General features: G+C 35.4%; 5 protein-coding genes across 5 annotated transcripts in view; all 5 read left to right on the top strand.

Moving 5' to 3' along the window:
• Positions 1-5,005, top strand: part of LOC135155530 (tripartite motif-containing protein 2-like) — a 7,289-nt gene extending 2,284 nt beyond the window's left edge. The window contains exon 2 of the mRNA XM_064104905.1: positions 366-5,005. Coding sequence (XP_063960975.1) covers positions 384-2,285 — 1,902 coding nt within the window. The 5' untranslated portion in view covers positions 366-383 and the 3' untranslated portion in view covers positions 2,286-5,005. The remainder of the gene's footprint in view (positions 1-365) is intronic.
• Positions 5,006-8,008: 3,003 nt separating this feature from the next.
• On the top strand, positions 8,009-11,917 carry LOC135155529 (uncharacterized). The gene is made up of 2 exons (XM_064104904.1): positions 8,009-8,242; positions 9,257-11,917. The coding sequence occupies exon 2, from the start codon at positions 9,275-9,277 to the stop codon at positions 10,736-10,738; it is 1,464 nt and encodes a 487-aa protein (XP_063960974.1). The 5' UTR covers positions 8,009-8,242; positions 9,257-9,274; the 3' UTR covers positions 10,739-11,917.
• A 6,026-nt stretch (positions 11,918-17,943) lies between these two features.
• Positions 17,944-23,954, top strand: LOC135155528 (uncharacterized). Its single transcript, XM_064104903.1, has 2 exons — positions 17,944-18,083; positions 19,097-23,954. Exon 2 carries the CDS (start codon positions 19,115-19,117, stop codon positions 20,519-20,521), a length of 1,407 nt encoding a protein of 468 aa, XP_063960973.1. The 5' UTR covers positions 17,944-18,083; positions 19,097-19,114; the 3' UTR covers positions 20,522-23,954.
• A 10,270-nt stretch (positions 23,955-34,224) lies between these two features.
• Positions 34,225-45,776, top strand: LOC129267550 (tripartite motif-containing protein 2-like). Its single transcript, XM_064104341.1, has 3 exons — positions 34,225-34,316; positions 43,307-44,431; positions 44,507-45,776. Exons 2-3 carry the CDS (start codon positions 43,325-43,327, stop codon positions 45,224-45,226), a joined length of 1,827 nt encoding a protein of 608 aa, XP_063960411.1. The 5' UTR covers positions 34,225-34,316; positions 43,307-43,324; the 3' UTR covers positions 45,227-45,776.
• A 9,510-nt stretch (positions 45,777-55,286) lies between these two features.
• On the top strand, positions 55,287-59,057 carry LOC135155412 (uncharacterized). Its single transcript, XM_064104340.1, has 2 exons — positions 55,287-55,425; positions 56,455-59,057. Exon 2 carries the CDS (start codon positions 56,473-56,475, stop codon positions 58,468-58,470), a length of 1,998 nt encoding a protein of 665 aa, XP_063960410.1. The 5' UTR covers positions 55,287-55,425; positions 56,455-56,472; the 3' UTR covers positions 58,471-59,057.
• Positions 59,058-72,089: the final 13,032 nt, after the last annotated feature.

Genomic DNA, 72,089 nt, shown 5'->3' with positions numbered 1-72,089 from the left:
AATCTGTGCAAACAGGTGATGGATGTGTGGTCATTAGCTCTAAACAAAAGGAGTTGTGTCAATGGACAAAAGAGCATTGAACTTACTTTTACTATTTGGAGTTTGAGAGTGTACACAAACATCCAAGCATGTTTAAAAGTATAATCAGTTTTGCAAAAATATGAAATGCAGAGTGCTATACACGCATTCCGTTGGTTGCAAACAAAATTGCGATTGGTATTTTGAGTTGCATAACGTCACAACTTTTCTGCAACAGGTCAATACGGAGATTAATCTAAGCTATGGAAATCTTTTATTTTAATTTGTCCCGAGGTATGGTTTGTGCATGTATATGATTATTCATTGTTTTATTAATTATTTTTCAGTCTTCTAACAATCTAACCATGGCTGAAGCATTAAAGACTGTCATCTCCCAGAGTACAGAGTGTCCAGTTTGTCTTTCTACATTCATCGATCCCAAGATCCTGTCTTGTTCTCACACTTTCTGCAAGACTTGCCTGGACAACCTCTTAAAGTGCCACGGTAACTGTCAGATTCGATGCCCTGTCTGCAGAGCTGTCACGCAGGTCCCAAACCAAGATGTCGGCAAACTACAGGTAAATCTTGCGTTGAAGAGTCTGATAGATGACATGGAGGGCCAACCTCAGATTTGCACAAATTGTAAATCCAATAACAAGCCCCATGCTGATGTCTACTGCCAAGACTGTGGTAAGTATCTCTGCACCTCTTGTCTTAATACGCACTCTCAATGGGGAGACTTTATCGGCCATAACGTCATTGCCATGAGTGAGATCTCGTCAGGCAAGGTGTCTGTACGTAGATACCGCAAATGCAGGAAACACCCGAAAGAAGATGAATGTTGCTTCTGTTCCACCTGCAGGAGATTCACATGCTTCAGATGCGGTGTGATGGAACATAAAGACGAGGGACACCAGGTTGTCGAGGTAGCTACCTATGAGGACAAACACATGGAGGGTATCGAAGACCTGAAATCAAAGGTGGAGAAGAAACAATCATCCTTTCAGAAGTACATTGAGTTCATAGATGAACAGAGCAAGAGTGTTGACAATGCCAAGAAACAGTGTACAAGTGACATCAACAAAGCATATTATGATGCAGTCCGGCAGCTGTCAGAGAAGAAAGAAAGCCTGCTAAGAGAAGTCAAGGAAACCACCGAAGGAGTAGCGAAAGAACTGAAAAGCATGAAGACCACGGCTCAGAAGCACATCAATCAGTTGACGACTTTGGCTGAAATGGTGATTAACAAAACAAAGATACCGTTAGATATGGATACTTTGGCTACACACGACACTCTGTGTGAAGAGTTACGAGCGGTCTTTGATCAAAAGGATCCTGACTACGAGCAGCCGAAGAAATCGGGCATAAAGGGGAAAAGTGTCAATTTTGAGAGAAATGTTGGAGTGAATGAGCTAGGCCTTGGAAAGATTGTTAATGTAGTTGAAAAGAACGTCGCCTTGCCCACAAAAAAGGTTTTTGATAAAAAGGACGTTTCTTTGCCTACTAATAAGATTGTTAATGTAAAGAAAGTTGCTTTGCCAGCTAAGAATAGCATGAATGCAATGGTTGGTACACCAGACGGTAGGATGGCAGTAGGATGTGATACAGGTGGCATCTCTATCTTCTCTTCTGATGGTAAGCTTCAGCATACAGTTCTGAAGGATGTTAAGATTGATGGGGTAGGGTTCCTCTCTGATGGTCGATGTGTTGTGACTGACAATTCTAACGATATCACACTGTACACGCCAGAGTACACAAAGTTGAATGTAATGTTTAAGACTCTAAGTCGAGATGAAGGTGGGTTTTCTGATCTCACTGTTGATGGTGATGACCTGATCTATGTGAGCTACTGGAAAGCCATGAAGATCTTGGTATTTTCAACGGCAGGTTGGCAAGCAATTAGGGAGATACCATGCAACGGGTATGAACCTCTGCAAATCACTAGTTACCATGGTTATCTGATCACTAAATATTTTAATACTATCAGATTGATAGACAAACAGGGTGCTGTACAACATGAATTAAAGAAACCTGGTAGTCTCCTTCATGCTGCTGTATCTCAATGGGATACAATCCTGATAGCCAAGGTGAAGCATGATGAAGGTTTGGTGAGCATTGACGAGTATACATATGAATTAAGGCACATCCGAAACCTTGTTACTGATTACAAGATTGAGAAGTCGGGGATATATTGGTGTTTCCTCCAGCAGTACCGATCAGGGGAGATCGCCTTCTGCACTCGGGATAACCTCTATATATTCCGCTGAAAATAATGGATGATATCAACATTGATATAATATCACAATATCACAGAAGGGGGGGGGGGGCGATCCCCACTGAGTATCCATCCAGTAAGCTGCTATAATATAGAAATACATGAGATAGTTGATGGATCATTTCTCTCTCGTTTCTCACCCATACAAAAGCATTTCGCTGCTTACAACTTTTTATTTTCAACTTTGCATGTATCAAGCATCAGCTTTATCAGGTTTATCCTGTGTGGGGAAATTCTCGTACTTGAATATCAAAGACAATGTTGTTAAATATTTCATGAAAAATCAAATGATTCTGTATCCATATACATGTGTATGATATTTGACTGGAAATGATTATGTTGGTAGTAATATATTAACCATATTAACCATTTATGTGCGTATATTTGTATTCTTATGCATAAATTGGAATATATCGTTATTCTATGCTATTATTCTATCTAGACATGATTATAATGTGTAAATATATAAATATTACCTTCGTGGAAATGGTCTGATCTACACTCTTCAATATTCTTCGAAGTACTTCAATTTCAAAATGAAATTATATTAAATAACTTGATTGTGAAACACCAAAAAAAATTATTACCGGCATTTCAGAAAATGGCACGAAAATGCATAAAAAAGCAACGTCGATGGACCTCAATTTTTATTTGAGTTTTGCTATTCCAAGCATCATTTTCATCATGTTTATCCTATGTGAGGGAATTTTTAGTTCTTGTATTTTAGACGTGATGTTATTAGACATTTCATGAGAAATCAAGTGATTCTCTATTCAAATATAATAAATGTAAATAATGTTTGACTAGTAATGGCCATGGTGGCAATGTGATATCTACCATTGACATTAAAGAGTGTATGCCATAATTGTACTGTTTATGCGCGTATATTTGTATTTTTATGCATAAATTGGAACATGTTTTGATTCTATCTAGATATGATTATAATGTGTAAATATATAAATATCATCTTCATGGAAATGGTCTGATCAATACTCTCCGATATTTTTAGAAGTAGTTCAAATTAAAAATGCAATATTTGAAATAACTCGAATGTGAAACACACACAAACAAATTATTGTATATTTCAGAAAATGGCACGAAAAATGTATAAAAAAAAGCAACGTCAATGGATTTCAATTTTTATTTTGAGCTTTGCTATTATCAAGCATTATCTTTATCATGTTTATCCTGTGTGGGGAAATTTCTAGTTCTTATATTTCAGACATAATGCCATTAGACATTTCATGAGAATCAAATGATTCTCTATTCATATACATGTGTATCATATCATGGTGGAAATGTGATATTTACCATTGATACTGGTGGTAGTGAGGTTTTATCCTTGATATTAAAGAGTGTGCATAACTGTTTTTCTATGTATACATGTATTCTTTGCATAAATAGGAAGAATAATTATCATAATCCTTACAATGTATTTGTTTTCTGGTCGACATACGTACATGTATAAAACTACTGTGTACAAATAATTTCACCTGCATTTGATGCGGAAATGGTTTCAACTACAAAACTACTTTTTAAGTGCATAGTTCAATGCAATAATAATGCAATTATATGGAATAAGTCGATTATGAAACAAACACAAATAACCTTAGTGTATTTCAGACAATGGCACAAAAAATGTACAGTAATAGTCTAGGCGTAATGAGTTAAGGGATGTCAATTTGGGCCATTCACACACGTCTGATGTGTTTATTATTACAGGTACACCATTATTTTAATACCTTTTTTACATTTTTTGGGGTATATATTTCAATTTTGTAAAAATTAACGAAATTAAATTAAACGAAATAGATTTTGACATGATATTCAGAATATGATATATGAAACAATGTATTTAAAATTTCTTCATCAGATTTTCCCTTAATATGTAGAGGATTCAATTCAATAGAAGATCCCGTCAGATATGACTTGCAATTTACACGAAAAAAAATCAAACTGTATATCATAATTTGTTTTGTCTAGATGTAAACTTATTTTAGTATCAATTTTCTTTCATCAAGAGTCATGAGTATAACGTGAATATCCAAGTTGAAGAGAAAACATTTTTGATTGGTTTTACCATTGAACGGTTCAGATATGGTCCAACAAACGTAGAGGGCAGCAACACTGCCGAGGGTTGCTACCCACTACGTTCATTCATATGGTCCTTAAATGCAATGTTTGATCCTCGCACAAAATATGACCAAGAATAATAATATACAAATCTAGGAATAAGAACATTTAACTTTTTATTTCCCCTGCTCACATGAGCTCTAAAGAACAAGTTACCCGTAGAATCAGTTTATTCAAAGATAAATCAATTATGTTCTTTATTAAAATAATTCAAAAGAGATTCGATCATCAATTTGATCATTCCAAACCCGTTTGTATGATACTCTTGAATATATAATTTTTAAAAATTTGCTCTACATTTTATTTCTTCTTAAGGTGTACGAACCCCCAAATTACATTGTGAATTGTGTAAATTAAATAAAGGAAATCTGGAAAAGAGTGTCAATATAATAACATAATATATCAATTAAAAAAAGCTTATGTGTTATAAAACACTTACAATTCAGATCCATATTTTATTCAATTTGGCTGTTTAATTACTGTTTAATTGAATTGTATTTTTTCCGATTTTAATGAAATAAATACCATAGGTGAGGACATAACAAATTGTTCATATGTACTCGATTAATCAATAAAGTGTTTTTGAAAAATAATCGGTGTGCCAGCAGTTTAGTATTGACTTGTTTAGGAAAAAAATGGTAGAGAGATAGAAGGAAAGAAAGAAAGAAAGAAAGGAAGGAAGGAAGGAAGGAAGGAAGGAAGGACAAGAAAAAAAAAAGAAAGAAAGAAAGGAAGAAAGAAAGAAAAAAGAAAGAAAAGAAAGGAAGAAAGGAAAAAAAGAGAAAGGAAGAAAGGAAGGAAGGTAGGAAGGAAAGAAAGAAAGAAAGAAAGAAAGAAGGAAGGAAGGAAAGAAAGAAAGAAAGAAAGAAAGAAAAAAAGAAAGAAAGAAAGAAAGAAAGAAAGAAAGAAAGAAAGAAAGAAAGAAAGAAAGAAAGAAAGAAAGAAAGAAAGAAAGAAAGAAAGAAAGAAAGAAAGAAAGAAAGAAAGAAAGAAAGAAAGAAAGAAAGAAAGAAAGAAAGAAAGAAAGAAAGAAGGAAGGAAGGAAGGAAGGAAGAAATAAAGGAAGGGAGGATGAAATATAACTAATGTGTCGTTTGCCTAGTCAGAGTCTAGGACGACACTGCTGATTTGATTCACCGATTTTCGACAAAGGCTGTTTTGTTATGAAGAGCTATGGTCAAAAGATTATCTGTGTTATATAAAGCGTCTGCGATTTAATTGCAAGAATGCCCTAATCAGGTGCGCCAGGGAGGAGGAACGCCTCATATGCTATCTCGTCTTTTTCCAATCCAACATGTCCAATGGCATTTCTCCTTACAGATATAGTTTGATTTTCTTCATTTTGTTTACCTTCTTTTCTTCTTTTATCATCTCTCTCTCTCTCTCTCTTAAGTTCCTGTTTCTTGCTTTTTTTCTCACTCATTTTCTCCTTTTCTACTTAATCCCTTTCTGTTTTACCTCTTCCCTCCTATTCTTCTTTCCCTCCTCGGTCTTTCTTTGTTTTCTCTTTGTTTGTTACTCCTCTATCTCTATCCACTTACTATCCTTACTACTTCTACCCTGGCTATCTTACAAAATAAGCCTAAATCAGAAATCAATCCCATTCTTAACATTCTTGGATTAAAAAATAAAGATTTCATACATTGAAAAAAATACACAAAAGCGGAAAGATGATATCATCGGCTTGATCAATGCACAAGACGACATGTATAAAGAAAAAACTGTTTCACCGAAATACTGCAACATTTAAAATGTCATAACGTTGTATTTCCTCGTGCGCTTTTGATGAGATTTCCAGTATGTTCTTTGTCTAAACTTCCCTTATTATTTTGTTCCAATCGTCGTATTTTAATCCTGGAGTATCACCCCTTTAAGAACTTTGAAGAATGATGTAGTCATCAGTTGATCAGGGGCGGATCCAAGGGGAAGGGGCCCAGTCGGCCCCGGCCCCCTATTTGGGGGCAACCTACAGAAAAAAAGGTGTCCTTTTTAAGTAGAGAGAAATGTTTAAAACAGAAGGAATGAGGTACATACCCATGTTTAATTTACGACCTCGTAACGTCCGGCCCGACCCCACAGGCCTACTTGCAATGGCACCGCTTTCCATTTGTTCATATGAATGCAAACCACGCTACCGGACAAAAAACACAACTTACTCATCACTAAAAACGTGTTTTTTTTTTAGAATTAGTGACATTATATATGACATGACTATATTGGATTTATTACATTTGAATATTTCATTGATTGACAGCATGCATGAATGTAAAGAAGAAGACTTGGTTAGTCACGCCTACTCTACCATATTTACATTGTATAATGCGTACCACAATCTGTCTTTTCTATTACAGTCATCAAGCCCCTAGCGTCAACTTTAGGTCATCATAACGCCCTTTTACTTATGAAATCGATAATTTTTCACAAAGAGAGATTGACCTCAGAAACGCTGAAATCGCGTACGATAAGGGGTTTAATTTTAACAAAATTTTCTTGGGGAGGGCCCCAGCTAGATCCCCCCGGCAGGACGTACCTATGGTGCCTGTTACGCCCCCCCCCCAATTTAAAAATTCCTGGGATCCGTCCCTGTTAATTCCATCTTGAAAAGACAAAATGTCAAATCAGGATTTTCAGCTTTGTTGCCTCCAGCCAAATAAGATTAATTTCTGCTTTTTCATTTCTCTTTTCTTTTCTTCTTCTATTTTTCTCCTTTCTTATATTTCCTCCTCCTTTTTGCCCATTGTTTTCCTCTTGTCTCCTTTTATCTCTCACTTTCCCTTTTTTTACTATTATGTTTTTCTTACTTTGATCTTTTGTTCCTTTCTCTTCCCGTTTTTTTTTCTTATTTCATTCTTCTTTTCCCACCCTCTTTTCTTTATCAATGTCGACTTTGTTTCTTTTTCTTTCATCTTCTAATTGTTCCAGTTTTTTCATTTTCTTTGCATCTTTTCTTTATTATTCCTTTCTTTCTTTGTTCCTTTCTGTCTTTCTTTCTTTCTATTTTTTTTTCTTTATTTCTTTATTTCTTCCTTTGTTCCTTTCTTTCATTCTTTCCTTTTTTACTCATTCTTTTTTTCTTTCTTTCTTTTTGTTTTTTTTTGTTTTTGTTTTTTTGTTTCTCTTTTTTCATTCTTTCTTTCTTTATTTATTTATTTCTATCATCCTTTCTTTATTCATTTCTTTCTTTCTTTTTTTCGTTCGTTCGTTCTTCCTTTATTTCTTTCTTTCTTTATCGATCTATTCATTCCTTCCTTGTTCTTTTATTCTTTCTTCCTTCCTTCCTTTCATGCATTCTTTCCTTCTATTTTTTTTCTTTCTGTATTTTTTTTAATTTCCTTTCTTTCTTCCTTCCTTTCTTCTTATGTTCCCTTTTCAGTCCTACCACTTATTTCATAATTTCCTACTTTCCTTCCTACTATTTCTTTCGTTATTTCTTTACTTTCTTCTTTCTCTATCTTTTTTCGTTCTTTTCTTTTTTTTTCTCTAAACAAGTAAATAATATACTACAAACATTCCGATTATTTTCAATCAGGTAAACAAAAACCACACCATCAAACAACCGTTACGCTGAATTGAAGTACATGAATGCACAATTGAAACATGTCAAAGGTTACTGGGAATTCCCAATCACTAAAAATAGTTTGATATTGAACTAGAATTCGTAAACAACTGTAAATTTGCACACGATTCGGTACACACCACTATTATGAATTGATGTAGCCAAAATATCTAATACTGCTGCTATTAGACCCCGTATAATATTATTACTTCGATCAAACTGAGAAACATATCGTTTTTAATGGACATAAGCAGATTGATGTAAGTATATTGAACAATTCATGTATTTTCAAAATATATTCTGTATCTATTTTACACATTCAAATGCCATATGTATAAGAAACGTGTCGAATTTGAAATCACACTCTGATTGATATGGCTTGTTTAATGGTTGTATCTTCAATATTATTGGATTGTCATTTTTCTTTAATAATAACGCAATTATTACCAGTGAGAAAATTGTAACGTTCCTATTTATGAACAGACAGGATCGAAACAAATAAATTCCATAAAAATCGGTGTTTAGGGGTGATCAGACTTATTTTTCAACCCGGAAGTAATGGGGAAAATGAAAAGGTAAATTGCCGATTCGTCTAATGCCAATTCTTTCACTCATCACATGGTCTACCTTAATTTAGTCTAATGCCATTCCGTCAATCAATTTTTCGTCTAACAACCATTTGGTCCAATCATCACCTCGTTTAATCACAAGTTCGTCTATTACCATTTCGTCACACAACCAGTTGGTCTAATATCCATTTTATTTTTATTCATTTTGTCCAATTAACACTAAGTCCAGTTAGATCAGATGGTGGACTTAATGGCTATTGGACCAACTGGTTATTATATAACTTGGTGATTGAAAGGAATTGCAATTAGACAATGTGGATTGTGGACTAACTTAATATGCTAGACCAAATGATAGTAAACGAGTTTGGAAATTAGACGAAATGGCATTAGACTAATTGGAAATAAACCAATAAAAATACATACTTTTTAAAAAGCCATATTATTCCTACTTCTCTTCTCTTTTCATTCCTTTCCTTTCACCTTCGCAATTAATTCCCATCATCCCAAGCTCCTTTTCCTATTCCCCTTTCTCCTCTCCCCCTCATTTTATCATTCCCAATTTCCCCTTGCTCCTCCCCCTCCTTCCCCTATTCCAAAACCCCAGGCGATCCTTTTATTACTCAGTGATGTAAGTCAAATGACAGATTCTATGGTCCTTACGTGTTTATCATTTTTCATTGTGTTCTGTAATAATTATTTTTTCAGTCTTATAAAAATCTAACCATGGCTGAAGCATTAAAGACTGTCATCTCCCAGAGTACAGAGTGTCCAGTGTGTCGTTCTACATTCACCGATCCCAAGATCCTGTCATGTTCTCACACTTTCTGCAAGACTTGTCTGGACAACCTTTTAGAGTACCACGGTAACTCCCAGATCCGATGCCCTGTCTGTAGAGCTGTAACCCAGGTCCCAAACAAAGATGTCGGCAGACTACAGGTAAATCTTGCTTTGAAGAGTCTAATAGAGGATATGAAGGGCCATCATCAGATTTGCACAAATTGTAAATCCAATGACAAGCCCCATGCTAATGTCTACTGTCAAGATTGTGACACGTATCTCTGCACCTTTTGTCTTATTAAGCACTCTCAATGGGAAGGCTTTATCGATCATGAAGTTATTGCCATGAGTGAGATCTCGTCAGGCAAGGTGTCTGTACGTAGATACCGCAAATGCAGGAAACACCCGAAAGAAGATGAGGGAAAAGGTGTATTTAAGAGAAACATTAGAAATAATGAGCTAGGCCTTGGTAAGGTTGCTAATGTAGTTGGAAAAGATGAGCTAGGCCTTGGTAAGATTATTTATGTAATGATTATAATAATAGTTAGTTTTTGTATAGCTCAAATCGCTCTTCAGCATAATATTGTAGTTGGCCTTGGTAAGATTTTTAATGTAGACCGAGTTGAAGAGAACGTCGTTTTGCCTACTTATAACATTGCTAATGTAAAGAGCGTTGCTTTGCCAGCTAAGAATAGCATGAATGCTATGGTTAGTACACCAGACGGTAGGATGGCAGTAGGATATCACTCCGGTGGCATCTCCATCTTCTCTTCTGATGGTAAGCTTCAGCAGACAGTTCTTAAGGATGTTAACGTTCGTGGATTAGGGTTCCTCTCTAATGGTCGATGTGTTGTGATTGATTTTTCAAACAGCATCACACTGTACACACCAGAGTACACAAAGATGAATGTAATGTTTAAGATTCTGAGTAAAGATGAAGTTGGGATTCTCACTGTTGATGGTGATGATCAGATCTACATGACCTACTGGAAAGTCATGAAGATCCAGGTATTTTCAACAGCAGGAGGGCAAGCAATCAGGGAGATACCATGCAACGGGTATTCACCACATCAAATCACTAGTTACGATGGTTTTCTGATCACTTCATCAATTGATACTATCAGATTAATAAACAAACAGGGTGCTGTACAACATGAATTAAAGAAACCGGGTAGTCCCCTTTTCGCTGCTGTATCTCAGTGGGATACAATCCTGATGGCCAAGGTGGAGGAGGATGAAGGTTTGGTGAGCATTGACGAGTATACAAATGAACTAAGACATATCCGAAACCTAGTAAATGACTTCAAGATTGAGAAGCCTGAGAGAGTTTGGTATTACCTCCAGCAGTACCGATCAGGAGAGATCGCCTTCTGCACTCCGGATAGACTCTATATATTCAAACAAAAATAATGGATGATATTAACATTGATATATGATATCACAATATCGCAGAAGGTGGCGGGGGGGGGGGGATTTCCACTGAGTTGCCATTTTCTGTTAAAGTAAGCTGCTATTATATAGAACTACAAGAAACAGTTGTTGGATAATTTCTTTCTGGTTTCTCACCAATAAAAATGCATATCGCTGCTTGTATCTTTTTATTTTCAACTTTGGATGTATCAACCATCATCTTTATCATGTTTATCATGTTTATTCTGTGTTTGGAAATTCTCATACCTGCATATCAGACACAATGTTGTTAAATATTTTATGACAAACCAAATGATTCTCTATCCTTATACATGACTATATATAATATTTGACTAGTAATGCCCATGGGGTGTGTGAGGTCTTTATCATTGATATCAAAAGTGTGTACATTATGCTATACTGTTTATGCGCGTATATACTTGTATTAATAAATTGGAATATCGTGATTCTATGATATGATTATATCTAGACATTATTATAATGTGTAAATAAATAAATATTACCTTCGTGGAAATGGTCTGATTAACACTCTTAAAAATTTTCGAAGTAGATCAACTTGAAATTGCAATTATATGGAATTACTCGAATGTAAAACACACAAAAAACTTATTGTATTTCAGAAAATAGCACGAATAAAAAAAAAACATAATTAGTAGATCTCAATTTTTATTTTCGGCTTTCCAATTATCAAGCATCATCTTTATCATGTTCATCCTATTTGAGGGAATTTCTAGTTCTTGTATTTTAGACATAATTTTATTTAGATATTTCATGAGAAATCAAATGATTCTCCATTCATGTACATGTATATAATATTTGACTAGTATTGACCATGGTGGCGGTGAGATGTTTACCATCGATATTAAAGAGTGTATATAACTGTTTATCTATGTATACCTGTATTCTTTATTATGAAGAATAATTATCATAATCCTTACAATGTATTTGTATTCTGGTAGACATACGTACATGTATGGCTTTCCTGTGTATAAATAATTTTCACTGTATTTGATGCGGAAATTGTTTGAATTACACTACTACTTTTTTAAAGTATATAGTTCAATGCAATGATAATGCAATTATATGGAATAACTCGATTATGAAATAAAAAATAACTTTATTGTATTTCAGACAATGGCACAAAAAATGTACAGTAAAAGTATAGACGTAATGAGTTAAGGGATGTCATTTTAGATCATCCTCACAGCCTGATGTGTTTATAGGTACACCATTATTATTATTTTTATTGTTCTGTATATATTTCAATATTGTGAAAATTAACGAATTCAAATGAAACGGAAATAAACGAAATAGATTTTGACATAATATTCAGCATTATGAGATATTTAACAATGTAATTTAAAATGTCTGCATCGGATTTTCCCTTTTAAAGAGGATTCTCACTGAGTTGCCATTTTCTGTTAAAGTAAGCCGCTATTATATAGAACTACAAGAAACCGTTGATGGATCATTTCTTTCTCGTTTCTCGCCCATAAAAAGCATTTCGCTCCTTACAACTTTTTATTTTCAACTTTGCATGTAACAAGCATTATCTTTATCATGTTTATCCTGTGTGGGGAAATTATAGTACTTGCATATCAGACATAATGTTGATAAATATTTCATGACAAACCAAATGATGCTATACTGTTTATGCGCGTATACTTGTATTTTTATACATAAGTTGGAATATATCGTGATTCTAGGCTATGATTATATCTAGACATGATTATAATGTGTAAATATATAAATATTACCTTCATGGAAATGGTCTGATCAACACTCTTCAATTTTTTGCGAAGTACTTCAATTTCAAAATCCTATTATATTGAACAACTTGAATGTGAAACACTAAAAGAAAAATATTGCCGGCATTTCAGAAAATGGCATAAAAATGCATATAAAAGCAATGTCAATTGACCTTAATTTTTTTACTTTGACCTTTAATATTATCAAGCATCATCTTCATTGTGTTTATCTTATGTTGGGAAATTTCTAGTTCTTGTATTTCACGCATAATGTTATTAGACATTTTATGAGAAAACAAGCGATTCTCCATTCATGTACATGTAATATGATATTTGACTTGTAATGACCATGGTGGCGGTAAGATGTTTACAATTGATATAAAAAGTGTATATAAGTGTTTATCTATGTATAACTCTAATCTTTGCAGAAATAGAAATAATAATTATCATAATCCTTACAATGTATTTTGTTTTTCTGGTAGAAGTACGTATATGGATAGGCCTAGTGTTTACAAATAAATTTACCTGCATTTGATACAGAAATGGTTTGAACTACACGACTACTTTTCAAAGTATATAGTTCAATTTGATAATGCAATTATTTGGAATAAGTCGACTTTGAAACGCAAAAATAACTCTATTTTATTTCAGACGATGGCGCAAAAATTGTACAGTAATAGTATAGGCGTTAAGATTTACATGTAAATAATGTCAATTTGGTCCATTCACACAAGTCTGATGTTTTTTTTTTTATAGGTACACCATTATTTTATTTTTAATATTTTGCTTTGTATATAGTTCAATTTAAAAAAAAAATCACGAATTCAAATGAAACTTAAATAATCGAAATAGATTTTGAAATAATATTAAGATTATGATATCTATTAAATAAGGCTTGGCTTGTAATGACCATGGTGGCGGTAAGATGTTTACAATTGATATAAAAAGTGTATATAAGTGTTTATCTATGTATAACTCTAATCTTTGCAGAAATAGAAATAATAATTATCATAATCCTTACAATGTATTTTGTTTTTCTGGTAGAAGTACGTATATGGATAGGCCTAGTGTTTACAAATAAATTTACCTGCAATTACCGGCAATTTACAATTTCTAAATCAGATTTTCCCTTTTGTAGAGGATTTAATTTGATAGAAGATCCCGTTAGATATGACTTGTCATTTACACGGAAAAAAAATCAAACTGTATATCATTATTTGTTGTATTGTCTGCATGTAAACTTATTTTAGCAGAAATTATCTTTTATTAAGAATCGTGGAGTATAACCTGAATATCCAGGTTGAAGAGAAAACGATTTTAATTGGTCTTACCATTGAGAAGGAAGAGATTGTCCAACGAACGTAGAGGGCAGCAACACTGCCGAGGGTTGCTACCCACTACGTTCATTGATATGGTCCTTATGAATGCAATGTTTGATCCTCGCACAAATATGATCAAGAACAATGATATACAAATCTAGGAATAATAACATTTAACTTTTTAATAACCCTGCTCACATGAGCTCTACAGAACAAATTTATCCGTAGAATCAGTTTATTAAAAGATAAATCAATTATTACAATAATTTAAAAGAGATTCGATCACCAATTTGACAATTCCAAACCTGTGTGTATGATATTCTTGAATATATAATTTTTAGAAACTTGCTTTACGTTTTATTTCTTAAGATGTACGAACCCCCAAAATATATTGTGAATTTTTGAAATTTAATAAATGAAATGAAATTTCGCAATCTGGAAGAGTAATAATATGAAAAAAGCTTATGTGTTATAAAACACAATTCAGATCCATATTTTATTTAATTTGGCTGTTATTATTACTGTTTTATTGAACTGTATTTTTTTTTCAGATTTTAATGAAATAAATACCTTAGATGAGGACATAACACATTCTTCTTATGTACTTGATAAATCAATGAAGTGTTTTTGAAAAATTGGTGTGCCGGTAGTTTAGTATTGACTTGTTTAGGAAAAAAAGGTAGAGACATGGAAGGAAAGAAAGAAAGAAAGAAAGAAAGAAAGAAAGAAAGAAAGAAAGAAAGAAAGAAAGAAAGAAAGAAAGAAAGAAAGAAAGAAAGAAAGAAAGAAAGAAAGAAAGAAAGAAAGAAAGAAAGAAAGAAAGAAAGAAAGAAAGAAAGAAAGAAAGAAAGAAAGAAAGAAAGAAAGAAAGAAAGAAAGGAAGGAAGGAAGGAAGGAAGGGGGGAAGGAAGGAAGGAAGGAAGGAAGGAAGGAAGGAAGGAAGGAAGGAAGGAAGGAAGGAAGGAAGGAAGGGAAAGAAAGAAAGAAAGAAAGGAAGGAAGTAAAAAGGAAAGAAAGAAAGAAAGAAGGAAGGAAGGAAGGAAGGAAAGAAAGAAAGAAAGGAAGGAAGGAAGAAGGAAGGAAGGAAGGAAGGAAGGAAGGAAGGAAGGAAGGAAGGAAGGAAGGAAGGAAGGAAGAAACGAAGGAAGGATCGAATAAAAGAAAGAAGGAAAAGAGAAAATAAATAAGGAGGGAGGGAAAAAAAGAAAGAAAAAAATAAAGAAAAAAGAAAAAAGAAGTAAAGAAAGGAAGGAAGGAAGGAAAAAAGATAAAGGAAGGAAGGATGGTAGGAAGGAAAGAGAGAAGGAAGGAAGGAAGAAGAAATAAAGGAAGTGAGGAAATGAATAAGGAAGGAAGTAAAGAAAAAAACAACGATGATAATCTATTGAAATGCCTGTCAAATTACATCGGACATACTAGAGGTCATTGTCGAAAGTTCGTGGACCGTGATAGTAGGCCTACATCGTCTTAAGACTCGGACCGGACGAAATATATCTAATGTGTCGTTTGCCTAGTCAGAGTCTAGGACGACACTGCTGATTTGATTCACCGATTTTCGACAAAGGCTGTTTTGTTATGAAGAGCTATGGTCAAAAGATTATCTGTGTTATATAAAGCGTCTGCGATTTAATTGCAAGAATGCCCTAATCAGGTGCGCCAGGGAGGAGGAACGCCTCATATGCTATCTCGTCTTTTTCCAATTCAACATGTCCAATGGCATTTCTCCTTACAGATATAGTTTGATTTTCTTCATTTTGTTTACCTTCTTTTCTTCTTTTATCATCTCTCTCTCTCTCTCTCTTAAGTTCCTGTTTCTTGCTTTTTTCTCACTCATTTTCTCCTTTTCTACTTAATCCCTTTCTGTTTTACCTCTTCCCTCCTATTCATCTTTCCCTCTTTAGTCTTTTCTTTGTTTTCTCTTTGTTTGTTACTCCTCTATCTCTATCCACTTACTATCCTTACTACTTCTACCCCTGACTATCTTACAAAATAAGCCTAAATCACAAATCAATCCCATTCTTAACATTCTTGGATTAAAAAATAAAGATTTCATACATTGAAAAAAATACACAAAAGCGGAAAGATGATATCATCGGCTTGATCAATGCACAAGACGACATGTATAAAACAAAAACTGTTTCACCGAAATACTGCAACATTTAAAATGTCATAACGTTGTATTTCCTCGTGCGCTTTTGATGAGATTTCCAGTATGTTCTTTGTCTAAACTTCCCTTATTATTTTGTTCCAATCGTCGTATTTTAATCCTGGAGTATCACCCCTTTAAGAACTTTGAAGAATGATGTAGTCATCAGTTGATCAGGGGCGGACCCAAGGGGAAGGGGCCCAGTCGGCCCCGGCCCCCTATTTGGGGGCAACCTACAGAAAAAAAGGTGTCATTTTTAAGTAGAGAGAAATGTTTAAAACAGAAGGAATGAGGTACATACCCATGTTTAATTTACGACCTCGTAACGTCCGGCCCGACCCCACAGGCCTACTTGCAATGGCACCGCTTTCCATTTGTTCATATGAATGCAAACCACGCTACCGGACAAAAAACACAACTTACTCATCACTAAAAACGTGTTTTTTTTTTAGAATTAGTGACATTATATATGACATGACTATATTGGATTTATTACATTTGAATATTTCATTGATTGACAGCATGCATGAATGTAAAGAAGAAGACTTGGTTAGTCACGCCTACTCTACCATATTTACATTGTATAATGCGTACCACAATCTGTCTTTTCTATTACAGTCATCAAGCCCCTAGCGTCAACTTTAGGTCATCATAACGCCCTTTTACTTATGAAATCGATAATTTTTCACAAAGAGAGATTGACCTCAGAAACGCTGAAATCGCGTACAATAAGGGGTTTAATTTTAACAAAATTTTCTTGGGGAGGGCCCCAGCTAGATCCCCCCGGCAGGACGTACCTATGGTGCCTGTTACGCCCTCCCCCCCCCCCCAATTTAAAAATTCCTGGGATCCGTCCCTGTTAATTCCATCTTGAAAAGACAAAATGTCAAATCAGGATTTTCAGCTTTGTTGCCTCCAGCCAAATAAGATTAATTTCTGCTTTTTCATTTCTCTTTTCTTTTCTTCTTCTATTTTTCTCCTTTCTTATATTTCCTCCTCCTTTTTGCCCATTGTTTTCCTCTTGTCTCCTTTTATCTCTCACTTTCCCTTTTTTTACTATTATGTTTTTCTTACTTTGATCTTTTGTTCCTTTCTCTTCCCGTTTTTTTTTCTTATTTCATTCTTCTTTTCCCACCCTCTTTTCTTTATCAATGTCGACTTTGTTTCTTCTTCTTTCATCTTCTAATTGTTCCAGTTTTTTCATTTTCTTTGCATCTTCTCTTTATTATTCCTTTCTTTCTTTGTTCCTTTCTGTCATTCTTTCTTTCTATTTTTTTTTCTTTATTTCTTTATTTCTTCCTTTGTTCCTTTCTTTCATTCTTTCCTTTTTTACTCATTCTTTTTTTCTTTCTTTCTTTTTTTTCTTTTTTTTTTTTGTTTTTTGTTTCTTTGTTTCTCTTTTTTCATTCTTTCTTTCTTTATTTATTTATTTCTATCATCCTTTCTTTATTCATTTCTTTCTTTCTTTCGTTCGTTCGTTCTTCCTTTATTTCTTTCTTTCTTTCTTTGTTTATCGATCTATTCATTTTATTCATTCCTTCCTTGTTCTTTTATTCTTTCTTCCTTCCTTCCTTTCATGCATTCTTTCCTTCTGTTTTTTTTTCTTTCTGTATTTTTTTTAATTTCCTTTCTTTCTTCCTTCCTTTCTTCTTATGTTCCCTTTTCCGTCCTACCACTTATTTCATTATTTCCTACTTCCCTTCCAACTATTTCTTTCGTTATTTCTTTACTTTCTTCTTTCTCTATCTTTTTTTCGTTCTTTTCTTTTTTTCTCTCTGAACAAGTAAATAATATACTACAAACATTCCGATTATTTTCAATCAGGTAAACAAAAACCACACCATCAAACAACCGTTACGCTGAATTGAAGTACATGAATGCACAATTGAAACATGTCAAAGGTTACTGGGAATTCCCAATCACTAAAAATAGTTTGATATTGAACTAGAATTCGTAAACAACTGTAAATTTGCACACGATTCGGTACACACCACTATTATGAATTGATGTAGCCAAAATATCTAATACTGCTGCTATTAGACCCCGTATAATATTATTACTTCGATCAAACTGAGAAACATATCGTTTTTAATGGACATAAGCAGATTGATGTAAGTATATTGAACAATTCATGTATTTTCAAAATATATTCTGTATCTATTTTACACATTTAAATGCCATATGTATAAGAAACGTGTCGAATTTGAAATCACACTCTGATTGATATGGCTTGTTTAATGGTTGTATCTTCAATATTATTGGATTGTCATTTTTCTTTAATAATAACGCAATTATTACCAGTGAGAAAATTGTAACGTTCCTATTTATGAACAGACAGGATCGAAACAAATAAATTCCATAAAAATCGGTGTTTAGGGGTGATCAGACTTATTTTTCAACCCGGAAGTAATGGGGAAAATGAAAAGGTAAATTGCCGATTCGTCTAATGCCAATTCTTTCACTCATCACATGGTCTACCTTAATTTAGTCTAATGCCATTCCGTCAATCAATTTTTCGTCTAACAACCATTTGGTCCAATCATCACCTCGTTTAATCACAAGTTCGTCTATTACCATTTCGTCACACAACCAGTTGGTCTAATATCCATTTTATTTTTATTCATTTTGTCCAATTAACACTAAGTCCAGTTAGATCAGATGGTGGACTTAATGGCTATTGGACCAACTGGTTATTATATAACTTGGTGATTGAAAGGAATTGCAATTAGACAATGTGGATTGTGGACTAACTTAATATGCTAGACCAAATGATAGTAAACGAGTTTGGAAATTAGACGAAATGGCATTAGACTAATTGGAAATAAACCAATAAAAATACATACTTTTTAAAAAGCCATATTATTCCTACTTCTCTTCTCTTTTCATTCCTTCCTTTCACCTTCGCAATTAATTCCCATCATCCCAAGCTCCTTTTCCTATTCCCCTTTCTCCTCTCCCCCTCATTTTATCATTCCCAATTTACCCTTGCTCCTCCCCCTCCTTCCCCTATTCCAAAACCCCAGGCGATCCTTTTATTACTCAGTGATGTAAGTCAAATGACAGATTCTATGGTCCTTACGTGTTTATCATTTTCCATTGTGTTCTGTAATAATTATTTTTTCAGTCTTATAAAAATCTAACCATGGCTGAAGCATTAAAGACTGTCATCTCCCAGAGTACAGAGTGTCCAGTGTGTCGTTCTACATTCACCGATCCCAAGATCCTGTCATGTTCTCACACTTTCTGCAAGACTTGTCTGGACAACCTTTTAGAGTACCACGGTAACTCCCAGATCCGATGCCCTGTCTGCAGAGCTGTAACCCAGGTCCCAAACAAAGATGTCGGCAGACTACAGGTAAATCTTGCTTTGAAGAGTCTGATAGAGGATATGAAGGGCCATCATCAGATTTGCACAAATTGTAAATCCAATGACAAGCCCCATGCTGATGTCTACTGTCAAGATTGTGACACGTATCTCTGCACCTTTTGTCTTATTAAGCACTCTCAATGGGAAGGCTTTATCGATCATGAAGTCATTGACATGAGTGAGATCTCGTCAGGCAAGGTGTCTGTACGTAGATACCGCAAATGCAGGAAACACCCGAAAGAAGATGAGGAGTGCTTCTGTTCAACCTGCAAGAAGGGGAAAGGTGTGTTTAAGAGAATCATTGGAAATAATGAGCTAGGCCTTAGTGAGATTTTTTATATAATGATAACAATAATAGTTAGTTTTTGTATAGCTCAAACCGCTCTACAGCATAATATTGTCGTTTTGCCTACTTGTTATGTTGATAATGTAAAAAACGTTGCTTTACCAGCTAAAAATAACATGAATGTCATGGTTAGTACACCAGATGGAAGGATGGCAGTAGGATATCACTCCGGTGGCATCTCCATCTTCTCTTCTGATGGTAAGCTGCAGCAAACTGTTCTGAACGATGTTAAGATTGATGGGGTAGGGTTCCTCTCTGATGGTCGATGTGTTGTGATTGATATTTCAAACATCATCACACTGTACACAACAGAGTACACACAATTGAATGTAATGTTTAAGACTCTAAGTCGAAAAAAAGGTTGGTTTCCTCATCTCACTGTTAAAGGTGATGATCAGATCTATGTGAGCTACATGATACCCATGAAGATCCAGATATTTTCAACAGCAGGTGGGCAAGCAGTCAGGGAGATACCATGCAACGGGTACAGACCATATCAAATCACTAGTTACCTTGGTTCTCTGATCACTTCATCAAGGGATACCATCAGATTGATAGACAAACAGGGTGCTGTACAACATGAATTAACGGAACCGGATAGCTACCCTTTCGCTGCTGTATCTCAATGGAATACAATCCTGATAGCCAAGGTGAAGCATTGTAGAGGTTTGTTGAGCATTGACGAGTATACATATGAACTAAGACATATCCGAAACCTTGTTAATGATTACAAGATTGAGAAGTCTGAGAGAGTTTGGTATTATCTCGAGCAGTACCGATCAGGAAAGATCGCATTCTGCACTCCGGATAGACTCTATATATTCCGCTGTAAATAATAGATGACATCAACATTTACATATGATATCACAATATCACAGGGGAGGGGGGGGGGGGTTAAACCCACTGTTGCCATTTCCTGCTAAAGTATGAAACAGTTGTCGGATCATTTTCTTTCTCGTTTCTCACCCATAAAAACATATTCGCTGTTACTGCTTATATCTTTTTATTTTCAGCTTTGCATGTACCAAGCATCCTCTTTATCATGTGTATCCTGTGTGGGGAAAATTCTCCTACTTGAATATCAGACATAATGTTATTAGATATTTCATTAGAAATCAAATGATTCTCGATCCATATAAACGTAAATAAAATTTGAGTATAGTAATGATCATGGTGGTAGTGATATATCAACCATTTTAAAGAGCAAGTGATGACCGCCTGCAGGGGGCATGGGCTTCTTAATTGGAGCGTGCTTTAGGGGAAGCCTGCAGGGGGAATGCTATGATTTTTTAGCTCTCGTCCCTAAAAGAGTGTATATTATGCTATACTGTTTGTTCGCGTATACTTGTAGTATAAATATACATGTATCGTTATCCTATGCTATTATTCTATCTAGACATGATTATAATGTGTAAATATATAAATATTACCTTCATGGAAATGGTCTGATCTACACTCTTCAACATCTTTCGAAGTACTTCAATTTCAAAATGCAATTATATGGAATAACTTGAATGTGAAACACTAAAAAACTTATTGTATTTCAGAAAATCGCACGAAAAATTGATAGAAAAGGCATAGTCAGTGGATCTCAATTTTTTTTTTAGCTGGTAGACATACGTATTATGTTTAGGTCTACTGTGTACAAATAGTTTTCACTGTATTTGACGCGGAAATGGTTTGAATTACACTACTACTTTTTGTTAGATATATAGTTCAATGCAAGAATAACTCGATTATGAAACAAACACAAATAACCTTATTGTATTTCAGACAATGGCACCAAAAAATGTACAGTAATAGTATAGGCGTAATGAGTTAAGGGATGTCAATTCGGATCATCCTCACAACCTGAATTTTTTTTTATAGGTACACCATTATTATTTTTATTGTTTTGTATATATTTCAATATTGTGAAAATTACCGAATTGAAATGAAACGGAGATAAACGAAATAGATTTTGACATAATATTCAGAATTATGAGATATTTAATAATGTAATTTAAAATGTCTACATCGGATTTTCCCTTTTAAAGATGATTCTCACTGAGTTGGCATTTTCTGTTAAAGTAAGCCGCTATTATATAGAAGTACAAGAAACCGTTGATGGATCATTTCTCTCTCGTTTTTCATCCATAAAAAGCATTTCGCTGCTTACATCTTTTTATTTTCAACTTTGCATGTAACAAGCATTATCTTTATCATGTTTATTCTGTGTGGGGAAGTTCTAGTACTTGCATATCAGACACAATGTTGTTAAATATTGTATGACAAACCAAATGTTTCTCTATTCATATACATGACTGTATATAATATTTGACTAGTAATGACCATGGGGTGTGTGAGGTCTTTGTCATTGATATCAAAAGAGGGTATATTATGCTATACTGTTTATGCGCGTATACTTGTAGTTTTATGCATAAGTTGGAATATATCGTGATTCTAGGCTATGATTCTATCTAGACATGATTATAATGTGTAAATATATAAATATAACCTTCATGGAAATGGTCTGATCAACACTCTTCATTTTTTTTGCGAAGTACTTCAATTTCAAAATGCTATTATATTGAATAACTTGAATGTGTAACACTAAAAGAAAAAAATGCCGGCATTTCAGAAAATAGCACAAAAATGCATAAAAAAGCAACGTCAATTGACCTCAATTTTTATTTTGAGCTTTGCTATTATCAAGCATCATCTTCATTGTGTTTATCCTATGTTGGGAAATTTCTAGTTCTTGTATTTCAGGCATAATGTTATTAGACATTTTATGAGAAAACAAGCGATTCTCCATTCATGTACATGTAATATAATATTTGACTAGTAATGACCATGGTGGCGGTAAGATGTTTACAATTGATATAAAAAGTGTATATAAGTGTTGATCTATGTATAACTCTAATCTTTGCAGAAATAGAAATAATAATTACCATAATCTTTACAATGTATTCTTTTTTCTGGTAGACATACGTACATGGATAGGCCTAGTGTTTACAAATAAATTTACCTGCATTTGATGCAGAAATGGTTGAACTACACTACTACTTTTCGAAGTATATCGTTCAATTTGATAATGCAATTATTTGGAATAAGTCGATTTTGAAACGCAAAAATAACTCTATTGTATTTCAGACGATGGCGCAAAAATTGTACAGTAATAGTATAGGCGTAAAGAGTTACATGTAATGGATGTCAATTTGGTCCATTCACACAAGTCTGATGTTTTTTTTTTTTATAGGTACTCCATTATTTTATTTTTAATATTTTGCTTTGTATATAGTTCAATTTAAAAAAAAAATCACGAATTCAAATGAAACTTAAATAATCGAAATAGATTTTGAAATAATATTAAGATTATGATATCTATTAAATAAGGCAATTTACAATTTCTAAATCAGATTTTCCCTTTTGTAGAGGATTTAATTCGATAGAAGATCCCGTCAGATATGACTTGTCATTTACACGGAAAAAAAATCAAACTGTATATCATTATTTGTTGTATTGTCTGCATGTAAACTTATTTTAGCAGAAATTATATTTTATTAAGAATCGTGGAGTGTAACCTGAATATCCAGGTTGAAGAGAAAACGATTTTAATTGGTCTTACCATTGAGAAGGAAGAGATGGTCCAACGATCGTAGAGGGCAGCAACACTGCCGAGGGTTGCTACCTACTACGTTTGGTGATATGGCCCTTATGAATGCAATGTCTGATCTTCACACAAATATGATCAAGAATAATGACATACAAATCTAGGAAGAATAACATTTAACTTTTTAATAACCCTGCTCACATGAGCTCTACAGAACAAGTTTACCCGTAGAATCAGTTTATTCAAAGATAAATCAATTATGTTCTTTATTACAATAATTTAAAAGAGATTCGATCACCAATTTGATAATTCCAAACCCGTGTGTATGATACTCTTGAATATATAATTTTTAGAAATTTGCTTTACGTTTTATTTCTTAAGATGTACGAACCCCCAAAATATATTGTGAATTTTGGAAATTTAATGAATGAAATGAAATTTCGAAATATGGAAGAGTAATAATATGACATAACATCTTAATAAAAAAAAAGCTTATGTGTTATAAAACTCTAATAACAATTCAGATCAATATTTTATCTAATTTGGCTGTTATTATTATCATTGTTTTATTGAATTGTATTTTTCCGATTTTAATGAAATAAATACCTTAGATGAGCACGTAACACATTCTTCTTATGTACTCGATTGATAAATAAAGTGGTTTTTTTTTATCGATGTGCCAGTAGTTTAGTATTGACTTGTTTAGGAAAAAGAGTAAAGAGATAGAAGGAAAGAAAGAAAGAAAGAAAGAAAGAAAGAAAGGAAGTAAAAAGGAAAGAAAGAAAGAAAGAAAGAAAGAAAGAAGGAAAGAAAGAAAGAAAGAAAGAAAGAAAGAAAGAAAGAAAGAAAGAAAGAAAGAAAGAAAGAAAGAAAGAAAGGAAGTAAAAAGGAAAGAAAGGAAGTAAAAAGGAAAGAAAGAAAGAAAGAAAGAAAGAAAGAAAGAAAGAAAGAAAGAAAGAGAGAAAGAAAGAAAGAAAGGAAGGAAGAAAGGAAGGAAGGAACGAACAAATAAAAGAAAGGAAGGAAAGTAAGGAAAAAAGAAAGGAAGAAAGAAAAAAAAGAGAGAAGAAAAGAGAGAAATAAATGAAGAAAGGAAGGGAGGAAAGAAGGAAGAAAGGAAGGAAAGAAAGAAAGAAAGAAGGAAGGAAGGAAGGAAGAAGAAATGAAGGAAGGGAGGAAATGAATAGAAAGGAAAAAAATAAAAGGATGGAATAAAGAAAGAAAAAAAGAACGGAAGAAAAAAAGGAAGGAAGGAAAGAAGGAATGAACGGAGGAAGAAAAAAAAATTGATAGAGAAAGGAAGCAGGAAACCCCTTCTGGAACGTTGATAATCTATTAATAATGCCTGTCAAATTACAATGGACAGACTAGAGGTCATTGTCGAAAGTTGGTGGACCGTGATAGTAGGCCTACATCGTCCTAAGACTGGGACCGGACGAAATATAACTAATGTGCTGTTTGCCTTTATAGAATCCAGGACGACACTGCTGATTTGATTCACTGATTTTCGACAAAGGCTGTTTTGTTATGAAGAGCTATAGTCAAAATATTATCTGTGTTGTAGAAAGCCTCTGCGAAATGATTGCGAGAATGCCCTAATCAGGTGCGTAAGGGAGAATACGGAAGAACGACTCGTTTGCTTTCTCGTCCAATGGCATTCCTTTTTAAAAATATAGTTTGATGTTCTTTATTTTGTTTTTCTTCTTTTATCATCTCTCTTTCTCTCTCTCTCTTTAGTTTCTGATTCTTGTTTTTTTTCTCACTCATTTTCTCCTTTTCTACTTAATCCCTTTCTGTTTTACCTCTTCCCTTCTATTTATCTTTCCCTCTTCAGTCTTTTCTTTGTTTTCTCTTTGCTTGTTACTCCTCGATCTCTTTCCACTTACTATCCTTGCTACAATGTAACTTTTTTCTTACCCTGGCTATCTTACAAAATAAACCTACATCAGAAATCAATCTAATTTTTGACATTCTTGGATTATAAAAATAAAAGATTTCATATATTGAAACAAATATACAAAAGCAGAAAGATGATATCATCGGCTTGCTCATTGCATAAGATTTATTCCTAAAAAAAAAACTGTTTCACCGAAATACTGCAGAATTTAAGTTGTCATAACGTTGTATTTCCTCGTACGCTTTTGATGAGATTTCCAGTATGTTCTTAATCTAAATTTCCTTTATCATTTTATTCCAATCATCGTATTTCAAATCTGAAGTATCACCACCTTTAAGAAATTTGAAATATGTAGAGTAGAGGACCTTAGGCCATCGGTCCTCTGGTTGCTTGCTTACAAGAATTTATGCTTTCCTAGCAATCAGGTAAAAAGTCACCACCATTCACCATTTAATCATGAAAAGAGTGCGAATTTCGACAAAAGACAGTAATGAAAACTCGAAATTCATATGCATATTGATTTGAAAACTATTCTAAAGCTTCCCTCTCAATCAAATTATAATCTCTCTCAGCAGTAAGCTTTCGCGAGCGCGAGCAAAGTTTCATTTTTTTTTTTTTATATATAATGACCTGAAAGAGTCCCCCAATTAGTCCCTCCCCTTATTTCATTCAATTATTTTTCACCTCTTATTTATTATTATTTTTCTTGTTCTTATAATCTCCTTCCTCTTTTTGCACCACAATAGGGGGTGGGGGGGGGGCACTTCGCCCCTCTCACTACCCCCTCCCACGGTAGGGACTTTGTGTAAAAATTGAATATAAAAGTTGCGTTGATAAATTATTTCAAAACAAATTTCTTGGGAATTATATAAAATTCCCTGCGAACGAATAAAATTATAATGTCATACTTTGTGAAAACTATTCATTTTACTGAGTACGCAAGCAATGCAAATTATTCTTATATTGCAATCAACGCAGAGGAAAATGAAAAGGCTTTTTTTAGCAAAAGTATGTTTTCACATACACGTAGCATGCACACAAAAAACAGAAACTTGCATGTGTTAGTAATCGTACTCAAATGTCAAAATAATTTTGACACTATAGCGACATACTTTGATGAGTACTTTCACTCAATGAAGGTACTTTGAAAACTCATCTTGTCGAGTATATTTCATTTGACACTATAGTGACACATCAAGTGAGTAAATTTGAATAACTCAATCTAATGAGTAACTTAACCCAGTGTAATGAGTATGTTTAAAGTATATTTACTGACTTTTTGAGTATGTGAGCATATTACACACTTGATTAGTTTTAGCGATAATCTGACGATTAACTGCGCTGAGAAAATGAGTAGTATATGACTCTTGTATGTGAGTTTTGGGGTGTTGAGATCATGCATCCAAGTAATTTTACTCGGATCTCGCGTTAATTGCTTGCGCGCACACGTGATACCGGCCAAATGTGCAGAGCATGAAGATTTTTCTGGTAAGTTCTACATGTCTTTTTATTTATTTTCCCCCTTTTCTTCTATAATTACTTTTCTTGACAATAATAGCTTAGACCTACATGTATGGGGCAAACATAAATGCTATTTATGGTGACAACAGGGTGCATTGATCTACATTCTCATCCATCCGAGGCTCACGCCTCTCGGTTTGGGTATGATTACATAAATCATGGACGATGTCACTTATTTGCCCTCCTCATAAATGACTCCAGCAATCGTAGCGGCACACTGGCCTTCACTCCCTTCTGGCCCCGGGGTAGCGGCGCAACAACAGGCTGGTGTGTGGTTACCCAAACCGAGAGGCGTGAGCCTCGGATGGATGAGAATGTAGATCAATGCACCCTGTTGTCACCATAAATAGCATTTATGTTTGCCCCATACATGTAGGTCTAAGCTATTATTGTCAAGAAAAGTAATTATAGAAGAAAAGGGGGAAAATAAATAAAAAGACATGTAGAACTTACCAGAAAAGTCTTCATGCTCTGCACATTTGGCCGGTATCACGTGTGCGCGCAAGCAATTAACGCGAGATCCGAGTAAAATTACTTGGATGCATGATCTCAACACCCCAAAACTCACATACAAGAGTCATATACTACTCATTTTCTCAGCGCAGTTAATCGTCAGATTATCGCTTTACCTGGCTGTGAGTTTTTTCACCCGTTCTGCTATCATACCTTACAAACTTGAAGAAAAACTCATTTGTACGGATTGTTTTACATACTTTCACTGACAGGGATACTCAAGAAAAGTAGTTAATAAGTAATGTCCTTGAAAAAAAGATCAGGTGTAACAGAAACCCAGATTCTCGAGTAAAAACACATACGTTACGAATTTTTGCACTTAATTCTTTATGTAAAAAACAATTTTACTCATGGAAAATAGTTCTCGTTTTTTGTGTGTGGGTCATATCATCTAACGGACGCAATGCCACCATCTTTACACTAATTTACTCATACGGCAACGTGCAGCCCAGTGGCGATTTTTTTAAATTATTTTTTTAAGTTATGAAATTGACAAGTTAAGACAAGAAAATTGCCGTCATTTATTATTTTTTTTCTTTGTTGGGCGAACACTTGTTTTGTCACCGAAATTACTTTGTAACCTTGTTGAAATTTTGGAATGAATAAATTCGTTATCAATCAATCAAAATATTTTATGACAGTGCCCTCTTTGACATCCGCTTATAATGCATGAGGATAATTTACCGTAGATGGCAGCATTAGATTTCACTTCCACAGACCTTATATATTCGGTTTCTGGAATCGGAGGGAGGGGGGGGGGGGGCAGAGGGACAGTTCGGAAGGGGGGTGGACAGAGGGAGAGGGAGAGAGAGGGGGAGGGGGAATGGGCAAGAAAGAAAGAAAGATCGAGAGTATAAGTATTTTAAATGACATAGAGAAGTAAAAACCCGAAAGAAATCACCGAGGAGGGAATGAAAAAGAGGATGGAAAAGGGAAGAAGTAAAACAGAAAGGGATTAAAAAAAAGAAAAGAAAAACGAAAGAGCAAAAAAGAGAAAAGAGAAAGCTAAGAAGAAAATAAAAGAAGGAAAAGGGGAAAGAAAAGAACACATACATAAATTACAAAGATTTGGATACATAGAGCCGTGATAGTGAACGAGGAAGTGTCGTAATGATATAAGAAAATAAAAAATGAAGGGGGCACATGTGCGTATAAGGCAAACTCTCAAAACAGCTGCGACTTTTTTTATACCAAAATATAATTTTATAATAAATTTCATTACAATATAAAAAAACTATATATTTAATATTTCTTTCCGATTTACCTTTCTTTCTTTCTTTCTAAACTCCAAAAGCTCCAGAACGCTGCAGCGCGCTTGGTCACCCTATCTAAAAAACATGTTCATATCACACCCATTCTGAAATCTCTACATTGGTTAAAGGTCAACGATCGTATCATCTTCAAAATCCTTCTCCTTGTATTCCATGCAATTAACGGCTCTGCTCCACAGTACAATATTAATCTAATCAGCAAATACACTCCAGTCAGGTCCCTACGTTCATCAAACTCTGGTTCTCTAGTTATTCCTAAATCAGTTAAGACATGGGGGGTTCGGGCTTTTGAATCAGGGTACTAATGGATAATTCGTTTTTCATTCCCGATCATTGCAGAGCAAAAACGGAAGTCAACCTCATGGTTCGGTCTTTGAAAACACAAAAACGAAATCACAACGAGAAAAACCTGTTGCGATTTCGTTTTTGGAGATCAAAAACAGAAGAATGAAATCAGAAATACTTTTGGGCTCTTTCTGATACCTCATTCTATACTTGTGTTTGTTATATATCAAAAACAAAATCAGCACACACTTTCTACCCCCTGATTCTGTTTGGAAAAACGCAGACAGCGAAAACGAAATCGGGTACTCGCTTTCCACTTCTTGCTCTGTGATTTTGTCTTTCGCACAGCCAACAGCCATATCGAAATACGTTACACACACGTGCACGCAGTACAGTGCATGCATGATGCGACCACGTGGCTTTTTCCAGCGTTTTCGGACCTTCACAGACAGTGGCGTAGCTAGGATTTCCCCCCCCCGGGGGGGGGGGGGGGGGGAGGCCAAGGGGAAATAAAAGAAAATGAAGGAGGCAGCGAAATGAGATGAATAAAATATTTTTAAAAAATATATAAGACATGATATTTGCTATGATGTAAAAACCTATCACATAATTACAATTTTATTTCAAAATGCCATTTTTCTTCTGGCTCGCTTCGCTCGCTGGCGACTTTTTTTTACAAATTTTCCCACATTTGCTATGGTGTGCCCCCTCAAAATATTTAGATGATTACGGTACACAACTGCATTGATTGATTGATTGATTGATTGATTGATCGACTAAATTTCCAAAGCGACTATCACATAATTAGAATTTAATTTCAAAATCATTTTAAAAGACAGGGAAATAAATTAAAGATGACAAAAAGGCAAACAAAAGCGAGTGAAGGTAGAATGGAATGAGGCAAAATCTAAATTGGAAAATAAAAAAAAGGGACAAGATATTACTACCGGGCTGCTGAGGATTGAAGATAACGAGCGGGAAAAAAAGATGGATGGTATATAGCATAATTTCGTATGAAAGTCTATTATAAACTTGCTAAATATCCAAAGCTACCGGGGGCTCTGTCCAAGAGTCAAGACCCCGTGCAGTGGAGGCTCTTAACCTGTAACTTTTAAAGGGCTCTATATAACGGCCCCCTATATGGACACTTCCTGCATTAGCCTTTGCGTTGAAGCACTGGCGTAGGGGGGGGATTGGTTCCACAGCCAATGGGAAATAAAAGAATATGAAGGAGGCAGCGAAATGAGATGAATGAAATGAAAAAATATAAGACATGATATTTGCTATGATGTAAAATTCTATCACACAATTGAATTTTATTTCAAAAGGCCATTTTTCTTCTGGCTCGCTTCGCTCGCTGGCGACTTTTTACAAATTTTCCCACATTTGCTATGGTAGCTACAGGCCCCCTCAAAATATTTGGATGATTACGGTACACAACTGCAGCACTGAATTTATGTGTAGTGTGAAAGCTATATAAATATACACGCAATTTGATTAAAATTCAAATCTGCCAGGTTTAAAATGGCTTTAATATCAAGAGGTTCCGGGGCTCCACCCCGGACCCCACTCATAAAGCATTGTTGTATGAGTTTGGACCATGGCCCCCAGAAGTTCTACGACCAAACAAAAAAAGAGGAAAGAAAGAAAAGCAAAGGAAAAGTGTTTAATATTTTTCTGAATATCACGTCAAAATCTATCTTCATGTTAGATTCTCATGAAAAGGTATTTTTTCTATCTCGCTCGCTTCGCTCGCTCCGGACTTATATTAAGCTACTTCTTGCCATAAGCGCCATACTGGGCACCCTCGAGCATATAGGGCTTCGCCCTGATGGGCACAATCATAACAAAAATCCTTTTCACCGTGGCGTACAAAAGGTATTATATTATCTTTTTAACACTATGTCAAAATCTATCACAAAATTGAATTTTTGCCATTAAAATGTCAAAATTTTGGCTCGATCGCTCCGCTCGCTCGCATATATATATTTTTGTCCGATACTCCATAATATCGCCCCCTCAAAATTTTTGCCTTATGACTCCATTGCCTGCTTTATGATGTGACCGGGAAATTCTTGGTTCTTGCCCCCCCCCCCCTCCCAGCCACCAACCCCTGTTACGCCACTGCATGCAACGGGTCAAGCTAGTGTGTATCTGGTTGCCCGAGTCGAGTTCTACAAGTTAGGATACGTGGTTACCCTGGCTAGGCCGTCGGGATATCCCTGGGAGCCCCTTGAAAAAATACTTTATTTAATTTTTAAAATGCGATAAATAGCCCTTTATTCCCTTTAATTTTGTTAATTTGAGCCCCCTAAATGTGCATGCGCCGGGTCAAGCTAGTGTTTATCTGATTGCCCGAGTCGAGTTCTACAAGATATGATACATGGTTGCCCTGGATAGGCCGTCGGGATATCCCTGGGGGGCCCTCGAAAAGAAAAAGAAAAAAAAAATTCTGCCCTTTTATTCACTTACGTTTGTCCCCTGAATGTCCTCCTACTAGGGCAGGCAAGTGTTGTTATGGATGCCCGAGACGTGCTGCACCTGTTTAACCCCCTAGTTAGCTTTCAAGACCCCTAATTTTTGAATATCGAATCTGAATATCAAACCAACTTCACAGTTTGAATATCGAATATCGAACATCCAACCAACTTCCTGCCGGTGTATTTCGATATATTATGGCTGTTGGCTGTGCGAAAGACAAAATCACAGAGCAGGTTGTGGAAAGCGAGTACCCGATTTCGTTTTCGCTGTCTGCGTTTTTCCAAACAGAATCAGGGGGTAGAAAGTGTGTTCTGATTTTGTTTTTGATATATAACAAACACAAGTATAGAATGAGGTATCAGAAAGAGCCCAAAAGTATTTCTGCTTTCATTCTTCTGTTTTTGATCTCCAAAAAACGAAATCACAACAGGTTTTTCTCGTTGTGATTTCGTTTTTGTGTTTTCAAAGACCGAACCATGAGGTTGACTTCCGTTTTTGCTCTGCAATGATCGGGAATGAAAAACGAATTATCCATTAGTACCCTGATTCTTTTGCTCACGCTGGCCCTGTTCTATGGAATGATCTTCCCCTGACAATCCGTGAATGCACGTCCATTGATACATTTAAACGTTACCTTAAGACTCGTCTATTCAATGCCTCTTACTCTTAATTGTTCCTGAATCTATTACTATTATATTTGTACCTGTTCTCTTTCGTTCTTTCTTTCTTCTTTCACTGCGCCTTGGGCACTCTGCCGAGTGGATTTGGCGCATTACAAATCACATATATTATTATATTATTTTCCTCTTAGTTTTTTTGCTCGTGAAAAGGAGTCAATGGCCCCCTTACTGCGGTAGTCCGAGCACGTTCGCCACTGAAGAGGCGAGGTCCGCAGGGCTAATGGCCTAAGCCCCCATCTGTGTATCAATGGGATGAGGCGATACCCTCTTTCCTTTTATGTCGTATCTGAAAGAAAATGGTTGAAAATAAGGTTTATTGCCATTTCGTCTACTGCCTTCTTGTCCACTCACCACATGGTCTAATGTCATTTCGTCTACCATCACTTGGTCCACTATCCACATCGTCCAATTACCATCATGCCTAATAGCCAGTTGGTTTAATAACCATTTCGTCTATTATCATTTTGGTGTAATAGCCAATTGGTCTAATTGCGTGTTTTGGCCAATTGGTCTAATTGCCATTTTGTCAATTTTTATTATGTCTTTCACCATTTAGTCCAATAGCCAAGTGGTCTAAAGGCAAATGGTCTAATGACCACTTAGTCTACTTTCATTTCGTCTATGTTCAATTTGGTCTTACTGCAGTTGGTTCACTGTCACTTAGTATAAACCCATTTCGTCTAACAATCATTTGGTCTAATCACCAATAGGTCCAATTGCCATCTTAGCCAATCACCATTTCGTCTACAATTATAAATAGTCTACTACTAGCAGCCCTACGTGTTTGGTACCTGTGTATTGCTGACTCGACTCCTGTTGCTCTTGTGATTTGTTAATAATTAAACCCTTTTGTTTGGTCGTCTTTTATTTACATAATTGTACACTATTTCAGCTCCATTATAATATTATTTTCCGCAAGATAATATATCTCATCGAACAGGCAATGCCAGCGCGAAGCACGTTCTAGCGAAAAATTATATTTTCCAGGTCTTCCCCTCACATTGTGTTCATTTGTCTTCCTCCTCTTATTTTACCTATTCTGTTTTTTCCCCTCCTTTCCCATTTTTCCTTCCACTTTTTTTTAAATTTTTCGTCCCGCCAATAGCTGTAATTTGTATTATTGGTATTATTGTAATTATTATATTAACATTATAATTCCTTACTATTAGTACTATTTTATTATTATTATTACAATTATTATTTATTATTTGTTATATGACGATGATCAATGATGATTATCATTTTAGGTGTGCACTGGTAAAAAAAAGGAAGAAGAGTACATTACAAATCAAAGGACCCTATTTCAGTATGATCCTTTTTAACCACTCATTTTCCCCATTTTGCGTGCGTGATGTGAAAGAGAGAGAGAGAGAGAGAGAGAGAGAGAGGGAGAGCGTGGGGGGGGGGGGGCTGGATCGCTGTACTGCATCATCCATTTTCTGATAGTAGGCCTAGTTATCATCATGATTTTTCAAAGCATTCATAATATCTTTAGTTTATAAGAAGTCATTTCGCCACCCCCGCTCGGCTAACGCGACGTATTTGTGTTAGACAACATGGCTATTGGACCAATTGGCTATTAGACTAAATGAATATTGGACGATTTGGGAATTGGACGAAATGGTTATTAGACGATGTGGTTGTTAGACGAACTGATTATTGGACCGAACGAGTGGTGGACAAAATGATAAGTTAGACGATAAGACAATTGGACGAAATAGTGACTGGACGAAATGGTTGGTAGACGGAATATTGATGGGTAAAATGGCATTAGACAAAATGAAGGTAGACCATGTGGTGAGTAGACGGAATGGCAGTAGACGATTGGGCAATTTACCGAAAGACGCTCATTATCATCATTTTCATATGTTTCATTTTCTTTTGATTTATTGTAATTAGTATTATTATTATCATTATTGTTATTTTTATTATTATTATCATTATTATTAATTTTTTTTTTCGGGGGGGGGACGGTGTTTTCCTTTAAATTTTTGGAGGGGATCATTTTACCACTGGATGCCCTGCGCTGTGGTAAATTATCCACATAACCAGTTCTCTGGGATAGGACATTAAACCTTCGATTCTCTGGTCGCTTAATTATAACCATCCATTAGGTAAAATGAAAATAAAAAGAATCCTCGTTCCGCTGAATTAAAGTAGATGAATACACAATTGAAACATGTCTAACAGGTCGTTGGGAATTCCCAGTCATTAAAAATAGTCTGGTATTGAACTCAAGTTCGAATAGCAACGCTGTGTTGGCACACGATACACCACTGTGACTTGACAACGCCCAAGCAGGGCATATCGATAGAACTATACCCCGTACAACACCACTACTCTGATCAAACTGAGATATATGCTATCAAGGAACACAAGGAGATTGAGGTAAGCATATTAAATGATACATGCTTATTCCAAATATTATCTATTTTACACATTCAAATCTCATCATGTATGAGAAACGTGTCGGATTTGAAACCACACTCTGTTTGATGTGTGTTGTTTAATGAATATATCTTCAGTACTATTGGAATGTCATTTACCTTAATAATGCAATAATTACCAGTGAGAAAATTGTAACATCATACTCTATGAACGGACAGGATCGAAACAAATACAATTATATAACTAGCACATCAATGATGTGGAGCTCATCCGGCATCTTGCAACAAAATTTAACTCATGTTTTAATTTCAGCCCAGTTGACAATTGTCAGGATAGAAATTTAATTACAGATGTATTTCAGTTGAGTTATTTGGTCCAGGTTAGGGTAGGCATGTAGACAAGCATGTATCTATATGTTTTGAATACTTTGAAAGCAAGCATTGGGAACGCTTGATACCCCCCCCCCCCCTTAGAGTACAAGTGTACCAGGTTTATGTCATATTTTATACAGGTGTTCGAAATATTTCTTTAGGAGAAGCATTTTCATACAGGTGTTGTAAATAACCAAAAGTGATCTAGCATTGATGAGTGTAGATGTATAGATACACAGGAAGTGTCTTTTATGGCTTTTATTACATAACATAATAGGAATGTGTTGCTTTATGCACTCATCTGTTATCGAAATTCTTTGAATTACTTTATAGAAATCTTACAGTTAGTCCTAGTAACGGTAGGGTATATTAGGAGGTTAATTTCAGTAATTCAGAGAGAACCACCTAAGCTAGAATAGACTACAGATGTTCGTATAGGCAGTCTAAGTTATAACTGAGGGACTACGCCGGTGACGAGATAACGACCCCAGCTGCCGCCGGTTCTCCACCGACATGATTGGTCAAAATTCATGTCATCTTTGGGGGCTCGATCTCGTCCAATAATTCGTTGAAGCCACATCTCTGATCTGAGGGCTACTCATCAGGGGGTAACTGTCTGCGGAGGCCGAGGCCGAGTGGAAGAGACATCGCAAGCTGCGGAGGCCAGGAACTGGACCGACTACCAGGGCCGAGTGGGGCATGTCAAGCCAGAACAGATGACCGGGGCTCTATTCAACTATTGTTTAAGTTAAGTTATATTTTGTTATAACCATGTATATTTCCATGTAAATCATTGTAAAAGATATCAAAGGAAACCACATAATGATTTAAGAGCTTTGATTAAATCTTTTACTAACTGTATTTATCAGTTTTACGTATTCTTTATTTGGCGTCAAGCAGCAGTAGATAAATAATTAAAAAAAGTCACTTCCCACGTGACAATTTGGAGGTCCCACCGAGACACTGCTGCTTGAAATAATTCAAAATTATTTAGGAAAGAAATAAATCTGTGGTCATCTTTCCGAATGGATACTTTAATGATGGTCTATTGGTAATAGCTCTTAAAAGTATTTCTCCCCAAGGTGTGCATTGAAGCCTTGGTACTATAATCATACTTGCTATGCTTGAATTTACATTTGGATAGTACAGTGAATTATTGTGGGAAATTTTCGCTAGGAAAATATATTTCATACCTTTTTCGGCCGGGTAAACAGCATTTAGGGAAAGCAGACCCTGTTTTAATTCTATGGTATATAGTGGGCTGTTGGTCGTTAGGATAAAGGATATGTCGGGAAGAACCGTTTGTTCTTAATTCACATAATTACTGTCTATTCTTACGGGTAACTCGTTGGCATGGTAGCAAGCATTGAATGTTCAAGTTTACGTGCTTGAATAGATTCCAGTGTTGAATTTGACTAGGCTTTGAATCCTCTTGTGTGAAGTGGATTGGTGTGGTTCCGCATGGTTAAATTGTATGCTCATTGGGAGATACATTCTAGTGTGCTTGATAAAAGGCACTAGGGGTTTGGCATTTGTTGCCAGGTGTTAAAGCTTTTGCTTTGTTTATGCGGATGGTTAAAGCCTGTTAGGATATTTGAATTTGTTGGAATCTATTGTTAATAGTCGCTATGGCTAGCATTGAACAAATGAAAGAATTTTCCACGTTAGGTAGGGAAATGGGCCTTAGTGGTGGCGAGTTGAGTAGGTTTGTGTCTGAGCGTTGCCAGGCGATAGAACGTGAGAAAGAAATTAAGGCTGAGCGTGAAGCTCAAGAAAAGGAAGCTTACGAACGTGAGCGTGAACGAGAAAAGGAACGTGAGCATGAACTGAAGTTAGCGCATATGCGTAAGGAAGAGGTGAATAATGTACCTCAGTTAGGTGGGATAAAACTTGAAGTACGTCGTTTTGACGATGCCCACGATAAGTTCGATGCTTACATAACCAAATTTGAGATGTTAATGAAAAGCCAAAGAGTTTCTGATGACTTATGGGTAATATATCTAATCTCTAATCTAACAGGGAAAGCTTTAGATGTAGTGAATAGGATGAATGTACATGATCGCCAGAAATATACCGCGGTAAAAGATGAGCTGATGCAATACTATCATCTCACTGAGGAAGGGTATAGGCGAAATTTCAGATCAAGTAGGCCGTTAAACTCTGAACGTCCCAAACAGTTTGCTACTAGAATGAAGGCTCATTTTGATAAGTGGGTAGAGGCGGCTAAGATAGATAGTAGTAGAGGGGCTCTTGAGGATCTGATGTTGCGAGAGCAATTTTTGACTGATTGTCCAAAAGAGGTTGCTATTTTCATTAGGGAACGAAAATGCATGAATTTTGATGAAGCCGTTAATTGTGCGGAAGTTTATGTTAGTGCGCATGGGCCTCATGTGTTCTCTAGTGGGCAGAAACCCGAAAAGTTCCGATCAGAGCCGAAGTTTGGTAGAAAGAGCCCTCCGTCAAGCCCATTAAGAAAAACTGCAGGTATTCAGAAATCGGGTGAAGTTCAGACTAGATTCAGGAAGAATGAAGGTAATAAGCCTTATCAAACGAGAGGGTGTTACATGTGTGGGAATCCTAATCACATAAAGAGGGAGTGTCCCATGTTGTCCAGGCCTGCGGCGGCTCAAGGTATGCTGTTTGTAGGGGGAGGAGGCCCTAAGTTAGACATTGGTGAGGGGTGTCCTCAGGTAAATGAAATAGAGTCTGAAGTTGTAGACATGACGGCATGTTGTATGTCTGTTGAGTCCGTGGTCGATGATTTCGATAATAGGGACGAAGCTATTGAAAAAATTGGAATAGCTGATGATATCGATTCAATGGGCGATGATTTGTTTGTCGTATCTGGGAGATTGATGCCTGGGAATGTTCCCGTGTCAGTGTTGCGTGATACAGGTTGCACTGCCTGTGTAGTGAAAGAGGCATTGGTTAGGAAAGATCAGTTTATAGGTCAATATCGAGCAGTCAGGTTAATAGATACTACAATCAGGCGTTTTCCATTGGCTAAGATAGTTGTAGATTCGCCGTATTTCGAAGGAGAGATTGTGGCTGTGTGTCTGCCCGATTGTTTGTATGATCTAGTTATTGGTAATGTAAAAGGGGCTCGTAAAGCGAGTGACCCCAATTTACATTGGGTCCCGAAGAATGATGTTGAGGTCGTTGGTGTGGTAGAACAGAAGGAAGGAATAGATAGGGAGTGTTCAAGTGACTTGAAGTCTGACGCTGAAGGCGTGATTTCGGAGGAAGTTGATGTTGAATTGCAGGCGGTTCAGACTCGTTTGCAAAAATTGAGAGACTCTAAGCCCATTAAAGGCTTGACTTTGGTTGACCCTTTAGTTAACATAGTATCCAATGAGTTTTTGACAGAACAAAAAGATGAGGTAACGTTAGGCCCTCTATGGCAGAGAATTGATATGCTTAACAATTCACAGTACAAGTATTTGTGTGAACGTGAGCTTCTGTTCCGACAGAAAAAGGATGGAAATGATCGAGGTATAGGTCCTAAATTCCTTGTAGTTCCCCAGTCTCGAAGAGAAGAGATAATGCAAGTTGCGCATGAGTCATTACTAAATGGACATTTAGGTATCAATGATACACTGTCTAAGACCAAGGCGCAGTTCTTCTGGCCTGGGATGTCAGAATATGTTGCAAATTTCTGTAGGTCATGTGTAATATCTCGGAAAAATGTGGTGGAGGCTCATGTTTGTAACAGAGTCGATATTCCCTCGGTCAATATGTGTAACTTAGGTACTCGAGTCGTTTCGGATCTGATGTTTGAAGCATCTAATTTGTTGCCAGTCAAGCGACTGACCAGTTCTCGGTACTATCCTGCGAAATTATGTAACTGGTTGCTCAAGCGTTGCAACGTTGTGAAGTCTGTTTTGAAACGATTGTGCACCAAAGAAACGTCAGAGTCGGATAAATATCCGCCTTGAAAATAAACGAGCGAATTGTAAGACAGATTTTGTGCCTACAATGTTTTAAGTTTCGCTTGGTCTCGAATAGAAAACAAAGCTGTTAATTTAATGAAGAGATTACTGTAAATATTGACTTTTACCCAAAACCATTTATTTCATTTATAATGGTATATGAAAAAAAAAATCATTTCAATATGTTTAGAGTATATACATGACAGATACTTCATGAAGGTTTTCTCATTTCTTTCAGGAACCCTGGAACCAGCACACAACGTTCACGCTTCAACAGGCTCTTCAGTAATTCTGTAATTTTTAGGTTTAGGCAACTGTGTGTGGTAGGGCTTAGTTATACATAGTATAGGTTAGTTTAGGGCCGATAGATTTTAGTTAAGTTGATTTAAGATTGTAATTGTAGTTTTAAGAAAAAAGAATCATGTTTATTTCGTAAAATTGAAATAATGAGCCATTTGTTAATTGCTCTAAAAGGAAAAACTTGAGTCATTTTAATGATACTATTCAATTGTGAAATGTTTCGACTATATATAAATCACTTTAAAAAAAAAAGGAAATACATCTCATTCATTCATTCATTGAAATAATGTTGAATATAAAGTTAAAATTTGAATTGACAGTTTGCGAAATTATATGCTGCTTTCTTGCAGATTCAGAAGTGTTCTAAATTATACACTGCATTTTAACATTACATTAAAAAAAAATTATACTTTTGACTAGTCAGGATTTGAATGAAAAGTAAAACTCATATCTTGCATGTCATATATATATACATACCTGTGTCAACGATATTGTCTCTCAGATACGAGACATCTTGTTTTTATATATGAAATGTCATTTTGAATTTCCAAATCTTAAAAAAAAAAAGTGATTTACTTATTTTGGAAAAAGACTGATTTTGATTTAGCAAAGCAATGTTTAAAAGTTGTAAAAGATGTAAAAATTTCTGTGATGTAGAATTTTAAACCACAATATAAAAATCATTTCACTTTGTTAAGAAAATACAATTTTAAGACAGTTTAATGATTTTGGTTTAAAACCATGCAGTTTTTAAGCACTGTACTTTATAAAAAAAAGTTAAAAAGTTTACTGAATTTGATAATTCTCTTTATTTTATCTTAAACAAGTTTTAAATTGATTGTAGAAATTAATTCAAAACAGCTTTTGCAAAACACATTGACATTTGGACTGTTATCTTTAAAAGACGATATGTTTTAAAACTTTAATACAGATGGCTTATTTGGAATAAGCTCTTGACATGTATATTTGGATGTTTATATATCTTTATATGTATCACTGAATGTAGATAATGAACTATTCGTAATAATATGGATAGTTAACTTTTTCATTATGATAGAGATTTGAGTAATACCTTGTTAAAGGAGACTCTGTTATAAATTTCTTTAATGGATATAATTCAGGTTCCCTTAATTTTATCTTAAGGTGGGGGATATTGTCAGGATAGAAATTTAATTACAGATGTATTTCAGTTGAGTTATTTGGTCCAGGTTAGGGTAGGCATGTAGACAAGCATGTATCTATATGTTTTGAATACTTTGAAAGCAAGCATTGGGAACGCTTGATACCCCCCCCCCCCCCTTAGAGTACAAGTGTACCAGGTTTATGTCATATTTTATACAGGTGTTCGAAATATTTCTTTAGGAGAAGCATTTTCATACAGGTGTTGTAAATAACCAAAAGTGATCTAGCATTGATGAGTGTAGATGTATAGATACACAGGAAGTGTCTTTTATGGCTTTTATTACATAACATAATAGGAATGTGTTGCTTTATGCACTCATCTGTTATCGAAATTCTTTGAATTACTTTATAGAAATCTTACAGTTAGTCCTAGTAACGGTAGGGTATATTAGGAGGTTAATTTCAGTAATTCAGAGAGAACCACCTAAGCTAGAATAGACTACAGATGTTCGTATAGGCAGTCTAAGTTATAACTGAGGGACTACGCCGGTGACGAGATAACGACCCCAGCTGCCGCCGGTTCTCCACCGACATGATTGGTCAAAATTCATGTCATCTTTGGGGGCTCGATCTCGTCCAATAATTCGTTGAAGCCACATCTCTGATCTGAGGGCTACTCATCAGGGGGTAACTGTCTGCGGAGGCCGAGGCCGAGTGGAAGAGACATCGCAAGCTGCGGAGGCCAGGAACTGGACCGACTACCAGGGCCGAGTGGGGCATGTCAAGCCAGAACAGATGACCGGGGCTCTATTCAACTATTGTTTAAGTTAAGTTATATTTTGTTATAACCATGTATATTTCCATGTAAATCATTGTAAAAGATATCAAAGGAAACCACATAATGATTTAAGAGCTTTGATTAAATCTTTTACTAACTGTATTTATCAGTTTTACGTATTGTTTATTTGGCGTCAAGCAGCAGTAGATAAATAATTAAAAAAAGTCACTTCCCACGTGAGTTATATTCGTGACATAAGCCTTTCCGGTTATTATGAATGAATTTCGTATAAATAAGCACTAATAATTTTCTGGTCACAATTTCTAAATTCTGTGCAGAATCATGGTGAACCTCATGTAGCTCTCAGATGGACCCCCCCAAAAAAAAATCAAATCGGTCAACAAATGAATAAACAATTAAAAAAAAATATGTATAAATGAACATATTTAATGAGTTTCAAAATTTTGTGTAGAAGTTTTGTATCCCCACCTAGAGCTATCATATACATGTAAACCAAACAAAGTTGAAATTGATCAACAAAAGGAGAAGAAAAAAACCACGTTTTTATGAATTTATGAATAAATTTTGCATAAATTAGCATAAACAATTTTCTAGTCAAAATTTCAAAATTCTGTGTAGAAGTGATCTGAACCACATGAAGCTTTACCAGATGGAAGCAAAAAAAAAATCAAAATTGGTAAACGAATAGGAGAGGCATTTTTTTTTTTGGGGGGGGGAATTTAGAAAAATGTGCATAAATTTTTAGAGCACATTAGTGACTTTCCAAGTTCTGTGTAGAAGATTTTAATCCCCCACCTAGTGCTATTAAGCAAACAGAATTGAAATCGGACTTGAAATGAGGAAGAAGCATTTTGAAATTGTGGATGGACGACAGACGACGGACACCACGCCACGGCATTAGCTCATCTGACCCTTCGGGCCGGATGAGCTAAAACCGTTGTTTAAGGGGGAGATCAGATTTGTTTTTCAACCATGGAGTAATGGGGGAAAATGAAAACTCATACTTTTTTCAAGCAATGATATTCCTCTTTGCATCTCCTCATTTCTTTTCTTATTCCACCTTGCCACTTTCCTCCCACGCCCCAAGCACCTTTTCCCATTCCCCCGTTCTTCTTCCTCCTCTTCCCTCCTTTTCCAATGTCCCCTTCCCCCCTTTTTCCAATCCACTTCCTCTCCTTTTCCAATTACCCTTCCTCCTCCCCCTTCTTTTGTTCATTCCAGTTTTTCCTCTCCCCTCATTTTATCATTCCCCTTCCTTCCTCTCCCCTCCTTTCCCCACCCCCTTCACCATTCCCCATTCTTTTCCAATTCCCCTTTCTCATATTCCCCCTTTTTCCAAATTTCCCTCCCCCTCATTTTATCGTTCCCCATCGCCCTTCTCCACCCCTCCTATTTTGGTCAAGAGCGGGAACCTGGGCTAACACCCCTGGCTCCTCCACTGATAACACTTTCAGGGCCCGTTGCAGAAATACTTACGTTTAATCATAACGAAAAGAATCAATCGCAAGTCCCTATAATACACGTGTAACACTGGAAATATTATACAGAAGTGTCGTAGCGTGGTGATTGTTCAATGTTACAAGATACGAGACAAATCAAGAGTCTGTCACACAATGATTACAGTTCATCAGTAGATTTATTCCAAAGATCAATATTGATTGAAGACGAAGATATAAAATATGTATACAGTGGAACAAAATATAGCTGGTTATAAAAAGGCTGTTATAGTATAAGGTACTCCCCAACAAAGGCCATATGGTAGCCCCTAAAAGGGATGGCAAGGGAAACCAAGTACGCAGTGTCCTCTCGTCAAGAGACGGAGAAGAGAAGTCCTTTCTTAATATATCTTGGGGGTACAACTCTTAGTTTTGCACCATTAGGGGGGAGGAGTTAAACAATGTATCGACTAATCAAGAAAGAAGGGTGGAGCATGACAAAAATGAAAGTTTATTTGCACCTGAAGTCAGGGAGATACTATCTGGGGAGGAGGTTGGATGGAGGATAAAGCACCTCATTATTAGGAATTATAAACACAAAATGCAAGGATAATTATGGTCTCTTAGGAGGAATTGTAAACATAATGCAAGGATAAGGCTACCACATCAATCTGTGCAAACAGGTGATGGATGTGTGGTCATTAGCTCTAAACAAAAGGAGTTGTGTCAATGGACAAAAGAGCATTGAACTTACTTTTACTATTTGGAGTTTGAGAGTGTACACAAACATCCAAGCATGTTTAAAAGTATAATCAGTTTGGCAAAAATATGAAATGCAGAGTGCTATACACGCATTCCGTTGGTTGCAAACAAAATTGCGATTGGTATTTTGAGTTGCATAACGTCACAACTTTTCTGCAACAGGTCAATACGGAGATTAATCTAAGCTATGGAAATCTTTTATTTTAATTTGTCCCGAGGTATGGTTTGTGCATGTATATGATTATTCATTGTTTTATTAATTATTTTTCAGTCTTCTAACAATCTAACCATGGCTGAAGCATTAAAGACTGTCATCTCCCAGAGTACAGAGTGTCCAGTTTGTCTTTCTACATTCATCGATCCCAAGATCCTGTCTTGTTCTCACACTTTCTGCAAGACTTGCCTGGACAACCTCTTAAAGTGCCACGGTAACTGTCAGATTCGATGCCCTGTCTGCAGAGCTGTCACGCAGGTCCCAAACCAAGATGTCGGCAAACTACAGGTAAATCTTGCGTTGAAGAGTCTGATAGATGACATGGAGGGCCAACCTCAGATTTGCACAAATTGTAAATCCAATAACAAGCCCCATGCTGATGTCTACTGCCAAGACTGTGGCAAGTATCTCTGCACCTCTTGTCTTAATACGCACTCTCAATGGGGAGACTTTATCGGCCATAACGTCATTGCCATGAGTGAGATCTCGTCAGGCAAGGTGTCTGTACGTAGATACCGCAAATGCAGGAAACACCCGAAAGAAGATGAATGTTGCTTCTGTTCCACCTGCAGGAGATTCACATGCTTCAGATGCGGTGTGATGGAACATAAAGACGAGGGACACCAGGTTGTCGAGGTAGCTACCTATGAGGACAAACACATGGAGGGTATCGAAGACCTGAAATCAAAGGTGGAGAAGAAACAATCATCCTTTCAGAAGTACATTGAGTTCATAGATGAACAGAGCAAGAGTGTTGACAATGCCAAGAAACAGTGTACAAGTGACATCAACAAAGCATATTATGATGCAGTCCGGCAGTTGTCAGAGAAGAAAGAAAGCCTGCTAAGAGAAGTCAAGGAAACCACCGAAGGAGTAGCGAAAGAACTGAAAAGCATGAAGACCACGGCTCAGAAGCACATCAATCAGTTGACGACTTTGGCTGAAATGGTGATTAACAAAACAAAGATACCGTTAGATATGGATACTTTGGCTACACACGACACTCTGTGTGAAGAGTTACGAGAGGTATGTGATCAAGAGGATCCTGACTACAAGCAGCCGAAGAAATCGGGCATAAAGGGGAAAAGTGTCAATTTTGAGAGAAATGTTGGAGTGAATGAGCTAGGCCTTGGAGAGATTGTTAATGTAGTTGAAAAGAACGTCGCCTTGCCCACAAAAAAGGTTTTTGATAAAAAGGACGTTTCTTTGCCTACTAATAAGATTGTTAATGTAAAGAAAGTTGCTTTGCCAGCTAAGAATAGCATGAATGCAATGGTTGGTACACCAGACGGTAGGATGGCAGTAGGATGTGATACAGGTGGCATCTCTATCTTCTCTTCTGATGGTAAGCTTCAGCATACAGTTCTGAAGGATGTTAAGATTGATGGGGTAGGGTTCCTCTCTGATGGTCGATGTGTTGTGACTGACAATTCTAACGATATCACACTGTACACGCCAGAGTACACAAAGTTGAATGTAATGTTTAAGACTCTAAGTCGAGATGAAGGTGGGTTTTCTGATCTCACTGTTGATGGTGATGACCTGATCTATGTGAGCTACTGGAAAGCCATGAAGATCTTGGTATTTTCAACGGCAGGTTGGCAAGCAATTAGGGAGATACCATGCAACGGGTATGAACCTCTGCAAATCACTAGTTACCGTGGTTCTCTTATCACTACATCAGTTGATACTATCAGATTTATAGACAAACAGGGTGTTATACAACATGAATTAAAGAAACTGGGTAGCCACCTTTACGCTGCTGTATCTCAATGTAATACAATCCTGGTAGCCAAGGTGGAGCTTGATGAAGATTTGGTGAGCATTGACGAGTATGCATATGAACTAAGACACATTCGAAACCTTGTTAATGATTACGCGATTGAGAAGTCGGGGATATATTGGTGTTACCTCCAGCAGTACCGATCAGGGGAGATCGCCTTCTGCACTCGGGATAACCTCTATATATTCCGCTAAAAATAATGGATGATATCAACATTGATATATAATATCACAATATCACAGAAGGGGGGGGGGATACCCACTGAGCTGCTATTTTTGGCTAAAGTAAGCTGCTATATTAGAGGGGAATACATGAGATAGTTGTTGGATCATTTCTTTCTCGTTTCTCACCCATACAAAAGCATTTCGCTGCTTACATCTTTTTATTTCCAACTTTGCATCTATGTAAACAAGCATCAGCTTTATCAGGTTTATCCTGTGTGGGGAAATTCTCGTACTTGAAAATCAAAGATAATGTTGTTAAATATTTCATGAGAAATCAAATGATTCTGTATCCATATACATGTGTATGATATTTGATTGGAAATGATTATGTTGGTAGTGATGTGTTTACCATATACCATTTATGTGCGTATACTTGTATTTCAGAAAATGGCACAAAAAATGTATAGAAAAAGCATAGTCAATGGATATCAATTTTTATTTTGAGCTTTGCTATTATTAAGCATCATCTTCATCATGTTTATCCTGAGTGGGGGATTTTCTAGTTCTTGTATGTTAGACATAATGCCATTAGACATTTCATGAGAATCAAATGATTCTCTAATTCATATACATGTGTATCATATTTGACTACCAATGACCATGGTGGCGGTGAGGTTTTTACCATTGATATTAACGAGTGTATATAACTGTTTATTTATATATATATACCTGTATTCTTTATTATGAAGAATAATTATCAAAATCCTTACAATGTATTTGTTTTCTGTTAGACATACGTATATGTATAGGCTTACTGTGTGCAAATAGTTTTCACTGTATTTGATGCGGAAATGGTTTGAATTACACTACTACTTTTTTAGGTATATAGTTCAATGCAATGATAATGCAATTATATGGAATAACTCGATTATGAAATCAAAAATAATTTTATTGTATTTCAGACAATGACACAAAAGATGTCTAGTAATAGTAAAGGCGTAATGAGTTAAGGGATGTAATTTTGGATCATCCTCACAACCTGATGTTTTTTTTTTATAGGTAGACCATTATTATTATTTTTATTGTTTTGTATATATTTCAATATTGTGAAAATTAACGAATTGAAATGAAACGGAAATAAACGAAATAGATTTTGACATAATATTCAGAATTATGAAATATTTAATAATGTTTTTTGAAATGTCTGTACCGGATTTTCCCTTTTTAGAGGATTCTCACTGAGTTGCCATTTTCTGTTAAAGTAAGCCGCTATTATATAGAACTACAAGAAACTGTTGATGGATCATTTCTCTCTCGTTTCTCATCCATAAAAAAGCATTTCGCTCCTTACAACTTTTTATTTTCAACTTTGCATGTAACAAGCATCATCTTTATCATGTTTATCCTGTGTGGGTAAATTTTAGTACTTGCATATCAGACATAATGTTGATAAATATTTCATGACAAACCAAATGATTCTCTATTCATATACATGACTGTAAATAATATTTGATTAGTAATGCCCATGGGGGTTGTGAGGTCTTTATCATTGATATCAAAAGAGGGTATATTATGCTATACTGTTTATTCGCGTATACTTGTATTTTTATACATAAGTTGGAATACATCGTGATTCTAGTCTATGATTATATCTAGACATGATTATAATGTGTAAATATATCAGTATTACTTTCATAGAAATGGTCTGGTCAACACTCTTCAGTTTTTTGCGAAGTACTTCAATTTCAAAATGCTATTATATTGAACAACACTAAAATAAAAATATTGCCGGCATTTCAGAAAATGGCATAAAAATGCATAAAAAAACAATTTCAATTGACCTCAATTTTTACTTTGAGCTTTGATATTATCAAGCATCATCTTCATGATGTTTATCCTATGTTGGGAAATTTTTAGTTCTTGTATTTCAGACATAATGTTATTAGATATATCATGAGAATCAAATGATTCTCTATCCAAATACAATTATATACTATTTGACTAGTAATGACCACGGCGGCGGTAAGATGTTTACCATTGATATGAAAAAGTGTATATAAGTGTTTATCTATGTTTATCTGTTTATCTTTGCAGAAATATAAATAATAATTATCATAATATTTACAATGTATTTTGTTTTTCTGGTAGACAAACGTACATGTATAGGCGTAGTGTTTACAAATAAATTTACCTGAATTTGATGCAGTAATGGTCTGAACTACAATGCTACTTTTTAAAGTACATAGTTCAATTTGATAATGCAATCATTTGGAATAACTCGATTTTAAAACGCAAATATAACTTTATTGTATTTCAGACAATGGCACAACAATGTACAGTAATAGTATAGGCGTAATGAGTTAGGGGATGTCAATTTGGTCCATTCACACAAGTCTGATTTTTTTATAGGTACACCATTATATTTTTTTTATTGCTTTGTATATATTAAAATTTTGTAAAAAAGAAATAACGAATTAAAGTGAAACTTAAATAATCGAAATAGATTTTGACATAATATTCAGAACATGATATATTCAATAATGCAATTTAAAATTTCTACATCGGATTTTCCCTTTTGAAGATGATTCAAATCGATAGAAGATCACGACAGATATGATTGCTAATACCACGGGAAAAAAATCAAACTTTATATCATTATTTGTTTTATTGTGTACATGTAAACTTATTATAGCAGAAATTCTCTTTCATTAAGAATCATATCCAGGTTGAAGAGAAAACGTTTTTCATTGGTCTTACCAAACTCATATATGCACGGGTCATACATTTCTTTAAAAAGTCAAATATCTTTTCGAATTTTCAATTTGGGTTTCGCGAGAAGCATACAACTACACATGCCATTTTGCACTTTGTTGATAAGGTTGCCACTGCCTTGGATAATTACTTGAGCACAATTGGTATATTAGATTTTTCCAAGGCTTTTGATACAGTTGAACATGCAACTTTGCTACATAAGTTATCCCATTATGGAGTGAGAGGTGTTGCGCTTGAGTGGTTTAGGAGTTATCTCACTGACAGGTGACAATTTGTATCTTTGAATAGAAGTAATTCCAGCTTGCAAACTGTTACAAATTGTGTACCTCAGGGGTCTCTTCTAGGACCTCTCTTATTCATACTGTATATAAATGATTTTCAAAATTCATCAAACAAATTATCCGTTATTTTCTTTGCTGATGATTCTAGTGTATTTTTGCCACATAGGAATCATCTAACCCTGATAGAAACAGTGAATTGTGAATTGCCTGGCAATGTAATGTTTAATGATGTCTGTCTTGAAAGAGTAAACTCAACTAAATTTCTTGGGTTATTTATTGATGAGAAATTGAACAGGAAACTTCGTGTAAATCATTTCTGCAAACTGTTGTCAAATACTGGTGTTATATACAAGTTGAGGTCAGTTTTCCCTAAAGAAATTTTATTCATATTATATTCCTCATTAAATGTTCCTTACTACTGTGTGCTTGCCTGGGGCAACTCACCAAAATTCAAAATTATTCATTGTTCAGAAGAGAGCTATTAGAATTATATGTAATGTCAGTTATCGTGCCCATATAAATGTTTTATTTCATGACAATCACTTATTGAAAGTGGAAGATATTAACTTTATGCAGTTAGGATCTATATGTATGATTTTGATTCAGGAAGTCTCCCTTCAGCCCTGGCACTGATATTTAAAAAGAATAGTCAATTACACAATTACAATACTAGACAATCTTCCACTCTCCATGTATCTCGTGCAAGAACAAAGTTCACTTTGTGCACTCTAGTTTGCACTGGACCCAGGTTTTGGAATGCACTTAACCCTGACATTACACATGCTGTCAGTTCTACAGTGTTTAAACGAAAATTAAAATCTTATTTACTGAGTAACTATGGAAGTGATTCGTAAAGCCTATATTTCGTGTGTTATTTAATAGTTAATGCTAAATTATCAATACGTTTCACCCCCCCCCCCTTTGCCGGACCTGGCTGGTCTCTGTCCTCATGTCCCCTTTTTTGTCCCTTTTGTACATAAATGTATTCCTCTTCTCTCCCTGCCTCTCTATTTAGTTATCATATTATATTATATTGTCATTTCTGTGTTGTTTATCCAATGTTCTTTGAATTCGTAATGAGGAACCATAAGTTACAAGCATTGCTTCACTTAGGTCTCCTCGCCTTCCTTCAAAATTATTTCGTTTCTGTCTTAAGCTGTATAATGTATTAAAAAACAATGTTTTCTGCATACTCTGTGTTATGTATACCTGTATGTTTTATCATGTACTCTGCTTATTGTTTCATACACACTTGTATGTTTGTCATGTATTCAAACTCAAAGTTGGAAGACAAATAAAATGAACTTATGAACTTATGAACTACCATTGAACAGGAAGATATGGTCCAACGAATGTAAAGGGCAGCAGCACCGCCGAGGGTTGCTACCACTACGTTCGTCGATATGATCCTTCTGAATGCAATGTTTGCTCTTCGCACAAATATGATAAAAAATTATGATATACAAATCTAGGAATAATAACATTTCACTTTTTAATAGTTATGTTCTTTATTACAATATTTCAAAAGAGATTCGATCATCCATTTGATCATTCCAAACCCGTGTGTATGATACTCTTTAATATATATTTTTTAGAAATTTGCTTTACGTTTTATTTGTTAAGATGTACGAACCCCAAAATGATATTGTGAATTTGGGAAATTTAATAATTGAAATGAAATTTAGAAATCTGGAAGATTAATAATATGACATAACATCTCAATAAAAAAAACCTTATGTGTTATAAAACATTAACAATTCAGATCTATATTTCATTTAATTTGGCTGTTATTATTACTGCTTTATTGAATTGTATTTTTTCCGATTTTAATGAAATAAATACCTTAGATGAGGACGTAACACATTCTTCTTATGTACTCGATTAATCAATAAAGTCTTTTTAAAAAATAAGAAGGAAGGAAGGAAGGAAGGAAGGAAAGAAAGAAGGAAGGGAGGGAGGAAATAAACAAGGAAGGAAGGAAAGAAAAAACAAGAAAGAAGGAAAGAAATAAAAAAAGAAAGATAAAAAGAAGGAAGGAATGGCAGGAAGGAAGAAAGAAAGAAAGATAGATAGAAGGGAAGAAGAAAGGAAGGAAGGAAAGAAGAAATGAACAGAGGAAGAAAAGAAATAAATTGATAAGAGAAAGGAAGCAGGAAACGGTTTCTAGAACGTTGATAATCTATTGCAAAATTCCTGTCAAATTACAATGAACAGACTACAGGTCATTGTCGAAAGTTGGTGGACCGTGAGAGTAGGCCTACATCGTCTTAAGATTCGGACCGGATGAAATATAACTGATTTGTCGTTTGCCTAGTCAGAGTCTAGGACGACACTACTGATTTGATTCACCGATTTTCGACAAAGACTGTTTTGTTATGAATAGCTATGGTCAAAAGATTCTCTGTGTTATAGAAAGCGGCTGTGAAGTGATTGTGAGAATGCCCTAATCAGGTGCGTTAGGAGGAAGAAGGAGGAACGCATTACTTGCTATCTTGTCTCTTCTCCAATCAAACATGTCCAATGGCATTTTTCCTTACAAAATATTGTTTGATTTTCTTTATTTTGTTTTCCTTCCTTTAGCATCTCTCTTTGTCTCTTTTTAGTATCTGTTTTTTTTTTGCTTATTTCTCACTCATTTTCTCCTTTTCTACTTAATCCCTTTCTGTTTTACCTCTTCCCTCCTATTCATCTTTCCCTCTTCAGTCTTTTCTTTGTTTGTTACTCCTCTATCTCCATCCACTTACTATCCTTACTACTACTACTACTACCATGGGTGTCGATCACGGGGGGGGGGGGGGGGGATGGGGGGATATATCCCCCCCAATATTTCAAGTAGGGGGGATGGCCTGTATTACCATCCCCCCCCCCAATAATTCAGGGTAGAAAAATTATAATAATGATGATGAAAAAATGAAAAGTTTGATCATGATGATTATAGTATGCCATCAATCAGTTTGTTTCCCTCACAATTTGTGTATATTGTTATTGAATAAAAACCTTCCTTTTCAGGACTATTAAACAGATGGGTGGAGGTTCAAGATGAAAAAAATGAAATGTTTATGTATATGATATTTTTTAACACATGACATAAAAGGACCCCAACGAAAAACGACTTTTGGTGTTCCGTCCCACCAATAGTGAATAAATTAATTTTAATAAATCAATTAATTCAAAAGGGTGGAAAAATAAACGGGAGTAAAAGGGTGGCAAGATAAATCGTCTAAGGAATGACCATATAGCTATTACAGTAATAGCTCTATGGAATGACGGTAAGCCCGATGGCGCACGAGAAGCCACACAGTTTGTAATTTGTGCTAGTCTTAATTGGTCCGAATCTGCATGTTATCATCATGCATTAAGAAAAAAGATATTGCCAGTCGGGTTAGATTTAAGAGAGAAGTTGTATACACAAAGGTGTCGATCCGGGGGGGGGGGGGGGCAGGGGGCGATCGCCCCGCCAATGAAAATATTGGGGGAACATATCGTTTTGCCCCCCTCCCAATAATTCCGCATGTGCAACTAAAAAATAAAATAAGATTGTAATGCTAGACTGAAACCAGCAAGCGAGATTGAGATACCAACTCGATTTTGATTTAAAATCGTGCTCAAAATGTCTGCTTTTCAGATTGGAATATAAAAAATTTCAGCTCGCGCTCGCATCATTTCTGTACCAAAACCCCATACTTTTCATGATTAAATAGGTGAATAGAACGTCCCGTTTTCAGTTCTATACCTCAAAAGAACTCCCGCTTCGATTTGCAATAATATTTTGTTGGATATATATCTTATCCTTTATTAAAAGCGTCCATTAAACTGTCTTTTTTTTCCAGATCGAAATATCAACATTTTCAGCTGGCGCTTTGCGCTCGCATCTATTGTTCTTCAAGATACCCATCTTAATAATTGGTACCAAAAATGCTTAGAATATCAAGCTTTCACGTCAGAATATAATTTTGTTTAGCTCGCTCTCTAGTGAGATACATGTATCTATGCTCCTCATGAGTTACTACAAACAAACCTAAACAGGTACATTTTTCCTGTTTTCATGTCATACTAAAAAAATTAAGCTCGCGCTTCGCGCTCGCATTGTTGGTGAGGGTGAGATATGTGTCTCTTTCTCATGGGTTATATATATATATATATATATATATGCATATATATATAAAATATAGGCCTATGTGTGTGGGGTGTAGGGGTATGTGGATGAGTTTGTTCGTTTTGTATGATCGAGCGCCTTTGGAACGTTGATTCATGATTTTGCCCCCCCCCCCCAATCTGAAAAATGGATCAACGCCACTGTGTATACATCATGCTCAATAAACAGATCACTATGTACATGGTCCAGACAATTTGTCCTTTTTTTTTCTTTCGTATGAGTTTAGAATAGGCTTACTTGTAACACAAATTGAATTTTCCAAAAAAAAAATTAAGTACAGTACACTACAACAATGAAGGAATTTCCAAGAACACCATGCATATCAATCACTCCCAAATGTCCTAACTTGTGATTTTAGTGGGGGTAATGTTGAAAGATCCCCATCCACAAGAACTTTTGTGTCAATCATCCCCCCCAACCAAGAATACCGATCGACACCCATGACTACTACCCTGGCTATCTTACAAAATAAACCTAAATCAGAAATCAACTTAATTTTTAACATTCTTGGATTATAAAAATAAAAGATTTCATATATTGAAAAAAATACACAAAGTCGGAAATATGATATCATCGGCTTGCTCATTGCATAAGACGACATGCCTAAATAAAAAAAAATGTTTCACCGAAATACTACAAAATTTACAATGTCAGTTTGTTTTTCCTCGTACGCTTTTGATGAGATTTTCAGTATGTTCGTTGTCTAATTGACTTTCTAATCATTATATTCAATCCTTGAGTATCACCCCTTTAAGAACTTTAAAGTATGTTGTAGTCATCAGTTGATCAGGGGCGGATCCAAGGGGAAGGGGCCCATCCAGCCTCAGCCCCCTATTTTGGGGGCAACCTGCAGGAAAAAGGTGTCCCTTTTAACTTGAGCGAAACGTTTAAAACAGAAAGAATGAGGTATCATACCCATGTTTAGTTTACGGCCTCGTAACGGCCGGCCCGACCTCACAGGCCTACTCGCAATGGGACCGCATTCCATTGGTTCACATGAACGCAAACCACGCTACCGGACACGTTTTAGCTGATATACAAACACAACTTACTCATCACTAAAAGTGTGTTGTTTTTAAAGAATTAGTGACATTAAATATGACATGACTATATTGGATTTATTACATTGGAATATTTTATTGGTTGACAGCATGCATGAATGTCAAGAAGAAGACTTGGTAAGTCACGCCTACTCTACCATATCTACATTGATTAATGCGTACCACAATCTCTCTTTTCTATTACAGTCATCAAGCCCCTAGCGCAGTGGCGTACCTAGGATTTACCACAGGGGGGGGGGGCAAAACCGTCCGCCAAAAAATTTGACAAGCAAAAAAAAAGAAAAGAAAAAAAAGGTCTTCGATCACAAATAAAGGATTTCGTAGCAGAAATAAATTGACAAGCAAAAAAAAAAAAAAAAAAAGGTCTTCAAGCTCGTCAGGGGGCATTAAAGGCCTTAAAGCTCGTCAGGGGGGGGGGGCAAAAAAGGTTTTTCAAGCCCGTCAGGGGGGGCAAACATACGTTTTTGCATGGGTTGTGACTCGTCAGGGGGGGCAGAGTGCCCCCTGCCCCCCCCCCGTAGGTACGCTAGTGCCCTAGCGTCAACTTTAGGTCATCTTAACGCCCTTTTATATGAAATCGATATTTTTTTCACATAGAGTGATTTACCTCAGAAACGCTGAAATCGCGTACGATAAGGGGTTTAATTTTAACAAAATTTTCTTGGGGAGGGCCCCAGCTAGATCCCCGGCAGGACGTACCTATGATGCCTGTTACGCCCCCCCCCCCCCGATTTAAAAATTCCTGGGATCCGTCCCTGTTAATTCCATCTTGAAAAGACAAAATGTCAAATCAGGATTTTCAGCTTTGTTGCCTCCAGCCAAATAAGATTGATTTCTGCTTTTTCATTTCTCTTTTCTTTTCTTCTTCTATTTTTCTCCTTTCTTATATTTCCTCCTCCTTTTTGCCCATTGTTTTCCTCTTGTCTCCTTTTATCTCTCACTTTCCCTTTTTTTACTATTATGTTTTCTTACTTTGATCTTTTGTTCCTTTCTCTTCCCGTTTTTTCTTATTTCATTCTTCTTTTCCCACCCTCTTTTCTTTATCAATGTTGACTTTGTTTCTTCTTCTTTCATCTTTTAATTGTTCATTTTTTTTCATTTTCTTTGCATCTTCTCTTTATTATTCCTTTCTTTCTTTGTTCCTTTCTGTCTTTCTTTCTTTTTTTTTTTTCTTTATTTCTTTATTTATTCCTTTGTACCTTTCTTTCATTCTTTCCTATTTCATTCATTCTTTTTTCTTTCTTTTTTTTTCTTTCTTTCTTTCTTTTTTCTTTCTTTGTTTCTTTGTTTCTCTTTTTTTCATTCTTTCTTTCTTTATTTATTTCTATCATCCTTTCTTTAATCATTTCTTTCTTTCTTTCTTTCTTTATCGATCTATTCATTTTATTCATTCCTTCCTTGTTCTTTTATTCTTTCTTCCTTCCTTCCTTTCATGCATTCTTTCCTTCTATTTTTTTTTTCTTTCTGTATTTTTTTTCATTTCCTTTCTTCCTTCGTCTCTACTTATGTTCCTTTTCAGTCCTACCACTTCTTTCATTATTTCCTACTTTCCTTCCTACTATTTCTTTCGTTATTTCTTTACTTTCTTCTTTCTCTATCTTTTTTTGTTCTTTTCTTTTTTTCTTCTCTAAACAAGTAAATAATATCCTACAAACATTCCGATTATTTTCAATCAGGTAAACAAAAAAACCATCAAACAACCGTTACGCTGAATTGAAGTACATGAATGCACAATTGAAACATGTCAAAGGTTACTGGGAATTCCCAATCACTAAAAATAGTTTGATATTGAACTAGAATTCGTAAACAACTGTAAATTTGCACACATTCAGTACGCACCATCATTGTGAATTGATGTAGCCAAAATATATAATACTGCTGCTATTAGACCCCGTATAATATTATTACTTCGATCAAACTGAGAAACATATCGTTTTTAATGGACATAAGCAGTTTGATGTAAGTATATTGAACAATTCATGCATTTTCAAAATATATTCTGTATCTATTTTACACATTCAAATGCCATATGTATAAATAACGTGTCGAATTTGAAATCACACTCTGATTGATATGACTTGTTTAATGATTGTATCTTCAATATTATTGGATTGTCATTTTTCTTTAATAATAACGCAATTATTACCAGTGAGAAAATTGTAACGTTCCTATCTATGAACAGACAGGATCGAAACAAATAAATTCCATAAAAATCGGTGTTTAGGGGTGATCAGACTTATTTTTCAACCCGGAAGTAATGGGGAAAATGAAAAGGTAAATTGCCGATTCGTCTAATGCCAATTCTTTCACTCATCACATGGTCTACCTTAATTTAGTCTAATGCCATTCCGTCAATCAATTTTTCGTCTAACAACCAATTGGTCCAATCATCACCTCGTTTAATCACAAGTTCGTCTATTACCATTTCGTCACACAACCAGTTGGTCTAAAATCCATTTTATTTTTATTCATTTTGTCCAATTAACACTAAGTCCAGTTAGATCAGATCATGGACTTAATGGCTATTGGACCAACTGGTTATTATATAACTTGGTGATTGAAAGGAATTGCAATTAGACAATGTGGATAGTGGACTAACTTATGCTAGACCAAATGATAGTAAACGAGTTTGGAAATTAGACGAAATGGCATTAGACTAATTGGAAATAAACCAATAAAAATACATACTTTTTAAAAAGCAATATTATTCCTACTTCTCTTCTCTTTTCATTCCTTTCCTTTCAACTTCGCAATTAATTCCCATCATCCCAAGCTCCTTTTCCTATTCCCCTTTCTCCTGTCCCCCTCATTTTATCATTCCCAATTTACCCTTGCTCCTCCCCCTCCTTCCCCTATTCGAAAACCCCAGGCGATCCTTTTATTACTCAGTGATGAAAGACAAATGACAGATTCTATGGTCCATACATGTATACTATTTTTCATTGTGTTTTGTAATTATTTTTCATTGTGTTTCGTAATTTTTTTTAGTCTCATAAAAATCTAATCATGGCTGAAGCATTAAAGACTGTCATCTCCCAGAGTACAGAGTGTCCAGTGTGTCTTTCTACATTCACCGATCCCAAGATCCTGTCTTGTTCTCACACTTTCTGCAAGACTTGCCTGGACAACCTATTAGAGTGTCACGGTAAATCCCAGATCCGATGCCCTGTCTGCAGAGCTGTCACACAGGTCCCAAACCAAGATGTCGGCAAACTACAGGTAAATATTGCTTTGAAAAGTCTGATAGATGACATGAAGGGCCAACCTCAGATTTGCACAAATTGTCAATCCAATGACAAGCCCCATGCTGATGTCTACTGCCAAGACTGTGGCAGGTATCTCTGCACATCTTGTCTTAATAAGCACTCTCAGTGGGAAGGCTTCATCGGCCATGACGTCATTGCCATGAGTGAGATCTCATCAGGCAAGGTGTCTGTACGTAGATACCGCAAATGTAGGAAACATCCGAAAGAAGATGAGGGTTGCTTCTGTTCCAGCTGCAGGAGATTCACATGCTCCAGGTGTGTTGTTATGGAACATACGGGAGAAGGACACAAGGTCATCAAGGGAGCAGCTTATGAGGACAAACACATGAAGGGTATCAAAGAACTTAAATCAAAGGTGAACAAGAAACGATCATGTTTTCAGAAGTACATTGATTTTATGGATGAAGAGATGAAGAGTGTTGACAATCCTGGAAAACCATGCACAAGTGACATCAACGAAGCATATGATGTTGCAGTCCGGCAGTTGTCAGAGAAGAGAGAAAGCCTACGAAGAGAAGTCAAGGAAACGACTGAAGGAGTAGAGAAAGAACTGGAAAGCATGAAGACCACGGCTAAGAAGCACATCAATCAGTTGACGACCATTGCTGACATGGTAACCAACAGAACGAAGATACCGTTAGATATGGATACTCTGGCTGTACACGACACTCTGTGTGAAGAGTTACGAGAGGTGTTGGATCACGATGATCCTGAATACGAGCAGCCGAGAAAAACAAGCAAGAAGGGGAGAAGGGTATTTAAGAGAAACATTGGAAATAATGAGCTAGGCCTTGGCAAGATTGTTAATGTAGTTGGAAAAGATGAGCTAGTCCTTGGTAAGATTATTCACGTATTGAAAATAATGATAGTTAGTTTTTGTATAGCTCATATCGCTCTACGGTATAATATTGCAGTTGGCCTTCGTAATATTTTTAACGTAAACCGAGTTGAAAAGAACATCTTTTTGCTTACTTATCATGCTTATAATATTGCTAATGTAAAGAACGTTGCTTTGCCAGCTAAAAGTAGCATGTATGCCATGGTTAGTACACCAGACGGTAGGATGGCGGTAGGATATTATACAGGTGGCATCTCCATCTTCTCTGCTGATGGTAAGCTTCAGCAGACAGTTCTGAAGGATGTTAACATTTTGGGGGTAGGGTTCCTTTCTGATTGTCGATGTGTTGTGATTGATAATAAAAAAAAAATCAGATTGTTCACACCGGAGTACACGAAATTGAATGTAATGTTTAAGACTCTAAGTCAAGTTGGGATTCCTCGGCTCACTGTTGATGGTGATGATCAGATCTATGTGAGCTACTGGAATGCCATGAAGATCTTGGAATTTTCATCAGCAGGTGGGCAAGCAATCAGGAAGATACCATGCAACGGGTATGTACCACTTCAAATCACTAGTTACCATGGTTCTCTGATCACTAGATCAGTTGATACTATCAGATTGATAGACAAACAGGGTGCTGTGCAACATGAATTAAATAAACCTGGTGGCGACCTTTATGCTGCTGTATCTCAATGGGATACAATCCTGATAGCCAAGGTGGAGGAGGATGAAGGTTTGGTGAGCATTGACGAGTATACATATGAATTAAGGCACATCCGAAACCTTGTTACTGATTACAAGATTGAGAAGTCGGGGATATATTGGTGTTTCCTCCAGCAGTACCGATCAGGGGAGATCGCCTTCTGCACTCGGGATAACCTCTATATATTCCGCTGAAAATAATGGATGATATCAACATTGATATAATATCACAATATCACAGAAGGGGGGGGGGGCGATCCCCACTGAGTATCCATTTTCTGCTAAAGTAAGCTGCTATAATATAGAAATACATGAGATAGTTGATGGATCATTTCTCTCTCGTTTCTCACCCATACAAAAGCATTTCGCTGCTTACAACTTTTTATTTTCAACTTTGCATGTATCAAGCATCAGCTTTATCAGGTTTATCCTGTGTGGGGAAATTCTCGTACTTGAATATCAAAGACAATGTTGTTAAATATTTCATGAGAAATCAAATGATTCTGTATCCATATACATGTGTATGATATTTGACTGGAAATGATTATGTTGGTAGTAATATATTAACCATATTAACCATTTATGTGCGTATATTTGTATTCTTATGCATAAATTGGAATATATCGTTATTCTATGCTATTATTCTATCTAGACATGATTATAATGTGTAAATATATAAATATTACCTTCGTGGAAATGTTCTGATCTACACTCTTCAATATTCTTCGAAGTACTTCAATTTCAAAATGAAATTATATTAAATAACTTGATTGTGAAACACCAAAAAAAATTATTACCGGCATTTCAGAAAATGGCACGAAAATGCATAAAAAAGCAACGTCGATGGACCTCAATTTTTATTTGAGTTTTGCTATTCCAAGCATCATTTTCATCATGTTTATCCTATGTGAGGGAATTTATAGTTCTTGTATTTTAGACGTGATGTTATTAGACATTTCATGAGAAATCAAGTGATTCTCTATTCAAATATAATAAATGTAAATAATGTTTGACTAGTAATGGCCATGGTGGCAATGTGATATCTACCATTGATATTAAAGAGTGTATGCCATAATTGTACTGTTTATGCGCGTATATTTGTATTTTCATGCATAAATTGGAACATGTTTTGATTCTATCTAGATATGATTATAATGTGTAAATATATAAATATCATCTTCATGGAAATGGTCTGATCAATACTCTCCGATATTTTTAGAAGTAGTTCAAATAAAAAATGCAATATTTGAAATAACTCGAATGTGAAACACACACAAACAAATTATTGTATATTTCAGAAAATGGCACGAAAAATGTATAAAAAAAAGCAACGTCAATGGATTTCAATTTTTATTTTGAGCTTTGCTATTATCAAGCATTATCTTTATCATGTTTATCCTGTGTGGGGAAATTTCTATTTCTTATATTTTAGACATAATGCCATTAGACATTTCATGAGAATCAAATGATTTTCAATTCAAATACATATGATATTTGACTAGTAATGACCATGGTGGCAATGTGATATTTACCATTGATACTGGTGGTAGTGAGGTTTTATCCTTGATATTAAAGAGTGTGTATAACTGTTTTTCTATGTAAACATGTATTCTTTGCATAAATAGGAAGAATAATTATCATAATCCTTACAATGTATTTGTTTTCTGGTCGACATACGTACATGTATAAAACTACTGTGTACAAAAAATTTCACCTGCATTTGATGCGGAAATGGTTTCAACTACAAAACTACTTCTTAAGTGCATAGATCAATGCAATGATAATGCAATTATATGGAATAAGTCGATTATGAAACAATCACAAATAACCTTAGTGTATTTCAGACAATGGCACAAAAAATGTACAGTAATAGTATAGGCGTAATGAGTTAAGGGATGTCAATTTGGGCCATTCCCACAAGTCTGATGTGTTTATTATTACAGGTACACCATTATTTTAATACTTTTTTACATTTTTTGGGTATATATTTCAATTTTGTAAAAATTAACGAAATTAAATGAAACGAAATAGATTTTGACATGATATTCAGAATATGATATATGAAACAATGTATTTAAAATTTCTTCATCAGATTTTCCCTTAATATGTAGAGGATTCAATTCAATAGAAGATCCCGTCAGATATGACTTGCAATTTACACGAAAAAAAATCAAACTGTATATCATAATTTGTTTTGTCTAGATGTAAACTTATTTTAGTATCAATTTTCTTTCATCAAGAGTCATGAGTATAACGTGAATATCCAAGTTGAAGAGAAAACATTTTTGATTGGTTTTACCATTGAACGGAAGATATGGTCCAACAAACGTAGAGGGCAGCAACACTGCCGAGGGTTGCTACCCACTACGTTCATTCATATGGTCCTTATAAATGCAATGTTTGATCCTCGCACAAAATATGATCAAGAATAATAATATACAAATCTAGGAATAAGAACATTTAACTTTTTAATTCCCCTGCTCACATGAGCTCTAAAGAACAAGTTACCCGTAGAATCAGTTTATTCAAAGATAAATCAATTATGTTCTTTATTAAAATAATTCAAAAGAGATTCGATCATCAATTTGATCATTCTAAACCCGTTTGTATGATACTCTTGAATATATAATTTTTAAAAATTTGCTCTACATTTTATTTCTTCTTAAGGTGTACGAACCCCCAAATTACATTGTGAATTGTGTAAATTAAATAAAGGAAATCTGGAAAAGAGTGTCAATATAATAACATAATATATCAATTAAAAAAAGCTTATGTGTTATAAAACACTTACAATTCAGATCCATATTTTATTCAATTTGGCTGTTACTATTACTGTTTAATTGTATTGTATTTTTTCCGATTTTAATGAAATAAATACCATAGGTGAGGACATAACAAATTGTTCATATGTACTCGATTAATCAATAAAGTGTTTTTGAAAAATAATCGGTGTGCCAGCAGTTTAGTATTGACTTGTTTAGGAAAAAATGGTAGAGAGATAAAAGGAAAGAAAGAAAGAAAGGAAGGAAGGAAGGAAGGAAGGAAGGAAGGAAGGAAGGAAGGACAAGAAAAAGGAAAGAAAGAAAGAAAGAAAGAAAGAAAGAAAGAAAGAAAGAAAGAAAGAAAGAAAGAAAAAAAGAAACAAAATAAAGGAAGTAAAAAGGAAAGAAAGAAAGAAAGTTCAAGTTCAAGTTTATTTTGCTCTCTGCATAAAAATGAACACAAATGTGGTAAAATACATAAGAACAAAGTTTACATAACATCAAAGACATAAAAAAAAGCATTGAGAGGGAAGCAGCCAAAAAGGAAAAGAATATCCTTATAAAAAGGCCGACCCAACTTACTTTAAAAAGAATAATAATTATTGACAATATCAAAAGTAAAAAAAAAACACTTAGAAGACAATACAAAGGCATAGATACACAAATGGTAAGATTTAGATTATATATATACAAAATATTCACAAACAGGTTTAATTATCAAATATAAAGTTTCTGAAGTTACGTTTGAAAATATTAAATGAACAGGATGTTTTCAAATTAACCGGCAAAGAATTCCAAAGTAGTGGGCCACGAAAGAAAATAGATTTATGAGAAAGGCAAGTTCTGATTTTAGGAAAGTGGAAGTTTGCAGCATTTCTAGTAGGGTATTCATGAATATTATAATTTAATTTAAAACAGTTCAATAAAAAAGAAGGTAAAAGACCATTAGAACATAGATACATAAAAAGTCCCATTTCATACTTGTACACAACGTTCTCGCTACCACGCGTCACGGTTGGCGGGCGCCGCCAACCCTGAAAATTTTCAGGGCAAATCCGCCAACCGTGAACTTCCCCGACAACTGTAAAGCAGGCCTAGATCTACACAAAAACTGAATAATATATTTAAAAAATAATCTGCTTTTCAGATCCTAAAATAAACTTGTCGATTATTTCGTCCACGATTTCTTCCCGGGATTTCTTTGACTCACTCACTACTACTAGTGCGCTATATACGATACGACCTCGACTCGAGGCCCAATCTATTTTGTGGGAAGCGCGAAGATGTTTACTTCGCATTTGCGTATCGCATTGCTCACATTATTTACGTCTTTAAAATGGTAGTACTAGTAAATACGCTCCAAAACAAGTGAGGGGAGAGGGGTATCGTGGGTTACTGGCTTGGGCAATGTAAATTAGATTATTACAAATTTCAGTTGATATTGTCACTTATTATGTCAAAAATAAAGTGTGTCAAAATTACTATCAAAATTCGATCGAAATATAGTTTCATCTCGTCCCAGGCCCCAGCCTTTATAGCTACATCTACATGAATTCATTGAATGTATTTCTGATGACACTGCCGTAGAGCGAATTGAGAAAACTATTCAAAGATCACATTAATAATGACAAAGCCAATGGAATGGATTGATATAATGTCCAACTCATTTACTTACATCAAAATGATTTATTCACATTTAAATTCCGATTTTACGCCGTTATTTCCAAAGTCTTGATCTCTACATCGATCTTTTGAAACTGTTGATTAATTTCGCGACGGCGTGTCTACCAAGTTCTGTGCCACTGCAATTTGCGCTCGCAACGGTCACATTCATAATACAAATCGCACATGGCATCAACATCCTTGATCCGGGGATCCGATAGTCTTCCAAAATTAGATGGGATCCAAAACTAATTTAATTTGATTTTTTTCATATATTCATTCAATCTGTTATAATTTTCATACTTAATAATATTTATTAATATTATTCACATTTTTTATCATTACGACTCATTTTTTAATGTGAGTTATACGTACAGTGTATTTTCATTTGTATTGTTCTTTATTACTCTTTGCCTGCCAATTAAATAATGAGCGCACCTGTCACGGGCCTGAGAAATGTTTTTAGTCATCACAGTGAATGCTTTATTAATTTGTTGTACAATTGCTTAACTACGATTTAAAATAAAATATCATTTGAAATTAATTTGTGTAAAGGAAAAATAGAGAATAATGGGGGGTGGCCGTGGGCAATGTAGATGAAAATGAAGGGATGTTTGTGACTTTGTGGGGAGGGATTGTTCGTAGCGAATGAAATTGATATTCATTTATGGATGTGTCTACTGTGATTGTGGCTTCATAATCTTTATGGCGATTGGAAAATCCACCTTGGGTCGGGAGGGGTACGTGATTCAATAGATTTCGATAGAAGTACACATTCAACAAAGTGGAATTGGCAATTCATTCACAGATATTCGTTTCAAGTACGAATTATTGAAGTTGATATGTGTGAACGTTTTAGAGGATATCGGATATGTATATCGTTTTTTCACGCCCACAATGAGTTGCTAGTATAATTTGAATATCGTTGGATGAATTTTTCAAGTTCACTTATGTCTTTATGTTATATATCGGAATTGTGCTTTTAATATATGAGTTATATCTTGACAACGTCGTTAGCCTAATTATACTGCGAGTGGATGATATTTATGAAATGAGTTGGAATGTGAACGAGACGCCCCAAAGCCGATGGCACGTGATCTAATTAGTATTCACTTTCTGGGTTGAGCCAATCATTGTGCTTGAAAACGGGTTTCCCCGAATTCCCGCCCTTGGAATGTGTCCCACATGTGTGACCTGTTAACCTGTTGTTTGAGTGCGAATCAGCTGATTTCGTGACCTCAAAAACTCTTCATGGTGTTTACGCTGGATGGGGGCTATAAAATTAAGAAGATCTTTCTCTTTTATTCATTTTTAATAAACTGTTCGTGATTTTCAAACTACACCTATAGTGATATTGTGATGCAATTTATTGAATCACGTACCTCGATCATCCCACTCATGGTGGAAGAAAATATTTTATAAATTCACCAAAAGATACATGTAAAGAAAGATTATTCGGCCGTCATCATCGGTAGAAGTATAGACACGTCTATAAAAATGTATTCGTTTCGAATATTGACTTCTTCACCAATCCCACACACACGATCTCAACATCCCATTGTCATTGTCCACACCACGACCCCTCCCCTATCGCTGTCTCCCTTCGACCATCCTACAACCCCACCCTCTTCCTCTCCTTCACACACGCTGTATTTGTAGGCCTACATAATGTATTATGTAAAAATAGAAATCGTATTTCCTGTCAATTAACCTATACTTTCAAAACATTTTAAATCGCAGTTAAGAACAACAAATTCGTAATATTAGAGTATTATGAATGACTAAAAATATTTCTCACGCTCGTGATGAAGCACAGCACATTCATTATTTTATAGGTGAGTAACGAACAATACAAATGAACACAGCAATAATTGACAGTGATAAAAGAATCTCGATTGGAAATTATTAGTATAAACATCATCAACAGAAGTCTTATGAGAGTTATAGTTTCAGTGAGTTTCGAATAAACCAAACAAAAAACCATGCAAATTATATAAGTTGGGGACCCCGTCTCATGAATACCGATGCCCATTATTTGGAAGCCTCGGAAGAAAACTTCCGAGGCTTCCAAATAATACCTCGGTCACATTTGCTCTACAGCGAGTCGAAAACAGCCGTTTTATTAATTTTTATTCAAACCACCTATATTCAGCTGGTACAAAAATGTTAAAACGGCTGTTTTCGACTCGCCGTACGGCCGCCGTAGACATGTGACCGAGGTATAAAGTCGGAACAATCTTTGGATTTAGTAAGGGCGTGACGCAGCGCAAGCTCAAAGGGCTACGCATGCGGTCCGTAGATGAAGTCGGGCATTGTCATAAGAAACAACACGCTTTCACAAAATTAATCGCACTTTCTAAGGTCAAGGATGTAGCGATATCGATCTGAACATTGGAAAGTATGGAGTTAATTCATCGATGTAAATAATCTATAACTGTAAGTATAAAATGAGATTAACTTCAATTTTTAAGTTATCAGTAATTGCCTTTCTGCTTCAATCGCAATTCGCGCAACCGTTACGGCTGTGTGGCCGGAGAAGCATTAAATAGACATAAAATGTGGTGCATTTAGCAGCAATCTAAGCTCGTCGATATTGATATTTTCGATAGCTACCGCGCTTTGCGCGGGAGGGGGGACACCCCCCTCCCGAACCCTCCCCCCGTGCGTGCTTCGCACGCACCGAGGCCGCTGCGCGGCTAGCGTCACTTCGCGCCGCCAAGCGTCAGAGTGAACCTGGCGAGAACGTTGCTTGTACATATCATAAATATTTTAAATTTTAAGTGAATGAAAAATAGGATAAGAATGGGCGTAAAAAGGGGAGTTAATTATCATTCTGACTGCACGTTTTTGAAGTTTATGTAATCTGTCTAAATAAATATTCGCAGCACTTCCCCAGGCAAGAATGCCATAATTTAAAAATGGTGAAATAATAGCATAATACAGCATCTTTAAAATATTTGGTGGAAAATTATGCAATTTGTACATTATGCCTATGTTCTTAGATATCTTCTTGCAGATAGCATCAATATGATTTAACCACGTTAATTTATTATCGATTATGACACCAAGAAATTTTAAAGATGAAACTTCTTTTATTATTGAACCACACAATTTTATATCAATTTCATTAGAGTTTATTTTCTTATTTGTAAATATCATAAAGTTAGTTTTAGAAACATTGAGGGATAACTTGTTCAAGTATAACCAATCGGTAACCTTCTGTAATTCCTCATTAAATTCTGTTTGTAACGTCTGTAAATCTTTGTGGGAATATACTGGTGTCATCTGCGAATAAGATAAATTTAAGTTTACTGGATATATTGCACATGTCATTAATATATAAAAGGAATAAAAGAGGTCCAAGTATCGAACCTTGGGGCACTCCACATCTTATAGATTTCAATTCTGATTTAATTCCATTACATAATACATATTGTTTGCGATTAGATAGATAATCTTTTAATAAGTCTAAAGTAATTCCTCTTATTCCATATGCATATAGTCTTTTCAACAAAATATTATGATCTAACGTATCAAATGCTTTTCGCAAATCTAGAAATAAACCTATCAATATACTCTTGTTATCAATTTCATTTGTAACTTTCTCAATAAAATCAAGTAATGCTGACGATGTGGAGTGCCCCGCTCTAAACCCATATTGACTATGGGTAAAAATATTGCACTTATTGATAAAATTCAAAATACGATTATATAAACATTTTTCAAATAATTTAGAAAAAACGGGTAAAATAGAAATGGGACGGTAATTGGACAATGTTTCGGAATTTCCTCCTTTAAAAATAGGAATAACTCTAGCAATCTTCATTGAATCTGGGAATACGCCCGAGTCAAGGCAAGAATTGAATATTGCACATAATGGTTCACAAATAGAATAGATACATTTTTTAATTACCTTCATACTGATGTCATCATGCCCTGTGCTAAAAGAGGTTTTGAATTGCTTTGTAATATTTATTAGTTCAGATGATGTTATGGGATTTAAAAATATAGAATGAATATTGTTGTCAACAAAAGAAGCCGCATCACTATTATTTACATTATCAAAATTACGATTTAAATCCAGACCGACATGAACAAAGTAATTATTGAAATTATCGGTAATCATTTCATTTGCTGTTATTTCAGTGTCATCAACTACAATTTGTTTTATGATAGTATTTTTGTGACCCTTTCCTAATGCATTATTTATTACTTACCACGAGCATTGTCAAATTCGTTTTTATAATATTCTTTTTTTACGAGACTTTATTTTATTAATTAAAAGATTACGTACTTTTTTGTAAACATTTTTCCTGTATTCAGAAGGGTTTTTTACATAAAGTTTATATAAACGACTTTTTATCTTGATCAATATCCGAATATCTTGATTAATCCAAGGTTTGTCTTTTTGTTTTTTATGTAATTTGGTACGTTTGATTTGAAAATGTTTATTATATAAAGTTAAAAATGTATTTAAAAATTCATTATAAGACTTATTAGGATCTTCCGTTGACAATGGCCATTGAGTTTCTTGTATTGATTGCATGAAAAGATTTAAATTAATATCATTGAAATCTCTTTTAAAGTTAAAGTCATTAGTACGATTGAAATTGCAATTGAAATTACTAATACAAAAAATGGGAAAGTGATCACTGAGATCATTTAAAAAAACACCAGATGAGAATTGGCAAGAATCATTTGTTAAAATGTTATCGATCAAACTAACTGAAGTAGATGATACACGTGTAGGAGATTTAATTAACGGAAACATAGAATGTGCCAGCAAAAGATCTAGATACATATTTACATTCTGAGATTTGCCAATAAGAAAAAAAAGGAAGGACGAAACGAAGGAAGGAGCGAATAAAAGAAAGAAGGAAAAGAGAAAATAAATAAGGAGTGAGGAAAAAAAAGAAAGAAAGAAAAAAATAAAGAAAGGAAAAAAAGAGAAAGGAAGAAAGGAAGGAAGGTAGAAAGGAAAGAAAGAAAGAAAGAAAGAAAGAAAGAAGGAAGGAAAGAAAGAAAGAAAGAAAGAAAGAAAGAAGGAAGGAAGGAAGGAAGAAATAAAGGAAGGGAGGAAAGAAATAAGGAAGGAAGTAAAGAAAAAGGCAAAGAAAGAAAGAAACAAAGAAGGAAAGGAAAAAATTAAAAGAAGGAAGGAATGGCAGAAAGGAAGGAATAAAGAAAGAAAGAAAGAAAGAAAGAAAGAAAGAAAGAAAGAAAGAAAGAAAAAAAGAAAGAAAGAAAGAAAGAAAGAAATAAAGAAAGAAAGAACGGAAGAAAGAAAGAAGGAAGGAAGGAAAGAAAGAAGGAATGAACGGAGGAAGAAAAAAAAATAATAGAGAAAGGAAGCAGGAAACGCTTTCTGGAACGTTGATAATCTATTGAAAATGCCTGTAATTACAATGAACAGACTAGAGGTCATTGTCGAAAGTTGGTGGACCGTGATAGTAGGCCTACATCGTCTTAAGACTCGGACCGGATGAAATATAACTAATGTGTCGTTTGCCTAGTCAGAGTCTAGGACGACACTGCTGATTTGATTCAATTTTCGACAAAGGCTGTTTTGTTATGAAGAGCTACGGTCAAAAGATTATCTGTGTTATATAAAGCGTCTGCGATTTAATTGCAAGAATGCCCTAATCAGGTGCGCCAGGGAGGAGGAACGCCTCATATGCTATCTCGTCTTTTTCCAATCCAACATGTCCAATGGCATTTCTCCTTACAAATATAGTTTGATTTTCTTCATTTTGTTTACCTTCTTTTCTTCTTTTATCATCTCTCTCTCTCTCTCTTAAGTTCCTGTTTCTTGCTTTTTTCTCACTCATTTTCTCCTTTTCTACTTAATCCCTTTCTGTTTTACCTCTTCCCTCCTATTCATCTTTCCCTCTTTAGTCTTTTCTTTGTTTTCTCTTTGTTTGTCACTCCTCTATCTCTATCCACTTACTATCCTTACTACTTCTACCCCTGACTATCTTACAAAATAAGCCTAAATCAGAAATCAATCCCATTCTTAACATTCTTGGATTAAAAAATAAAGATTTCATACATTGAAAAAAATACACAAAAGCGGAAAGATGATATCATCGGCTTGATCAATGCACAAGACGACATGTATAAAGAAAAAACTGTTTCACCGAAATACTGCAACATTTAAAATGTCATAACGTTGTATTTCCTCGTGCGCTTTTGATGAGATTTCCAGTATGTTCTTTGTCTAAACTTCCCTTATTATTTTGTTCCAATCGTCGTATTTTAATCCTGGAGTATCACCCCTTTAAGAACTTTGAAGAATGATGTAGTCATCAGTTGATCAGGGGCAGACCCAAGGGGAAGGGGCCCAGTCGGCCCCGGCCCCCTATTTGGGGGCAACCTACAGAAAAAAGGTGTCCTTTTTAAGTAGAGAGAAATGTTTAAAACAGAAGGAATGAGGTACATACCCATGTTTAATTTACGACCTCGTAACGTCCGGCCCGACCCCACAGGCCTACTTGCAATGGCACCGCTTTCCATTGGTTCATATGAACGCAAACCACGCTACCGGACAAAAAACACAACTTACTCATCACTAAAAACGTGTTTTTTCTTTAGAATTAGTGACATTATATATGACATGACTATATTGGATTTATTACATTTGAATATTTCATTGGTTGACAGCATGCATGAATGTAAAGAAGAAGACTTGGTTAGTCACGCCTTGTTACAACCGATAATGTCGCAGCAACGCATAATGTCACACCAACGCACAATGTCGCAGAATGCGACATTATGCCAAGAGCGTCCAACGCATAATGTCGCAGTCAACGCATAATGTCGTAGCTTGTCGTAGCTTTTCTACTAACGCATAACGTCGCAAGTCTTAACGCATAATCTCGCAGCGGTATTCGCTTCAGGACTCGAGTTAAATATAAGACATAAAATATTTTTTCACTGATTATTTGTGCAAGCTCTGTCATCTGAACGTTTTTTAAGAGCGTGTTTGGTGGGGCAGGTGTGGATGCAGGGGAGGGGGTCAGTATCGAAATCATTGTCAGGAGAAGGGGGTGGACTTTGAAAAATTTTAATGTGTGGACTATAATAGTAAAACGCAAGTATACTCATACCACCAATCATCTGTGCATATCGCTATACATGCAATTTAACTTATTTTACAAGAGAGTAAAGTCATCTAACTGAAAATTAAATCTAACTTTAATTACATTTCAATGCTGTTTTTGACATTTTAATAAAGAAATTATATTTTGCATTGTTAGTTACTCGGAATGTGCGATCAATATTTAAAAAGATTAGCGCGCGATTCTCGCTCGCATATCTTATACTGCCAAAAACTGCTCATAATGTTCATTGCTTTGGTCTAAATGCATCAAATATCCAAAAAGTTGAGCTCGCGCTCTCATTATCTATTTAGGCAATGTGAGATAGCCTATCTTGTTTGTAAGAATAAAGCTAATTAAGTGTACTTAAGACTTCAGTCTTTAGTTGGGACTACTCTCTCGATCTATAAACCAACAGCAAGAAATGGCTTGCGGCGGACGATCGGGAAACTGCGCCTCGCCCTCTTTTGGCGAAATCCTGCTGTATATATATATACTGTATTAGAAACACTTATGTATGCGTGCTCTGCCCCTGGACTCCAGCAGGGACCCACTAGTTGGATCCAGCGCCCTAGTCACTAAGCTCGCGCTTCACACTCCATTTTGTGAAACATGCTAAATAAATTTTGTCCCCCCCCCCCCCTCTTTTCCTTTGCCACCCACCAGTTTTAAGATCATGGTGCCGCCACTGCTCGGGGGCTCTTGTTATTTAAAAGAGAAACGAAAATAGGTTTTCAATGCATGTAAAACATTGTAATGCCCGGGTTTTTTTTAAGAAATACATACGCATATTTTTTTCTGTGAGAAGGTGTGTGAAAGACGAATCTTAAGTGATATTTAATGATTTCGTGCACATTTTATTAAATTTTGTGAAACTCTTCAGTAAGAAAGAAAAGTTTTCACTTTTTCCGGGGATGGGCATTAATTCTGCCCCTCACGCTACTTACCAAAGCGTTTTTAATTTATCACGTGCTCCCCTCTCCCCCGGAGGAAATTGGTATAGGACCTATCGCTTATAAAATTATTGTCACACAGTACATTCCGAGTTACAATACGAAATATAATTTCTTTCTAAAATGTCATGAACAACGATAAAATGTTAATTCTTTAAAAAGTGACCACTTTTCATCATAATGAATTCAATAATGCCCCCCCCCCCTGTTTTCGCGCCTGTCCCACGAAACACACTTACTAAAATGTTCAAATGACAGAGCTTGAACAAATTACTGAGTGGAAACATATCTTACATCGAATCCTGAATAAAATACCGATGCGACCTTATGCGTTGAGACTCGCGACGTTATGCGTTAGTAATTTAAGCTACGACATTATGCGTTGACTGTGACATTATGCCAAAATCATCCAACGCGTAATGTCACAATCAACGCATAATGTCGCAATTGCGACATTATGCGTCGCTGCGACATTATCGGTTGTAACACGCCTACTCTACCATATTTACATTGTATAATGCGTACCACATTCTCTCTTTTCTATTACAGTCATCAAGCCCCTAGCGTCAACTTTAGGTCATCATAACGCCCTTTTACTTATGAAATCGATAATTTTTCACAAAGAGTGATTGACCTCAGAAACGCTGAAATCGCGTACGATAAGGGGTTTAATTTTAACAAAATTCTCTTGGGGAGGGCCCCAGCTAGATCCCCCGGCAGGACGTACCTATGGTGCCTGTTACGCCCCCCCCCCCGATTAAAAAATTCCTGGGATCCGTCCCTGTTAATTCCATCTTGAAAAGACAAAATGTCAAATCAGGATTTTCAGCTTTGTTGCCTCCAGCCAAATAAGATGAATTTCTGCTTTTTCATTTCTCCTTTCTTTTCTTCTTCTATTTTTCTCCTTTCTTATATTTCCTCCTCCTTTTTGCCCATTGTTTTCCTCTTGTCTCCTTTTATCTCTCACTTTCCCCTTTTTTTTACTATTATGTTTTTCTTACTTTGATCTTTTGTTCCTTTCTCTTCCCTTTTTTTTTTCTTATTTCATTCTTCTTTTCCCACCCTCTTTTCTTTATCAATGTCGACTTTGTTTCTTCTTCTTTCATCTTCTAATTGTTCCAGTTTTTTCATTTTCTTTGCATCTTCTCTTTATCATTCCTTTCTTTCTTTGCTCCTTTCTGTCTGTCTTTCTTTCTATTTTTTCTTTCTTTATTTCTTCCTTTGTTCCTTTCTTTCATTCTTTCCTTTTTTACTCATTCTTTTTTTCTTTCTTTCTTTTTATTTTTCTTTCTTTCTCTTTTTTTCTTTCTTTGTTTCTTTGTTTCTCTTTTTTCATTCTT

This window comes from Lytechinus pictus, chromosome 9 (genome assembly GCF_037042905.1).
Source record: "Lytechinus pictus isolate F3 Inbred chromosome 9, Lp3.0, whole genome shotgun sequence".
Taxonomy (NCBI): Eukaryota; Metazoa; Echinodermata; class Echinoidea; order Temnopleuroida; family Toxopneustidae; genus Lytechinus; species Lytechinus pictus.
This window is presented reverse-complemented; position numbering and strand designations above follow the sequence as displayed.

Bases quoted from the DNA above. Each gene is read 5' to 3' on its own strand.
- LOC129267550 (XM_064104341.1), top strand. From the start codon at position 43,325: ATGGCTGAAGCATTAAAGACTGTCATCTCCCAGAGTACAGAGTGTCCA. The intron at 44,432-44,506 runs GTTTTTGATAAA...TTGCCAGCTAAG, and splicing joins TCGCCTTGCCCACAAAAAAG to AATAGCATGAATGCAATGGT.
- LOC135155412 (XM_064104340.1), top strand. From the start codon at position 56,473: ATGGCTGAAGCATTAAAGACTGTCATCTCCCAGAGTACAGAGTGTCCA.
- LOC135155529 (XM_064104904.1), top strand. From the start codon at position 9,275: ATGGCTGAAGCATTAAAGACTGTCATCTCCCAGAGTACAGAGTGTCCA.
- LOC135155528 (XM_064104903.1), top strand. From the start codon at position 19,115: ATGGCTGAAGCATTAAAGACTGTCATCTCCCAGAGTACAGAGTGTCCA.